Source organism: Dermacentor silvarum, chromosome 11 (genome assembly GCF_013339745.2).
Source record: "Dermacentor silvarum isolate Dsil-2018 chromosome 11, BIME_Dsil_1.4, whole genome shotgun sequence".
Lineage (NCBI taxonomy): Eukaryota > Metazoa > Arthropoda > Arachnida > Ixodida > Ixodidae > Dermacentor > Dermacentor silvarum.
Genome location: NC_051164.1, coordinates 54,248,398 through 54,320,486, shown reverse-complemented (window position 1 = coordinate 54,320,486; position 72,089 = coordinate 54,248,398). Strand labels below are relative to the sequence as shown.

Genomic DNA, 72,089 nt, shown 5'->3' with positions numbered 1-72,089 from the left:
CACATTTGTAATCACGTGAAATCTGGACACAGTACGGCACCTATAATCTGGAGAAGGTGCAGTACGGCAGCTTTGTGTGTTAGTTACAGACGGCAATGTGCCCTCAGTTGTTACGACTTCGTGCCTTGTTGCTTATGTCTCACATTATCCAAATGGCAATATTATCAATATGGGAAAGAAGAGTTTCTTTGGCGTTGGTCAACACACTAGGTAAAATTTTTGAACAATCGAGTTTGCAGTGCCCATGCTGCATTACTTGTGAGACTAGTTTGTGATATAACCACATAAAGACAACAGACAACCAAGCCAAGGAAAGCATCGGGGAAATTAAGTGTAGTTGAAATTGGAATGTAGAAAATAATGAAAAGTTAAATGAAAGTGGACGAAAAGATAACTTGTCGCCGGCGGGAGCCGAACCCGCAACCTCCGCATTACGCGTGCGGTGCTACGGCGACGGCCATCAATTCGTCCACTAAGTTGGGTATTTATGTTGACTAGATCTAGCCATAGGAGTGTTAGCCAGCGCCACTCGGAACCATGGTGGGCGGGTGTGGAACATCCGTTTTAGCCCGATGGCGTCACGATACACGTGATCTTGACCCTGTATTCTGTGGACGTTTGAGTGTGGGTAATGACAGGCAGGAACATGGAAAGGTCTGTTATCTGGTGATCTTGCGTGGAATACGAAACATCATCAGCTGAGGAGTTCGGGGCAGGTGAGGATACCGTGAAGGAGTTTGAAAAGAAACTGAAAGGGTAAGCGTGATTGTGTCAGCAGCGAAGTAAGGGCAATAACAATAATCCAACACTCCTAGAACAATGCTCAGTATCCGGGTGAGCAAAGCGGTGATGATATATGCTTAAAAGTTTTTCTGGACCCGATCTGTAATGTCGCTGTTGGATATAGAAATGCCATTTCAGACGACCGATGCATATTCGAGTTGAGGAAGATAGATGGTTGTGTACAACTTGCGGAATAGTGTAGGAGGATTGAATTCACTCGATATACTGAATACAGAGCCAAGAGAGAGTATACTCCGCATTCCAACGCGTTTAGCGTGAGCTGAAAAGTGTGACGGTGTTTCAAGAAGTACACCAAGATCATTGATCTCGGAGAGCTTACAAAACGGTACAGAATAATAATAATAATAATAATAATAATAATAATAATAATAATAATAATAATAACAAACAAATGCTTGCTGATTTGCGTGTGAAAGTCATTACGTTGGAATTAGCAGTATTCAAGGTGAGGTTATTATCTTTGCACCATTCAGAAAAAGAAAACAGTTCAGACTGCAGGATCCGACAGTCAACAGTATGAATTTCCTTCAAAATCTTGATGTTATCAGCATATAGAAGGAATGAATATTTACGATCAGCGGATATGACATGATTAACAAAATTAAAAAGGAGTGGTCCTAATACCGATCCTTAAGGGTCGCCGCTAGTTACCATTTAAAACGGCGACGTTTGGCCATTGACGTTCATCATCAGCCTATATTTTATGTCCACCCCAGGACGAAGGCCTCTCCCTGCGATCCCCAATTACCCCTGTCTTGCGCTAGCGTATTCCAACTTGCGCCTGCAATTGACGTTAATGCAACATAATCTGCTTTGTCAGGTTAAACAGAGCAATCTGTATATTTTTCATGCTTTTCAGTTTCTCGGTCTTTTTTGTTAGATATAAATAGGTAAGGAATAATTGTATTCTTTTTCTACAATTATGGTAACGCTTGTACGACACCTTGTTAGTACGAGATAATGGTCGGTACTCGGAGGAACCCACGCGTGCGTTGTTCCGAGTGCGAGCTTTCTACGCGTTGGAAGAAACGCGGTTTGAGTCGGTACGCGGTGCAAATAGGGCAGTTCTTAATTGTAGGATGTGTGTTTGCTAAAGTCGCGACTAGACCGTCCAGAGCCGAAGGATAAGCTTGCTAAGCGAGTTGAGAATCTAGAAAAGTAATGGGGAGACCCAGAAGAAGGAAAAGGAGGTAGAAGTTAAGGTGGACAACGTAGAAATGAAGCTGGGGGCCAAAATTCCGCAAAGCAGTGGTTTACACTTTGATGCGAGCTCCGCGAACGGCGCTGGCTGCGAAGCGAGAACCGGTAAGGAAGCCGAAATCACCACGCTGGAAAGCAGCACCGGACACGTCAGTGATGGTCAAGAGGTGGCTACTACTGACGGGCCGGCCGCAAAAGGAGGCAACAACGCGAAGAGCACGGATAAGACGGGGGGGGGGGGGGGGGAATCCCAGCCTCATATGCAGCTATCGGCGCCGAGGAAGAGGAAAAGCGTCCAGTTGTCTTTGTTGGGGATAGAAGCATGGGGTAAAGTAGAGCCAGTGGTAATAGAGATGGTAGGGGCAGTAGCTTTTGTAGGCGGGCTTCGGACAATAAGGAAGGAAAAATAAGTATTGAATGTAGTGTCACACCAGCAAGAAATAGAAATAGACCAGACAGGGTAAAGGCAAGTCGCACAAAGGATAAGTACAGAGACAGCGAAATTTGTTACATAAACATGCAGGATAGTCGCAGGCAGGAAGAGTGGCTGGAAATTCAATCACAGCTGAATGACGCCTTTGACTGAAACGCATCTGCGAGTTTTATAGCAGCCGCTTGTTATTGAGAGTTTTGTATGTCAGGGGAGCAGTATGGGATGGGTGACTGGGTCAAGGAAAGGCGTAGACATGTTAATTAGGCGAAGTCTGAAGTGGCAAAGGGTAAAAGAGACATGTAAGAAGCATTTATAAATTAGCGGCACATGGGAAGGCAAAAAGATGTGGCTTGGAGTACCTTACCTATGGGCACGTAGTGATAACATAAAAATAAAGGATTGATTGCATTACAAGCGATAATAATGAGTTCTAGAAATTGGGACAGGTGGTAATAGAATGAGGCATGAATGCGTACATGGAGAATTTAGACAGATATACTGATTACAACGGTTCTGCAGTGCTGGGTATGTGTGATGAACATGACCTTATTGTAGTTCACAGGGGGAAAGTCATGGACAGGTAACCGCTGGCGAAACAGACCGTAATGTATAGATTACGCCTTAGTCTCAGAAACGATCTACGAAAAACTAGACCAAATGATAATAGGCAAACATAGAAGTAGTAGCCTGGTTAGCTATCACAGACGTTTAACATTAAAGTTTTGGAGAGGCACTAACGCAAAACACGAACCAATAGCAACAGAATTTCTAAAAATGAATGAAGAGCAAACACCAGAGATCGCCAAAAAACACAGAGGAAAATGAAGGCGTTTCCTACAACAGTCTGGGAATATAAGGAACTGGTAGAGGTTATGCAGCATGAGATGAGACAGACTTGGCAATAAAAACTTTGGATGAAAAGCTGGAAACCACGTATGTGGTAGAACAAGGAAATAAAACAAGCTAGAGAAGAACGTAAGCAGGCGTCTAGAGATCATCCGAGAAGCCGAAAAGTATGGATTACACAAAGAAGAGGTGCTCCGTAGATGGAAGAAATACCGAGAAAGGAGAAGTGTTACGAGCAAGCTCGTGCAAGAGAAAAGTAAATGCGCAAATTAACGTTGGGTGCATAATGGTCGCAAAAGAGACAAAGGCACCCGAAAAAGATTCTGGAACTATGTAAGAGCACTCAGAGCTCCAACTAAAATTCGCAAACGGCTATAAGTGATGAAGATGGTAACATCTTCGAAGGAGACGTGTGGTGCATCACAGACGTAACTAGGGATAACTTCGGCACGAAAGAAAGCCTCACACTCAAACAGATACAGCAACAACGGAGAAGCCTGATAAATCAAAATAAAGCATAGAAAACGTTTAATTTACAAAAAGCAGAAGACAATATCCCTAATAACGTGGCAGCAGGACCCGATGAAATCCCAATACAGGTTATCAAAAACCTACTGCTGGCTAATGCGACACAGCAAGTGATTAGAACGAAGAAAATTTGGGTTAGATGGCATGATAGCAAGATGAACCTCAAAATCAAAGGTAAAGTTGATAAGAATAAGACGAGTTCGTACATGCCGGTTACAGTAATGTCAGTGATCTATAGTATGGCAATGCAAGTCTTAAAACTAGAATGTCGAAGGGAGTGCGTGGAGAAAAATGTACTGGGGGAACTACACAATGGGTTCAGACGAAGCAGACGCTTAAAGGATATGTTTGTATTACTAACTCAGTGCATAGAGATTTCAGTAGCTCAGAATAGACCTTTATGAATAACATGTCTAGATATTAAAGGATCCTACGGCAACGTAGACAGAGAATTGTTATGGCATACATGACGATTTGGTGGAACTGCTGATCGAGATATATATAGTCAACCGAGTATAAGTTATATGGGAAGGTCGAAATGTTATGAAGTGGTGGAAATTCACAAATGACTGAAGCAAGGACGTCCTCTGTCTCCATTGTTATTTGCGCTTTATATTAAGGGCATATAAAGGTGACTGGAAAGCAGTGAATTAGGGTTTGATTTATGCTACATGTGTAATTGACAAATGGTGCAACAGAAGGTCCCTGGACTGATGCATGCGGACAACATAGTGCTACTAGCGGACAATGTAGGAGATTTACACACACAGAGAAATCGAGAATTATCTTTGATGAAGAGACAAGTAATTAGGTGGTGGCAATTGAACAGCAAGTCATACCCATAGACAAGCAATATGCGCACATCGGCGTATACATAAACAAAAGAAAGACTTACTCCAGCACCCACCAAGATAATATGAAAATAAATCGGAAGTGGAAAGCAGCAGTAATGAAACATTGAACACTTTGGGGTCACAATAAGTATGAGGGGGTGCGTGAGACGTGACACGGAGTAATGGTGCCAGCGCTAAGGTTCACAAATGCCATTCTGTGTCTAAAATCGGATATCTTATCGGTGTTTGTAGTTAAACAAAGATGAGCAGGCAGGTTTGCTTTGGGATCCCACGGTGCGAATCCCGCACAAAAAAAGAAGAGCGCCGGATGTCATAATGTGTTGTGTGTTATACACGTGGCTCTACAAAAAGTGAAACCAGACACTGGTTTCACGAGTGTTTTGAATGCTGGTCAACCCCTTTCGAAGCAGCTGCAAACCTAATCTTTACCGGAACGTCTCGGAGGGTGTTGCCATTGTTCAGACGCGCCTTATCATCGATCATGTTGTTTTGATGCTCGTTTTGTGGTTGTTCTTTTGAAAACGAGTGCTGAGCTGTATGCTGTATGCCTGATTTCAGAGAGGCGAGGGAAGCTCGGAAGAGCGCGCACCAAGCCCCCTTTCCTTCCATGTCCCTCCTCGCGACACATGGCGTTTTTTGCTCACGACGACAGGAAAATTTCCTTGGCTGGTAGAGGTATACAGCTTCGCTGTAATAATCAATCAATCAAGTTTATTTAACGTGCCCAGGAACAACATTAAGGTCTGAGTGCTGGTGCACGCATACAAAACATTATAGGGTTTTACGTGCCAAAACCACGATCTGATTATGAAGAGAAGAGAGTATCAACAAAAAAGCGTAAAGTACATGGGTGTTTTCGCATTTCGCCCCCATCGAAATGCGGCCGCCGTGACCGGGATTCGATTCCGCCACCTCGTTCTCAGCAGCCCAAAACTATAGCCACTGAGCAACCACGGCGGGTGGCGCACGCATACATTAAAAAAATGTCGCAGTTGCGCCCGAAAGGCGAAGCATCAATTGCGATAGAAAATTAGTAGAGAGCTATTCGTAGTAGGGATAGTAGCTTTATCGGCTGCATAAACTTAGACACATTCGCTTACTTAACTGAATTAGCAAGCGTGGTGTCGGCGCGCAGAAGCAAACATGAATAGATCACAATCAATGACCGCAGACAACCACTGTCAAAACGCTGGCAGCAAGCGCAGCCGCGGCAGCGAGCGAAGGTTCGTGTGGTCTATTGCTTCAACGGAAACTGAGCGGCGAATGCACAGGGCATACAAAGGTCAGAGCCGTGTGGAGATCGCTTTTAAGAGACGGTGTGGGCGACCGCCGCAGCCAGTCAAAGTACAAGCACTGTTGGCAGAGTAGAAGCTGCCCCCCCCCCTCCCTCCCGCGCTGCCGTCCCGCTTTCTTCCGTTCGCGTGGGAGATTGAGTGACCAGTTCACCTTGCACCCGGTTGCAAGATACGCATTTGGTGCCGCAGCACAGCGTCGCCCCGCCTCCCTCCCTCCCTCCCATACCGCCACGGCCTTTCGCGCGACGGAAGTCGCGTTTTCTTTCCGCCGTGCGTTCGCTCTCCGTGATAGCGCGCTTCCCCGGCACGCTTTCACTCACGCATACGGCGGGCGGTGACAATTTTATCGCCCTTGGACTTTATGAGGAACCTCACGCCGACGACGACGGCAGAAATCCGCTTGAAGTGTCCATTTAATTGCTATCGCAATAAAACCAAAACCAAAAACATTGCAGGGGAATATCATTAAAAATTATTAAAAAGGAAGATTGTGAAAAGAAAAGAGTGTCAACAAAGAAGCGCAAAGTAAATAGAAAAGAAAAAGGAGGAGATGGGCGCTTGAATATTGCATGAAATTATAACACAAGGCAAAGCTCGGAAAAGAACAATGACAAAGAGTGATGAAAGATATCAAGATAACGAAAGTGAGCGTTATAAAGACTGTATTCTGTGGACGGTTGAATGTTCGTGATGACAGGCAGGAACATGGGAAGGTCCATGTTCTCTGGTTATCTTGCGCGGAATACGAAGCATAATACAGCTGAGAAGTTCGGGACAAGTGAGTTTACCGTGAAGGAGTTTCAAGAGAAACAGATGGTCAGCACGATTACGTCGCTAGCGAAGTAGGGGCAATGACAATCCAACAGTGCTAGTACATGGTCCATTGTCCAGGTATGCTTAGAAAATTTTTCTGGACACGATCTGTAATTTCACCGTTGGATCTGGAAGAGCCATTCCAGAGGAGCGACGCATATTCGAGTTGAGGAAGACAGATGGTTGTGTACAGACTTGCGGAACGGTGTAGGAGACTTGGATTCTCTCGATAGTCTGCAGACAGAACCAAACAAGCGCATACCCCTCATTGCAACACATTTAGTGGGAGCAGAAAAGTGCAGGTTGCATCAAAAAAGTACACCGAGATCATTGATCTCGCAAACCTTACAAAACGGCACAGAATCTACAGAATAAGAAAGAGAAATACTTGTGGTTTTGCGTGCGAAAGTCATGACTTTGGTCTTAGCAACATTCAAAGTTATTATCCTTGCACCAATTAGGAAAAAAAAACAGGTCAAACTGCAGGTTGCGACAGTCATCAACAGTGTGAATTTTCTTAAAGGTCTTGATGATGATAATAATAATAATAATAATAATAATAATAATAATAATAATAATAATAATAATAATAATAATAATAATAATAATAATAAACGACATCGGCATCCTAAAGGTCAACAAGATTACGAGACATCGATGTTGACATAGTGACTTGATGATGACTATGTCGTCGGTAGCGTGACTACTTCACTGCTGCGGCATGAAAAAGGAGCAACTATAAAGATGTTCCACGGTGCGTCGTCATTGACGATGATGCTTAAGCGGCGGTGGCGGTGAAAGCAGCAGCGCGCACTTTGATATATATGGTTGCAAACTTCTAGAGAATGGTTTCTTTTCCTCTTTCGCCCGTTTTCGCGATTGGTAGGTGGTCCTACTCGACAGGTGGCCCGACTCGTCAAGGAAACCTTTGTTCGTTAGTTGGTTAGTAATTTCTTACTGTCGTTCGTTCACTCATTGGGTCGTTCGTTAGTTGGCTCACTGAATCGTTCGTTAACCCAATGGCTGGTGCGTTCCTTCGTTTCATGTGTGGTTTTCCAGTTCCCTCGTTCGGTCATTCGGTCGTTTGTGCTATTGGATTGCATTCACAATCAATCATCGATGGTTTCTTCACAATTTTGTCTCCTGCCGTAGTACTTACGTAGTCATGCCTCCGACGCTATAGTCTTCGTCACTTAGCCGGCAAATCACCGGCGTCTTGTGATTATGTGGTAGAAGCCAAGAAAATGTAAGAGTGGGTTTGAAGATTAATATGCAGAAGACAAAGCTAAGGTTCAGTAGCTAAGCAAGAGAGCGAGAATTCATGATCGCCAGTCAGCCTCTAGAGTCTGTGCAGGAGTACGCTCATCTAAGTCAATTACTCACAAGAGACCTGATCATGAGAAAGAAATTTACATAAGCATAAACGTGGATTGGAGTGCATACGGCAGGCATTACCAAATCCTGACTGGGAGATTACCACAGTAGTTGAAAAGAAAATTGTACAATCATTGCGTTCTACCGGTGCTTACATATGGGGCAGAAACTTGGAGGTTAACAAAGAATGTTTGCCTAATGTTAAGAGACAGGAAGAGAGTGGTGTGGATAAAAGAGCAAACGGGGATAGCCGATATTATAATTCACCTTAACCGATAAAAATGGAGCTGGGCAGGCCATGCAATGGGTAGGGTTGATAAGCGGCGGCCTTTAATAGTTACAGAATGGGTCCCAAGGGAAGAGAAGCGCAGTCGAGGATGGCAGAAAATTAGGTGGGGCGATGAAATTAGTAAACTGCAACTCCCTATATAGCTTCCTGCAGCTCAATGCGTGCTACATTAGAGCGATTTGCTGAGCGTGAAAGAAAGAAGCCCTCGAATACACGCAAAATTACCGCGCGACTGGCCGCTCGAGGTACCTTGCGTGTATTCGCAGGCTTCTTTCACGCTCAGCATAACACTTTTATGTAGCACGTATTGAGCAACAGAAAGCTATATAGGGAGTTTTCATGTTGCTCTACAATTTCCTGATTGACACTTTTCATCTAATAATAATTGCTGAGAAGTTGAATAAATATTTAGACTCATTATGTAATAGGATGAAATGCAAGAAATAATAAACATAAATCAATTCCGAGATGTTGGAGATATAACATTTGTGGTGGATAGACAGAAATTGTATTGGATTACACGATGCACAGGATGTAAGTAAGCAGAATTGCATGATGTAAGTAAGCAGTTGCATAAGATTTGATTGGCCTCATAATAAGAACTGGTTTTGGCACGTAAAACACCAGAAAGAAGTAGGCTTTGATTACACGTCTCGCTAAAGCTTCGCAGGACATAAACTTCAGCGTATGCTGACGATCTTCCTCATTTTGCTTCATGTGACATGCAACAGACATTTCGAACGGATAAATTGGACAAAGTGGTACATTAATTCTTGTGCAACACTGTGGCAGTGAAGGAAAAGAAATTCTACTCCGGGTCATCTATTGAGAGTGTGTACTTCATTACATTTCTAATTAAGAAAAAAAAATGGAGCTGGGCAGGCCATGTAATGCGTAGGATGGATAACCGTTGAACCATTACTGTTATAGAATGGATACCAAGAGAATTCAACACCTGAATTCATGTACCTTCATTTGAATCTAATCAGTGATATCTTATGTGCCGTGATCTTAGTACAGCTACGGGACCGGACTTTTTGTTTACTTTAATGCACCTATGTGACCGAACTTTGTGTGCTGTTTTTCTGAGTTGACTTTCAGTTTTAGCGAGGAATTTGTGTACTTATGTGACTGGACTTTATGTAATTCTGATTTAGAGTCGACATTATAGTCTAATATTATACCCCGTAATTTTAGGCTGCAGCAAAAGAAAGTGCACTACGGTTTTCCATGCGTCTTCCTGATCGATGGTGGCCCAAGCCTATTCAGTGTAAAGCTGCTGCCCATATTTGCCATTGTTTGTCCTATCATGCACCAAGATTTAAAAATATGCAAATGCCACGTAGCTGGACAGAACCAAGGTACTGTTGTCTGCCGTCGCTTGGAGATACTCAGATAATTTTTTGGCATTCTGGCTAATTACATAGTCTTAAGTAATAAACTTCTCTATAAAATTAGATGAAAAGTGTCAATGAGGAAATTGTAGAGCAACATGAAAAATTCCTGATACAGCTTTCTGTTGCTCACACTTCAGTTAAACTTCAACGATATCTTCCAGGGACTGCTGACATGAAGTAATATAAATTCATTAAACATCAATGAGATCGTCACCCATCCCCGTAAACCAGCAGTATTAGTTAACGTAGACAAGACCGCTGGCTGCGATGAGTAGCACTGCTCTGCGCGTCGCCTTGATGCTTACCACACGTGCGCTCGCCCATATACAGCGTATTTGCCTTTCGTTTTCGTTTCATCGTTCCCTTTCTTTCTTTTTTGCGATGCGTTGGCAAAAACGCTGGCTCACTTCACCTCAATACAAAACTCGACAATGAGTTGGATTCATTATTACACAGACTGTAGGAAGAAATTTTTACCCCGTTACAGGCACTTCTGAAGTCCATCAATGCATACGCCCCGTAGAGATTTCATCATACTGTTTGTTTGACATTCCGTAACGATCTGCGCTTAAAGGAACGCTAAAAGCAAACACTAAATAAGTTAAGACGAATAAAGCATTCGGTAAAAACTATCTTTTCTTTATTTCGCGTGATAGGTTGATTATTAGTAGAGACAATGAAGCTTTTTCTCAACTGTGGCGCAGAAACCCCAGCGCAGTATGCCAGTGTGACGTGACAATATTCGAAGTACCTCTTCGCTCTTGGGACCGGTTTGGTTCATGAAAAGTTAAAACTTTCTGAGTTATCTCTTTGGCTCATTTTGAATGCAACATAGTCCATGATTACCGACAAAAAATGAATTTGGCGCTACCGAGCCCATGCAACGCCTCCTAGATAGCAGGCCCGTGCACTCTGCTTTATGACGTCAGGATACTCGGACCAATATTTGCATTGCCAAGCCAGGCGTGACGAAATTGGTAACGTCGAAATCACCGAGGCTTACGCGAGAGCATCCCCATTAGATTCTACGGCCGTCGGGCAAAGAAGCGTGACGTCATGGATCGAAGTGCACAGGCCTTGATGCCTTGGCACATGCCACCAGCAAATGACGACGTCACAGCATGTTGGCGCGTAAACTACGCCCGTTTTCGGGTTCGCGTCTACTCCGGCTTAGCAGGCTAAATATCGCGAAAATTATGAGAGGATAACTCTCACATTGGCCCGATTTATAAGATTGGGTAACCACGCCAATGAGAAGAAATTGTGGCTGGCACGCAAGCGAGGCCCATGAGCGTGACTTTTTTTTTTAATTCTCTTGTCTACTAGAAGCGCTAAAATGCTATAGGTTGGAGTGCGCTCTTCTGATAAGGCTGACGGAAAGAATCGCGTGGCCAGGCGTAACCTCGTTGTCTTCGTGAAAGTCCGAGAACCGTATCGTAACCGCTTCGGAAGCGTGACGAGGGCGCAGAAAATTGTGAGCGACTCGGTATTGCGGCTGCAGAAAAGGTGCTCCTTGCGGACGCCTAACGTCCCAGTGTGAACTATAGGTCATCAAAGACGTGGTCGCAGAAACGTTGTAGTGAACGACCTTCCTCAAGAGCAACCAGCCAGCAAGTGCCTCTAAGGTGCGTCTTCATTGTTCGAGCATGCCTCTTAAAACGCGGAAGGGAAATGACGTTTCCATCAATTTACTCAAATAGGGGCTGAACTTCATTGCAGTTATCCGGCCAACCTAACGCTTACCAAGATTGGTGTAGTTAGTGGGGGAGTCCTGAATATGTATACAGACCCATTCATTGCTGTGTAGATTGCACAAGCAGCTTGCTAGGGCAAAACGAGCGCACTGATCAAACTCTGCCGCTCACGAAGAGCAACGTGCGCAATCTTACACGTATGGGTGGTCGCACTTGAATCTTTCTTCAGAATAACAAAACCAGCAAACGCCACCAAGCGTCGTCCACGAACACGATGCAGAACTACCTGCACACGTGCTGTGCGCAGCAATGAGTTGCTCTGTCTTACACTTCAGGCGCAAAAGTGAAAACAGGCGCCTGCAAGAGGGAAAAGATTGACAGCGTTGTTAAAGTGTTATTTTACTAGCATACATGAGTGCATGTCTTCTTCGTTCACGTAATTATGCTGGCACGCTGTAGATGCGAGCAAGCCACATATATTCGGAGTGCAGTGTATCACAGAAAGCGTAGTCGGCAGGAAGTGCTGTCCGTGTTGTCTTGCTTCCAGCTGTGTTACAACTTCCCGCGATATAGCAACGTTCATGGCCACCTATAAAAGGCGTTAAATAATGCACATAACTTAATAAACTCTTGCGGCAAAAGTAGTGCATTATTAGTGCCACATTCAAAGATCTTCAGTCGCCGTTCCGCTTCCCAACGGACAAGGTTAGCACAATATACTTGCTGTTGCTTTCAATGTGAAGTTATTGTGCTCAGTGAACTTTCTGTGTAGCAGCTATGCGACATGTGCCTTCCGCTGCTGCTAGTTGTAAAACGAATTATTTTTGCTGCTCGCGAAATGGCGTATCGACCGTTACACAAAAGCACTACAGTTGCTTCTTCAGTACAGAAGGAAGAGGAGTAGGAATAAACTTTTATTAGAGAACTAGGACTTTATGATGGCCGGGCTAAACCTCCAATTATAGGAGGTCGAGGGCTTGCTGGGCCGCCCAGGTTTGGTCAACTCGCTGAATTTGATGTCGGTGCATGGAAAACATAACCTGTTCGTTGATTATTCCTAAACGCAATTCAAAACTTTCTGAAAATCCATTCAAGGACTATTACCGGTAGCTTCAAATTTGTGGACGTTTGCCATGTTTTTACTGGTTTCTGTCGTGGCCTATAATTTTCGGCTTCATTGCTGTGTTTTTTTTTTCCTTTTCGCTGTGATGATACTACTTGCCGTGAACTTTTCTAGAATGATTCATTTGCTGGGAGCGGTGGCTATATTCTTGTGCTTCGCTTGCTTTTGCGTATTTTTCGATCACTGTCTATCATTTACGGTCCATCGGCCCATTAATGTCTTTCCAAAAAACACCGAGGCCCATAACTTTGCGTTTTAGCCAGCCTTGCTGTATATGGGACTATATAGGTGTGAATAACTATCATCAAGGCGCGGATAGTTAGTGGTTTGGGAGCAACAGCTGGAGTGATCACTTCTGGAGCGATCATAACGAGCGTTTCTGGCTCTGTGCAAAGCTCGCTATCTGACAGTGTACACAGTAGAAGGTCAATGTTTCGTGTCTCCATCTCTTTCACCGTGCTGCTCACATACATGTGCGATGTCCTTTCTATTTTATTTTTCGTCGGTGCTGAGAACGAACGCCAGGAGATCGACATGTTCCTGTCATGCTCGCATCTGTGGGGCAAAGGCGATGCTGGACTTTAGTGCGTCATCACCAGGTCCACCATGGGAGGCAGCTTGGTGGCCTACTATACGAGCCAGGCCAGTAAGGTGAGCGCATCGGAGACGTGATATGTCGGGTAGTAATCTTTCCATTGAGTTTCGCTCTGCTAAGGTAATTGCCTGTAATACGATTTCACGCGCACTTAACTACCAATTAAGGTTAATGGTTCTATTGGTCGCATAAGCTGCTGTACACATTCGCTTACTAAATTAACACGCACGTTGTCACGCGCGCACACGTAAACACGAACACATCTCACTCGGTGGCCGCGGACGCTCGCTGTTGTACCTTCTAATTATTGTAGTTAGCATTCCTTCTGAACTTCACTCAGTTTGCGGTATGTTTGCCTGTCTATTCGTTTGTTTGTTTATCCGAATCTATCCTGTTCCACGCCATCTTGGGTGATGGGTAGTCCGTGGTCTAATGGTTAAAACATCGGGCTGCTGAACTGAGTGAAGAGTGTTCAAAACCAACCTTCGGACCCTCTTGGGTCACGGGTTATGTGATGGTATGCGCTGCTCCTCAATGAACTTATTTCATGCAATTCTCGTTCAATGTTCTGCTTATGAGGGAACCTGTTTTACACCAACTTTGATCACTGGCTATGTACCATTACCCGCCGTGCTGGCGTAGTCGCTTTGGCGTTTCGCTATTAAGCCGGAAGGCAGGCGTGGGATCGAATCCTGGCCGCGGTGGCCGCATTTAAATGGGGCCGAATTGCGAAAACGCCCGTGTACCGTGCCTTGGGTGCCCATTTAAGAACTTTCGGTGGTCGAAATTATTCCGGAGACCGCCACTTCCGCGTGCATCCTAATCCTATCGTGGTTGTGGCACGTAGAAGCCCAAGATTTAATTTTCCTTATATACCATTGCGCACGTACTGCCCATCAGTCAATATCATTGACGCAAACTTGGTTAACTCGGTATGTGCCACTGGGCATCCGCCTCATTTCAGTCAACCTATTTCACGCCAACTTTAGTGACTGGGCTGTTCTAGCGGCTCGGTCTCTTGCTGCCTGGCCTGCGGAATTGGTGGCCAGGCTTTCTAGCACGATGGTGCCTGCCAGCTTTCTCGGCGGATCTGGTGGCCAGCATTTAAGGTGAAAACATTAGATGGCGCATGGGTCGAAAAATCCGTTGTGTGGTGTCATGGCACCAAAATTCCTGGTGCCAGTATGCCACATGGTGCTATCATGCGTTGGTGCCACCATATGCCACCAACAAAGTTCTTGGGTTCGAATGCCTTAACTAACTCTAATCAAGAGTTAACCTCGAGAGTTACCTTAATCAAGAGGCACTCGAGCGTACGACCTTTGGTGGGAGTCAAACCCACGACCTTTGGCGTTTTGAAGGCAAAGTTAATTAAGGCACAGTTAATTCGGATAGAGGTAACTAAGGCACTCGAACCCACGACCTTTGGTGGGAGTCGAACCACCTTTTGTGGGAAAAAACAAGAGGAAGTAACAACACATTCCAACTAGAATTTCAAGTAATTTAATGAATGTCTCGTGAGCGGATGGAGGCGAAAGCCTCCATCCTCTTTAGAGTACGCGACAGTGACTGTCAACTTTTCTTGCAGCCTGGTGTCTCGATGACCCACCACCTCACTACGTACTGCGGATTTGGCACTGAGCTTATCGTGCGACCTGGTATCTTGATGTCGGCCCTGATGACCTGTGTCCAGCTGTTCTAGCTGCGTGTCATCTTTCTGCGCGTCCCGTAGACCTGATGGCCAGCTGTTCTTGTGGCCTCCTTGGCTCCTGATCAGAAGATCCCGCATGCGTTAAGGAATCACAGGTGGCAAAATGTTTATTTCTCATACAATTTCTCTATCAAAAAGACAAGTTGGCAGAGCTGTTGGTTAACATGCAAAATCAGCGTCTGTGTTAACTTCCTTCCTTTCGCGCTGTGATTTCAGTCATTTTTTTTTTGTATTTAAAGATTATTTTCGCGGAAATGACAGGCAATGTATCATGGATATTGTGGGTTGCGTTCGCGTTGGCTGTCATTTTGCCATTGACGGTGGATTTGGTTGCGGGAGAGAGTGATCATCTGCTTTCGTGAATCTCTTTAGCCTATAACGTCTAAACTCAACTAACGCCGCTTTTTTGAAGACACCATGAATTGACTTGATCAGTGATTGCTGCTAGTATATGGAGGCTATCCCCGTGGCCTTTGGTTCAAACAACGCGGAGATGGACAGCCGGGCCATGTTCCGGTTCCTAGCAGAGGAGGTGATTACAATCCTTGCGAATGTTTTTAATTACGCTCAATCAATTTTTGGTGTAGCAGCCGCGTGAAGTGCGGTCCGCCTCATTTTAATGTAACCGCCTCCTCTTTCGTGTTCTTGATGTGGACGTATCTGCGGTTAGAAAAATGTATTAAAGCTGCCTGTTCCGGGCAGCACGTTCTTGAAATGGATGTCGTTTAGTTTTCAAAACTTGATATTTAGTACTTAAGAAATACAGCAGGCAGATCTCTGACGTTTAAGCTTGGTTTGAATCATTGCTGTCGTGGCAGCATCAATGGAGAATAGTGCTGATCCAACGCACTTGTTGAAGCTTTTTAGTAAATGCTACACAAGTAACGGCGATGTGCTTAATTGTTTGATTTATTCCTTATATTCATGCAATTTTTGTGCGCAACCTTCACCTCGCATAATTTAAGACTTGTGCTCTACACCGATCAGAACCTGTACCGAAATGCAAACACAAAATCATGCGGATGCCCATTGTGAGAGGTCTTCGTCGCGATGTCAGGACGACGAAGGCGATGTATGATGCTTGTTGAGAGAAGAGTGCTGATGACTAGCGTTCGTCCAACATAAGTAGGACACATTTGTAATCACACGTATTCGGGGGATATTCGAGGTAGTTGCAATCTTGAGAAAGCGCGGTTCGGCAGCTTTGCGTAGACGGTTACCAAGGGCCATATACCTTTTTGTTGTGGTGGTTACGTGCAAATATGTCCCTGAGTATCTCAGGAGCGATTGTATCATTATGGGATTAAACGTCTTCGGCGTAGGTCAATGCACATGGTTAAAATAAAAACGAATCGTGTCTGTCTTGGTTATGCTGAATTACTAGGCAGACCAGTGTATCGTATAACGGTCTCTTTCTACATGTGCCTCTTTTTCCTATACTTATTTTGTGGGCGAACCATGAAAGTTTAGTTTGTGTGCTACACGTACCTTCTCTTTTCTTTTGTTCACATCGGGTAGCAGCTTCAGGGAACTTTGTTTTGACATTTATTGTCCCGTTGAAATGTAGGAGGTAATAGTGGGCCCCTCTTATTTTGTTACATGTTAACAACAACAACAACAACAACAACAACAACACCAACAACAATAAACGACAGTGACATCTTTAAGGTCAAGAAGATTACGAGATATCAACGCTGACATAGTGACGTGATGATGACTGTGTCGTCGGTGGCGTGACTATTTAACTGCTGCGGTAGGAAAAATTAACTATAAACATGTGCAGCCGTGAGTCGTCATTAACGATGATGCTTAAGCAGCGGTGGAGGTGAAAGCAGCAGCGCACACTTTGATGTTTATGGTTGCAATCTTCTAGAGAATATTTTCTTTTCCTCTTTCGCCCGTTTTCGTGCTTGGTACGTGGTCCGACTCGATAGGTGGCCCGACTCGTCAAGGAAACTTTCGTTCGTTCGTTAGTTGGTCAGTTATTTCGTTAGGTATTTCTTACGGTCGTTCGTTCGCTCATTCGGTCGTTCGTTCACTCAGTGGTTGGTGCGTTCCTTTGTTCGTTCTTTAGTTTGCCCGTTCGTTCGGTCGTTTGTGCTATCGGCTTACATTGGCAATTATCGTCGATGGTTTCTGCACAGTTGTTTTCCTGCGGCAGCACTAAAGTAGTCATGCCACTGACGTCATAGTCATCATAACTTAGGCGTCATATCGCCGTCGTCTGGTGATTTTGTGGTTGAAACCAAAAGAGTGTGAGAGTGGGTTTGACGATTATTATGCAGAACACAAAGTTAATGTTCAATATCCTGTCAATGGAGCAAGAATTCGTGATCGTCAGTCAGCTTCTAGAGTCTGTGCAGGAGTTTGCTCATCTAGGTCAATTACTGACAGGGGACCTGATCATGAGAAGAAAATTTACAGAAGAGTGAAATTTGGTTGGAATGCATACGACAAGCATTACGAAATCCTGGCAGGGCGCTTATCACTGTGGTTAATAAGTGTGCAATCATTGCATTCTACCAATGCTCACATATGGGCACAAGTTTGGAGGTTAACAAAAACGCTCGATAACAAGTTAGGGACCACGGAATGCGCGATGGGACGAAATATGTTAGCCGTCACGTTAAGAGGCAGGAAGAGATCGGTGTGGATAAAAGAGGAAACGCGGATAGCCGATATTATAATTCACATTAACAGCGAGATATGGAGCTGGGCAGGCCATGTAATCGGTAGGGTATATAAGCGGTGGACCTTTATAGTTTCAGAATGATTGCCAAGGGAAGGGAAGCGCACTAGAGCATGGCAGAAAATTTGGTGGGGGGATGAAATTGTAACTCCCTATATACCTTCCTGCTGCTCAATACGTGGTACATTAAACTGTTTTGCTGAGCGTGAAGGAAGCCCGCGAATACACGCAAAATTGCCGTGCGACTGGCTCCCTGAGGTACCTTGCGTGTATTCACGGGCTTCTTTCACGCGCGCCAAAACACTTTTATGTGGCCCATATTGAGCAACAGGAAGCTATATAGGGAGTTTTCATGCTGCTCTACAATTTTCTCTTTGACGGTTAAGTTGATTAAATATCAAGATTAATTTTCTCTTTGACGGTTTGTAAGTTGATAAATATTAAGAATATTTATGTAATAAGGCGGAATCCAAGAAATAATTTGAGTATCACGGCAAGTAACATTGACTTTATGTCCAGCTGCGTGGCATTTGTATGTTTTCGAATCTTGGTTCATGATAGCTGGGACACCCTCTGTGTGTCTGTTTGTGTGCACGGGGTGTGTAAGCGTACGTTTGTGTTTCGAGTGCAAGTACCAGCGAGCGGGCTTGTATAAACCATCTATTTTGACTGTCAATGTAGTATCAATGCGTACATCTCTTGAGTGAAAACAAGAAGTTAAATACTGCATAAAACCTTAACGTGTAACTACACGTATGTCTCAAGCCCTCAGACATGAATTATAAATTATCAGAATATTATCAATTGATTTGATTTGAATTAACCATTCGGTATGTACCTCTGCGTGTCAGCCAATTCTTGGCCAATCCTTCAGTATGGGCATATGCCACTGTGACAAGAGGTGCGTAATCCTTAATGTATCTCATTGTCATTCTTCCATCGACAAGCACTTTAAATCGTCATTGTACTTGTGACATCGCTATGTAGATGTCCGACACTGTGCGTCTGCCCGATTTAGCTGTTGAATTTGTTTAGCTTGTGAACGGTAGAATCTACAAACATAAAGCACTTCCAAGGTGTAACATCTGTGGTGGATAGACAGATATTGTGTGGGATTACACGATGCACAGGATGTAAGCAAGCAGAATTGCTTGCATCGCCGTTAGTCGCATAGGCTTTGATTACACGTTTCGCTTAAGCTTCGCGGGACATAAATTTCAACTTATGCTGAGTGTCCACGTAATCATGCTTTCGTGTGACATGCAACAGACATTTCGAACTAATAAATGGGACCAGCTGGTACATTACTTGTTGCACAACGGTGTGACACTGTAGGAAACAAAATTCTGCCCCGGGCCATCTATTGAGAATTTGTAATTGACTTCTTTTCTTACGCTCTGTTGGTTATTTATAAGGCAATTTTGAGTATGCTGCATTGTTTTAGATAAAACATCAACTTATATGCGGCGCCAGCATTTATTCTCTGCTATTCAACTTGCTACTGGAGAAACCACGTTAATGTATTTCATTCTTGACTCCTCCTTCTTACAATGGGTTTAGCCGAGTGACAACAGTCACGAGAATGACACAGCCTAATGCATAGAAGTGTATCAGGTGAATAAAGCAGGAGTGTAAATGAATCTTTCCCGTTTTGGAATAATGTGTTGTTTTGCATTTGAGCAGTTTACAGGGTCTAGAACAAAAATCTTGATGTCATGCTATGCTGGGCTCTGATACCACTCAAAATTTTATTGCGGTACCATTACTTTAAAGCTCTTCGTGAAAACATTAGGACTTGTACTCGTTGGTAATACAGTAATGATGTAGAAATGTGCAGCAATGGACGAATACAAGCGAAGCATGCCAAAAAAGCGCCTTCTTTTGAAAAATAAAATATAAGACTAGGGAGAAATATAATCCTATGTCATCCGTTCCGAGATACCATAAATCCTTATGCAGTAGCGCAACTAATTCCATGCTTGAGCACGACAAAACCAACCGGTATATATAACCTGTCATATTGAGTATTTGTCTCTTTTTTTAGCTATTGTCCAAACTGACCATGTCAGTGCATCTGGTAGACCATTGCATCTTATAGCCAGCCCGAAGGGAGAAATATATAGCAGTCATCACCATCAGTCTACTGATGTCATCTCCCGGTGATTTTCACAACTCATGACTTGCGACAGCTGATTAAATCATAAGCCTGCGAACTTGTCTTTTTATTAGAACACTAATTATAGGCCGTCCTCAAGTGCGCTTCGATTCCCTTGGCACTCATTTACTATGCATCATTTACGGTTCATCAGGCCATTATTGTCTTGCCTGAAAACACCAAGGCCCATACATTTGTATTTACCTAGCGTTGCTGTATATGTTGCACTGTAGGCGAATAACTATCACAGAGGTGCGGACGGCCAGTGGTTCAGGAGCAACATCTGGGGCAATCACTTTCAGAGGCTATCACACCGGATCTCTGTGAATATACGGCCGAAAGCGTCTCTGGCTCTTTGCAGAGCTCGCTATCTGACGGTGTACACAGTAGAAGGTAAAAATTTCGTGTCCTCATCTCGTTCACCGTGCTTCTCCCATACGGTTGCGATGTCTTTTCTATTTTGTTTTTCGTCGGTGCTCAGAACGAACGGCACGAGATCGGCATGTTCCTGTCGTGCACGCATCTGTCGGGCAAAGGCGATGCTGACCTTTCGTGCGTCATCAACGAATCAAGCGTGGGAGGCAGCACGGTGGCCTGCTATACGAGCCAGGCCAGCAAGGTGAGCGAATCGGAGACGTGACATGTTGCGGCGTAATCTTTCCATTACATTTCGCTCTGCCAATGCAATGTCCAATAAAACGGTTTCACGCACACTGAACTGTACCAAGTGAGGTTAGTCGTTTTATTAGCCGCATAAACTGTTGCACACATTCGCTTACTAACTAAATTAGCAAACACATTGTCACGCGCGCACATTCTTCTTTTTTCTGGGGTTTTACGTGCCAAAACCAGTTGTGATTATGACGCACCCCGTAGTGGAGGGCGCCGGATTAACTTTGACCACCTGGGGTTCTTTAACGTGCACTACAGAACCACAGGTGCTCAAAATTAATCCGGAGCCCTCCACTACGACACACGCAAGTACGAACACATCTCACTCGATGGCTGCGGACACTCGTTGTTGTACCTTCTAATTATTATAGTTAGCATTCCTTCTGAACTTCAATCAGTTTGCGGTATGTTTGGCTGTCTATTGGTTTGTTTGTTTATCTGAATATAAGCTGTTCCACGCCAGCTTTGGGGACGGGTAGTCCGTGGTCTATTGGTTAAAACATCGGGCTGCTGAGTTCAGTGAAAACAGTTCAAACCCAACTTTCCGACCCACTTGGGTCACTGGTTATGTGATGGTATGCGCTGTTCCTCAATGAACTTTTTTCATGCGATTCTCGGTCAATGTTCTGCTTCTGAGGGAACCTCTTTTACACCAACTTTGGTCACTGGCTATGTACCATTACCCGCCGTGTTGGCGTAGTGGCTTTGGCCTCATAAACTGGCGAGGAGTATAACCAGTATGATACACCGGCTTCGTCTTGGTGTTGAACTCACGTGGCGTTATACGCATATCATCGTCTGCAGTGACATTGGTCCCAACGGCGATCACTGCCAAGCGCCAGAAACACTTGAGCACAAATTTTGCTCATGTCCAGCGTAGGCGCGAGAATGGCAAAGCCTTATTTCTACTATTGAAAGAGTTACTAAAATACCAATATCTGACGAGATTGTATTGGGTCCTTGGCCTGACGCCAATAGCACAGCTCTGGTCATTGGAGAGACTATAGCCTTCCGCCAAGCCACTGGACTCGACGCACGACGCTAGTATGACCTCAACGAGATGGACATCTATATGCGCACCTCCTTATCATCATTCATCGTTCTTTTTCGCGAGTTCGAGTGCCCTAATGTTCGTGAGTTCAAGTGCCTTAATTAACTCTACCTCAATCAAGAGTTAATTAAACCACTCGAGTGCATGAACTTTGGTGGGAGTCGAACCCACTACCTTAGGTGCTCTGAAGGCAAAGTTATTAAGCCACAGTTAATTGGGATAGAGTTATTTAGGGCACTCTAACCCACGACCTTAGGTGGGAGTCGAACCACATTTGGTGGGAGAAACAAGTAATCATTGCAATAGGAATGTAAAGTAATTTAATGAATGTCTAGTGAGCGCGCAGGCTTTCGCCTCCATCCTCTTTTGCGTATGCTACAGCGACTGTCAACTTTTCTTGCAGCCTGGTGTCTCGATGACCCTCTCCCTCACTACGTGCTGCAGATCTGGTGGCCAGCTGATCTTGCGACCTGGTATCTCGATGCCGGCCAAGATGACCTGGTGCCCAACTGTTCTCGCTACGTGCCATCTTTCTACGCGCCCCGTAGGCCCGATGGCCAGCTGCTCTTGTGGCCTCCTTGGCTCCTGATTAGAAGATCGTACGCGCATTAAGGAATCACAGGTGGCAAAATGTTTATTTCTCTACCAATTTCTATATCAAAAAGACAAGTTGGCAGAGCCGTTGGTTAACATGCAAAATCGGCGCTTGTGTTAAATTCGTTCCTTTCGTGCTGAGATTGCGGCCACTTCTTTGTATTTAAAGATTGTTTTCGCGGCAATAATGTTCAGTGTATCCTGAATAGATATCGCGGGTTGCTTTCGCTTTGCCTGTCACTGTGCATTGACGGTTCATGTGGTTGCGGAGAGAGTGATCATCTGCTTTTATCAATCTCTTTAGCCTATAACGTCTGAACTCAACTCACGCCGCTTATTTGAACACACCATGAAGTGACTGAATAAATGATTGCTGCTTGTTTAAGGAGGCCATCTCCGTGGATTTCGTTTCAAACAACGCGGAGATGGACAGCCGGGCCAAGTTCCGATTCCTAGCAGAGGAGGTGAGTACAATCCTTGCGACTGTTTTGAATTAGGCTCAATCAACTTTTGGTGTAGCAGCCACGTGAAGTGTCGTCCGCTTCCTTTTGCTGTAACCGCGTCCTCTTTCGGGCTCGTGATTTAGGCGTATCTGCTGTATCGAGCACACTAATGCCGTACCTAGAGTGGTCCGTTCTCAAGAACCCTTTTGGGAGCGACCACTTCCCTATTATATTAAACCTAACAAAACAAGAGATAAGCTCACCACACATTCCCCGATGGAAGGTTGACACAGCTAACTGGGAATGTTTCCGAGAACTTACGTATTTAAGCACGGATGATATTGCCTCCTTTAATATAGAAGACGCTGTGGCGTATATTACAGGCTTTATAATTGACGCTGCCACTAAATGCATCCGTCAAACTATTGGACTAGCGAATAAACGTCGCATCCCGTGGTGGAATGAAGAATGTAAACAAGCACGGAAAAATCAAAACAAAGCTTGGGGACGACTTCGCGACTCCCCAACTGCTGAAAATTTGATTAGTTTCAAACAAATAAAGTCCCAGGGTAGAAGAACACGCCGACGTGCTAAAAGGGAGAGTTGGGAGAAGTACATCTCCAGTATAAATTCTTACAGGGATGAGACAAAAGTGTGGAATCGAGTAAATAAATTAGAAGACCGGGAGGTACACCCATTACCGTTCATCAGTACCCATGGTGAGAGCCTGGAAGACCAGGCAGATTGTCTGGGCGAACACTTCGAACATGTATCCAGTGCGTCCCACTACACACAAGCATTTCTGAGGTTCAAAGAACGCGAAGAGCGACAGCCCCTTAAAGGCAAAGGTTCATCGAGTGAGGCCTACAACTATCCATTTACTTTAACTGAACTCAAGGCATCCCTCGCTTGCTGCAATGACTCGGCGCCAGGCGGTGATCGTGTCATATATGAAATGATTAAGTACGTACATCCTGAAGCTCTGAAAACACTCCTGTACCTTTTCAATGCCATGTGGGCGGATGGGTATATCCCGCCCGTCCTCGTGGAAGGAAGCTATAGTCATTCCCATGCTTAAACAAGGCAAAGACCCATCCCTAGCCAGCAGCTACAGGCCAATAGCTCTAACAAGCTGCCTGTGCAAACTATTTGAAAAAATGATCAACAGGCGCTTAATCTGTTTCCTTGAAAGTAACAAATTACTAGACCCCTTCCAATGTGGTTTCAGGAAAGGTATCTCCACAACAGACCACCTTGTTCGCGTTGAGTCTTATATTAGAGACGCTTTTATACATAAGCAGTTCTGTCTTTCAGTGTTCCTCGACCTAGAAAAAGCTTACGACACGACATAGCGCTACGGCATTCTCCGAGATCTCTCGGCGATGGGTGTCCATGGCAACATGTTAAATACAATCGAAAGTTACCTATCTAATCGGACATTCCGCGTAAGAGTGGGTAACGCTCTAAGTCATTCACCCAGGAGACCGGTGTACCACAGGGAGGCGTGCTCAGTTGCACACTATTTATAGTAAACATGAATTCCCTGCGCACAGTCACTCCACGCACAATGTTTTATTCCATTTATGTCGACGATGTACAAATAGCCTTCAAGTCATGCAATATTGCCATCTGCGAACGACAAGTGCAGCTTGGAATAAACAAATTGTCCAAATGGGCGGATGAGAATGGTTTTAAAGTTAACGCTCAGAAGAGCACTTGCATACTCTTTACGAACAAGAGAGGCGTAACGCCAGTCCCAACTATTGAAATCAAAGGAGATGCGCTCTCTGTAAGCAGCGAGCACAAGTTTCTTGGAGTAACTTTAGATTCAAAACTCACGTTTATTCCTCATATTAAGCGTCTGAGGGCAAAGTGCCTGAAGACAATGAACCTCCTAAAGCTTCTATCGCGCACAACATGGGGCAGTGATCGAAGGTGTCTCTTAAACCTCTATAACAGTCTTGTCCTCTCACGCCTTGATTACGCGTCTATAATTTTTAATTCTGCAACGCCAAATGCATTAAAAATACTAGACCCTGTTCACCACTTAGGTATCCGTCTCGCGTCTGGTGCTTTCAGGACAAGTCCAATCCAGAGCCTCTATGTAGAGTCGAATCAGTGGTCACTTCATCTGCAGCGGTCATACAGCAGTTTTACATATTTTCTGAAAGTGCAAGCAAATATTGAACATCCGTCTTACTCAACAATAAACGATGTGACCGCTGCCACACTATTCCACAATCGACCTGCAGCGAGAAAGCCATTCTCTTTGCGTGTAAGGAATCTTAGTGAGGAAATGGGTGTTCCGCTGCTTGATCATCGTCCTATGGCCCCCGTGAAACTGTTACCTCCGTGGCAGTGGCAGCTCATAGATTGTGACACATCGTTTATAGAAGTCACGAAACACCCACCAGAGGCACACATTAAAATGCATTTCCTAGAACTTCAGTCCAAGTACTCGTGCACAGACGCTTCTAAGTAACATGCCGGGGTTTCTTATGCAGCCGTCGGCCCATCCTTCTCGGAATCCGGTGTACTCCACCCGGAAACAAGTATCGTTACGGCTGAGTCCTATGCACTTTTATCAGCTGTAAAGCATATAAAGAAATCAAAACTTCAAAAGACTATCATATATACAGACTCTCAAAGTGTCGTGAAAGCCTTGATGTCATTCTGCAAACTAAGAAATCTTGTACTCATTGAGCTCTATTCTGTTCTTTGTAGAGCTTACGCAACTAACCAGCATGTCATTATATGCTGGGTGCCTGGGCATAGAGGCATCGAGGGCAATGTTCTTGCCGACCAAATGGCCACATCAGTGACATCACCCGCTATTAACTCTACAGCTGCTGTTTCTGCAACAAATTTGAAACCTTTCTTGCGAAAGAAACTGCAAAGCCACTGGCAACGCTTCTGGGACACAGAAACAAGTAATAAGCTTCATTTGATTAAGCCACAATTAGGTTTCTGGCCCCCCGAAACGAAAACACGACGAACTGATGTCCTGTTCTGTCGTCTAAGAATAGGACATGCATACGGCACCCACAATTTTCTGCTTACTGGTGATGAACCAATAACCTGTGGTAGATGTGGTGAGAGGCTGACCGTCCTCCATGTCCTCGTGGAGTGCCGGGAAGCTGAAAGAAAGAGAAAGTACCCGCCGGGGTGGCTCAGTCAGCTAAGGCGTTGCGCTGCTGAGCACGAGGTCGCGGGATCGAATCCCGGCCCCGGCGGCCGCATTTCGATGGAGGCGAAATGTAAAAACGCCCGTGTGCTTGCGTTGTAGTGCACGTTAAAGAACCCCAGGTGGTCGAAATTAATCCGGAGCCCTCCACTACGGCATGCCTCATAATCAGAACTGGTTTTGGCACGTAAAACCCCAGAAAGAAGAAGAAGAAAGAGAGAGAAAGAAATATTTTCCTCAAGCGTACCGATATCATGTCCCGCTTCACCCCATTATGTTTCTTGGCAAAGAACCGATTTTTAATGCCAAAGCAATCGTCGATTTTTTGAACGATGTGGTCCTGCATGTTACTAGCCCAACAAGTTCGTAGCGCATGCTCTCTCCAGAGGATGCCGCTGTGATAGTTGTTTATAGCACATGCCTCCAGGCCCTTGTGGTTCAAGGGCTCTGTTAAGGCAGTAGTGCTTCTTGCCAATTACTGCATCTTAAATATTTTAAATATCGTGTCATTACCTCTCAATGCATTCTTCATTTCATAGTACACCTCATGTCATTGCCATGATTTTAGTACATGTATATTTTACGCACTTTACAGCGATTATTTTTAGGCCCTTTTACAGCCACGCTTCATCTACTTCTCAGAATTCATCGCTCCACTGCACACTCACAAACACTGGCATGGCGCTCTTTGGCCATAACTGGCCCTTGCGCCATGAAACACCACACATCATCATCAGGCGTATCTGCTGTTAGGAAAATGTACTACAACTGCCTGTTCAGGGCAGCATGTTCTTGAAATTGTCATGTATAGTTAAATAGTTTATGATAGACTACTCAAGAAATACTGCAGGCAGGTCCGACGTTTGAACTTGGTTTTTATCTTTTCTATCGAGGAAGCATCAGAGAATACTGCTGATGCAACGCGCATGCTATAATTTACTTGAATCGAAGCTTTTCAATAAATGCTACACAACTAACGGCGATGCGCACAGTTGTTTGATTTCTTCCTTTGCAACGAATATATTCATACAATGTTTGTGCAGAGCTTTCACCTCACAAAATGTTTATACATGTGCTCTACACCGTCCAGGATTGTTTATTTGATTTGTACAACATACACATAAGGACATGAAGGAATTAGGGAGGGAGCAAGCTGAGAACTGCCACCGAGAGGGGCACAACGCCTGCCTACTCTTTTAGGAGGGAGCAAGGTATAGAGGAAGTGAAAATATGAGGAAAGAAAAGAGGAAATAAAGAAATGACGGAGACACAGACAGAACGAAACAAATTACAAATGTCTCTAAATAAACGGGATGCCAAGTCAGTATCTATACCGAAATGCAAACACCAAATCTGGTGGATCGATGCACATTGTGAGAGGTCTTCTTCCCGTTGTCAGGAGGACGAAGGCGATGTGTGATGGTTGTCGAGAGATGGATGCTGATGACAAGTGTGTGTCGTAGATAAGTACGACACATTTCCAATCATACGTATTCGGGACATATTCGAGGGAGTTGTAATCTTGAGAAAGCGCGGTTCGGCAGCTTTGCGTAGACGGTAACTGAACTATGCACCCTCTACTGTGGCGATTACGTGCTTGTGTCTCTGAGTATCTCAGGAGCGATTGTAGCATTATGAGAAACAACGTCTTCGGTGTAGGTCAACGCACAGGTTTAAAATGAGAAAATCGCGTCTGCCTTCGTTGTGCTGCATTATTAGTGAGACCAGTGTATGGTATAACGGTCTGGTTTTACCTGTGTCATTTTTTTTTTATTTTGTGGAGTAGCATGAAAGCTTTGTTTGTGTGCAACACGTACCTTCCCTTTTTTGTTCACTTCGGGTTGCAGCTTCGGGAACTCTGTTTTCACATTTATTGTCCCGTTGAACTTTAGGAGGTAATTGTGGACCCCACTTATTTGTTGGAGGTTGTTAACAACAACCACAACATAATAATAATAATAATAGTAATGACAATTATGACAATAATAATAATAATAATAATAATAATAATATAATAATAATAATAATAATAATAATAATAATAATAATAATAACGTACAAGTTTGTACTCCGTCGTGCAAAGCTTAGGCATAGCGAAACTGTCTATCGGCTGGCTGCTATTGTTAGATATTAACTTCGCTGCCTGCTAGGTCTTAACTTGGTTTAACTTAATTACGCAAGTAGGAAGGTATTCGGAGGTACCTTCCCTTTCGCGGCATTTCGCATGACTAGCGCTGGACGCGTCTGCGCCTACGAGTTATCGCGTTCATGGCATGCCACAAACGCAGGCAGGCTAACCAAGGTCTGTATACAGTGCCAAGAACGCTGTTGCTTGCCGACGCTCAGTGCTGCCGCGGAGCGAAGAGAGGCGGGGGTCGAGAAGGCAGAGAGCTGGCGAGGAGGAGACCACGTGCGCATGCTCGCGGTCTCCTCCTCGCCAGCTCTCTGCCTCGTTATCGTAGGCCTCTGCCTCATCCTCGTAGCCCTGTCTCCGTACGATTACGAAACGTCGACGTGGACACAGTGACGTGATGATGACTGTCATTGGTTGCGTGACTACTTGACTGCTGTAGCAGGAAAAAGTAACAAATATAAACATGTGCATTTACGATTATGCTTAATCAGTGGTGGCGGCGAAATCAGCAGCGCGCACTTTAATGTTTATTGTTGCTAACTTCTAGAGAATAGTTTCTTTTCTTCTTTCGCCCGTTTTCGTGCTTGGTAGGTGGTCCGACTCGATAGGTGGCCTCACTCGTCAAGGAGACTTCCGTTCGTTAGTTGGTTAGCTATTTCGTTAGTTATTTCTTACTGTCGTTCATTCGTTCCTTCGGTCGTTCGTCTAGTTAATGGTTTGTGCGTTCCTTCATTCATTGTTTCGTTTTCCCGTTCTTCGTTTGTGTAATTGGCTTACTTTGGCAATCATCGTCAATGTTTTCTCCATAATTTTTTCCTGCCGGAGCACTTAAGTAGTCATGTCACTGACGTCATAGTCATCATCACATAGCCGTCCAATAGCTGGTGTCTTGTCATTATGTGATTGAAGCCATGAAAATGTCAGAGTGGGTTTGAAGATTAACATGCAGAATGTAAAGGCAATACTGATGTAGAAATGTGCAGCAATGGACGAATACAAGCGAAGCACGCCAAAAAAGCGCCTTCTTTTGACAAATATAAGAATAGGAGAAATATACTCCTATGTCATCCGTTCCGAGATACCATAAATGCTTATGCAGTAGCGCAACTAATTCCATGCTTGTGCACGACAAAACCAACCGGTATATATCACCTTTTTTGAGTATTTGTCGCTTTTTTAAGTTATTGCCCAAACTGACCATGTCAGTGCATCTGGTGGCCCATTGCATCTCATAGCCAGCCCCAAGTGAAAAATATATAGCAGTCATCACCATCAGCATACTGATGTCATCTCCCGGCGATTTGCACAACTCGTGACTTCCGCCAGCTGATAAAATCTTATTCCTGCGAACTTCGTAATTTTATTCTAAGGCTAATTCTTTGCCGTCCTCGACTGCGCTTCCCCTCCCTTGGCACTCATTCCGTAAGTGTAATGCACCTCCCGTTATCTGCCCTACGAATAACATGGCCCGCTCAGCTCCAAATTTTCCTTGTAATGCCCCGTTTGCTCAACTCCTGTTTTCTCTCCAATCCACGTCACTGTCCTCCTGTCTCTGAACGTTACTCTTAAAATTTTTCTTCTCAAGGGTATTTGTTAATGCCCAAGTGTCTGCTCCATATGATCGTACCCGTAGAATACAATTACTGTACACTTTTCAAGGATAGTGGTAAGCTGTGGGCCACGATTTCGTAATGCGTATCTATATGGAATCGAACCGATTTCATTTTCCTCTTATTTTGCTTGCCATGATCAGGAAGCTTGCCTCGACTATGAAACATTACCTAAATATTCTGCATATTTTTCTTCAACCTTACTCGTACACTATGTCGGCTCAGTCATACAATATCAGTTACACTTTACGGTAATCAGGAATTCACATAATCCAGAAAGAACACAATGATGTACACGTTATAATTGCGGCACCAATAATCTGGTGAGGTTATAACCAAGAGTTGAATTTTCTAGTCACTCATCACAAGCACCGTAGTCCTTACGTGACTAGGGCGGAAGGTGAAATCTGACATTCGACAATCCGTCATCATGCATCACGTAGGCTAATCTGCACGCTGCGTTAAGCAAAGGTCGAATGAGCATAAGCCAAATGCCAGAAGAATATCCTGCTTGTGTCCAGCTTCCAGGCATACAGCCATCGCCAAAAGTTGAAATAAACTCGCATGTTGCATATTCATAATAATCAAATAAGGTGAGATAGATATAGGTAAAATAGTATGGTGCTTGGGTTTGTCATGTGTTAGCATCGCATGGCTTAGCTTGTAGTCTCCCGTCATAAACTGCGGAGTCATGGCCTAGGCCCTTCTGTACTACCTACTATTTGGCGCTTCGTTCCTGCGTTTTGCTTTTTCGCTCAGATAAGACGGTATTTATCTTCGCCTTTTCCAGAATGATGCATTTGTCGGAAGTTGGCGCTATGTTTGACTGCATCGCATGCGTTCGTCTGTTTTATTGCGATAGCAATTATATGGACACTCCAAGCGCATTTCTGCCGCCGCCGTGGTCGTGGACGTCGCTGTGAGGTTCCGTATAAGGTCCAACCGCAGTAACATTGTCGCCGCGCGCCGTACGCTGTATGTGCGAGGGAACGCTTGCGAGGGTTGGCCGACCATCGCGGCGCAACCTCACCCGCGCCAGTGAGAAAGACTGGGTGGAAGCGCGCTTCTGTCGGCCTCGAGGCACTGGGGGAAGGGGGGGGGGGGTGGCAGGCGAGAAAGGGGCACTGAAATCTGTCTTCTCGACCTACTTCGCTTTCTTGCCATATAATCGCTGGTAAAAATTTGGCCGCAGCTACCCACTACGGCGTCCCTCATATTCCCGGAGTGGCTTTCGAATATTACACAGTATAATTTAAAGCTGCAGCAAAAAGGAAGCACATTACGGTTTTCTATGCTTCCTGATCGGTGGTGACCCAAGGCTATCCGGCGTGAAGCTACGGCTCGTGCTTGCCATTGACCATTATACAGGATGTCCCAACTATCATGCACCAAGCTTTAAAAATATGAAAATATCACATAGCTGAACAGAACTAAGGTAATATTTGCCGTCGTACGGAGATACTCTGATTATTTTTTGCGTTCCGCTTCATTACATAATTATTCTTAATAAATAATCAACATCTCAATTATTATAATTATATTGAAAGTGTCATTGAAAAAAGTGTAGAGCAACATGAGAAACTCCCAATACAGCTTTCTGTTGCTCAATACTTCCCGCATAAAAGTGTTTTTCCGTGCGTGAAAGAAGCCCGCGAATAATCGCAAAGTACCTCGAGCGGCCAGTCGCGCACCAATTTTTCGTGTATTCGCGGGCTTCTTTTACGCTCGGAAAAACTTTAATGTAGCACGTATTGAGCAACAGAAAGCTGTATCGGGACGTTTTCATGTCGCTCTGCGATTTTCTCCTGACACTTTTCATATAATTATCATATATGAGAAGTTGAATAACAAAGAATAATTACATAATTAGTGTGAATGCAGAAAATAATCTGAGGGTCTCTATGCAACGGCAAAGAACATTACATTGGTTCTGTCCAGCTACGGTGCATTTTCATATTTTTAAAGCTTTGTGCACAACCATTGGGCCACCCTATATAATTGAAGCCATGCATATTGTAATGCGAACACTTAGAGATATGACTAAGCTGGGCCCAGATTCGTATTTAACGAATCGGAAATTATTGAGCCCACAGGCTCGATAGTGTTAGCATTCTGAAAGATTACGGCACAACGCAAAGCCTACAACGATATTTTGTATAGTTATGTGCACTTTAGCTAGTGTGTTAAGATTATGACTTCCAATTACTGCGGCTAGCAATCTTTGGAAATTTCATCCATCGTGTGGTATAATTGTCTGTTGGTTTGTTAATCCGTATTTCAACTAACATATTGGCCAGAAACTTGGAGGTTACCAAAGAAGGTCGAGAACAACTTAAGGACCGCACAAAGAGTGATGGAACGAAAACTGTTAGGCCTACCGTTAAGAGACGGGAAGAGAGCGGTGTGGATCAGAGAGGAAACGGGGATAGCCGATATTCTAATAGACATTTGGAGGGAAAAATAGGCTGGGCAGGTAATGTACTGCGATGGATAGACAACCGGTGCACCGTAAGAGTTACATGATGGATACCAAGTGAAGGGAAGCGCAGTCGAAGACGGCCGGAAATTAGGTAGGGTGATGAAGTTAGGAAATTTGCAGGCCCAAGTTGGAATCAGCTTGCGCAAGACAAGGGTAATTGGAGATCGCAGGGAGAGGCCTTCGTCCTGCTTTGGACATGAATATAGTCTGCTGCTGATGATGATGATTTGAGCCTTTTCACGCCAATTTCGATCAGGGGGTAATCCAAGGTCAAAGCATAACGTCAAGGAGCGCAGCATCACTTGAGAGCGCATAAGGAAAACCGTTGTCCCACGCAATATGGGAAACATTATTGTCTCCGAAAAGCATTAAATCACAGGAGTGATTTCTATAACACAATAAGAAGGTATTAAGTCCTTAGTAGAAGGTTTTGTCGGGATTCAGGGGCCTATTCATTCGTTCATTCATTCACAAAACTTGATTAGAGTCCTGAAGCCCGGTCTTTTCAGGGTTATAGAAACCTCCAATTATCAAAACACATTCATTCAAGATGATTTTGACGACTACACATTCTATTCCTACAATGTCAAGGAGGCTGAATACCTGTAACGCGTCTTTGAACTCCACCACCGCGCGAATCTAATTTCTGTGGATGATGTAACCCGGGGTACAATTGCAAAGTCATTAATGTCACTGTTTAACCATGTTTCGGTGAGCGCTATAATTTTCGGATGACGCGCGATGACTATACTGTCTAAGTCAGTGGTTTTATTAAGAATGCTGTAAACATTCAGGAAAGTGAAACTTCATGTGCTTCTGTTTGGTCAATAATCTCTCTGCCTCGACCTACCGTGGGTTCTCAAAACTGGAACTCTTGCCATTTGTGGGTCATCCCATTGAAACAATTCGTTATCAACCCTAATTTTATCGTACACGAGCCTGAATTTATTTCCAGATTCGAGTAGCTTAGCTGTACGATCCTTGAGCTACTTTCTTAGTTGCCTAGTGGCATCGGAAAAGTCTTCAGACACAGACGTGCGCTTTCCTTTTAATTTGAAGCAGTTTTTAAGTACGCTTATTTTTCATGTTGGTTGAACGATTTCAGTGTCACAGGGCGCAGTTGGTTCGGCTGGCGACGCCTCATTCTGTGTAATATTTTTACTGAGCGCCCATTAACGCCCAATGTGTTTTGAAAAAGATCAGTGACGACCTTGTCATTAAGAGCATAGTTTGTTTCATTCTCGCTTTCTGGAATACCGAAAACAATGAGGTTATTGCGTTTGCTTCGATCTTATGAATCCACAAGCCTTCTTTCGAGGCACTGTATGGTTTTTTCGATGCTGTCTACTTTCTTCAACTTAGATTCAATAGCGTCTAGCCTTTCTTGTAAGCATTTTTGGCCGTCAAGTAACTGTTTCAGAAGTTCTTGGATACTCGTCCGAGATTGAGCTTAATGTCCGCCCACAACATCAACAAAGACAAAAAAAAAAGCCGCGCATCAATTGAGAGTGCAGGCAGGCAGTTCATCTGATTTCACAAGTGCACGCCTTCATACCCTGGACCCCAATTTACAGCTCCGTATTCCGTCCGAAATTACACGAAGTGACTGCAACCTTCTAGTCCGTGTATGGCTAGGAGTAGCAATTTCAATTACGTACTCCTTTCTTATCGGACTGGCTTATAGCCCAATTTGTGACTTCTGCGGGTGCAGCGAAATGATCACGTACCTTATTTGCGAGAGCCCTTATTTCAACCTTCAAACAGCAGCCCTCTCAGCCACGCTAGACCAACTGGACAAGCGCCCACTCACAGAATATAACATTCTTGGTAGCTGGCCTACACGAACATTAGCGCGAGCCGTTACGAAGGCACTGCTGCGTTATTTATGACACACCGGACTGTGTGACAAATTGTGACAAGTTCTTACCGTGAACTGTGTGACGTAGAATGTATCAGTGAGACGTTGACACTGTGTAACAGCTTCGCAGACTATGTGATAGCGCCCGAAAGAGCAGTTATGTATTGTGTGCTAAATGTTTTTTTTTCTTTTCTTATTTTTTCTTTCATCTATCGCATTGCTTTTTCCCTTTCCCCCTCCCCAAGTGTAGGGTAGCCAACCGGGCACGTCCTTGGTAATAGGTGATAGGTGATATCTATGGCGTTCGATAATCGGTCGGCAGACATAACTTAGGAAAAACTGCACGCTGTGCTACGGAAAGCTTGAATGAGCATGAGTCAAATGTAAGCAAAATATGCAGGTGCCGTCCCACTTCCAGACATATGGTTATCGCCGAAAATTTGAGGAAACTAAAATCTTACATATTCTTAAGAATGAACTGCGGCGAGATAGTCGAGGTAAGAGGCATATGGTGGTTTTGTTTGTGTTAGCATCGCATCACATCGGTTTTTGTCTCACGTGAGGAATTGTGGTATCACGGAGTGAATGGCTTAGGTCATACTGCACAATCTAATTTTGTGCGTCATCGCTCCGTTTTCATTTTTGATTTGTTTGCTGGGAGTTGGTAATATGTTCGTGTGTTTCGCTTGAGTTTGCCTACTTTTCTTTATTCTAGTGTTCATTTAGTGCCGATCAGCCTATTAATATCTTGCCATAAAACACCGCTCCCCGTACCTCTGCGTTTCAGCTTGCGTTGCCGTATATGGCTCTATGTAGGTGATAACTATCATCGAGGCGCGGACGGCCAGTGGTTCGGGAGCAACATCTGGGGCGATCACTTCTCGGACGATCACTTTCGGAGGTGATCACACCGGATCTGCGCGAGTATACGGCCGAAAGCGCTTCTGCCTCTCTTGCTAAGCTCGCTACATGAGGGTGTACTGAATAGAAAGTCAAGGTTTAGTGTCCTCACCTCTTTTACCGTGCTTCTCACATACGTGTGCGATGTCTTTTCTATTCTGTCTCTCGTCGGTGCTGAGAACGAACGGCACGACATCAACATGTTTCTGTCGTGCACGCATCTGTCTGGCAAGGGCGATGCTGACATTTCGTGCGTAATTTCCGGGTCGAGCATGGGAGACAGCACCGTAGCTGTACGAGTCAGGCCAGCAAGGTGAGTGCACCGAAGACGACCTGTTGTGTCGTAATCTTTCCATTGTTTTCTGTCTGCCTAGGTAATTGTCTTTAAAACGATTTAACGCACACTAAACTGTACGAAGTAAGGTTAGTCGTTTTATTAGCCGCATAGACTGTTGTAGACATTCGCTTGCTAACTAAATGAACAACACATTGTCATGCGCGCACGCGCAACCACGAACACATCTCACTCGATGGCCGCGGACACTCATTGTTGTACCTTCTAATTATTGTACTTAGCATTCCTTCTGAGCTTCACTCAGTTTGCCTGTCTATTGGTTTGTTTGTCTGTTTCCGTATCTAACCTGTTCCACGCCAACTTATGTAATGGTGTAGACTGTGGTCTGATTGGTATAACATCAGGTTGCTGTGCTGAGGGAAGAGTGTTCGCAACGAACCTTCGGACCAACTTGGGTCACTGTTGATGGGATGGTATGTACCGCTCACCCGTTAACTTCTTTCACGCCATTCTGGTTCACTGTGTATGCGCCGCTCAGGAGGGATCCTCTTTCACACCAATGTTGGTCTCTGGTGGAGTGTCATTACCCGCCGCGGTGGCGTGGTCTGTTTGGTGTTTCACCACTGAGCCCGAAGACGTGGCATCAAATCCCGGCTGCTATGACCGTATTTCGATGGGGGCGAAATGCAAGAATGCCAGTGTAGCGTGCATCGGGTGCACGTCAAAGAACTTCTGGTGGTCAAAATTATTCCGGGGTCCTCCACCACGGGGTGTCTCGTAATCCTATCGTTTTTTTTTTTGGCTAGTAAAGGCCAAACGTTTCCTCTTTTATGTGCCATTGGGTACGCACTGCCCTCGAGTCAATATCATTGACGCAAACTTGCGCAACTGTTCCAGTGGCCCGGTGTCTACCTGCCTGCACTGCGGAACTGGTGGGCAGGCCTTCTAGCAGGATGGAACCTGGCAGCCCGCCCTGCAGATCAGGTGGCCAGCTTTTCTTGCAGCCTGGTGTCTGATGCCGGCTTTGCTGACGTGGTGGCCAGCTGTTCTTTTGGCCTGCTCGACTGCGGATCAGAAGATCGAGCATGCGTTAAGAATCTCAGGTGGCAAAAGGTCTACCCATTTCTTCATCAAAAAGATAATTTGGCAGTGTTGTTGGCTAAAATATACAAGATCAGTGTCTGTGTTAACTTCGTTTTTGTGGCGCTGTGAATTCGGCCATTTCTTTGTATTGAAAAATTGTCCTCGCTGCAAAAGCTGGTCATGTAGCCTGAATCGACATCGAAGATTACTTCCAAGTTGGCTGCCATTTTGCCATTGACGGTACATGTGGCTGCGGGAAAGAGTGTTCACCTGCTTTCGCGAATTGTTTTAGCCTACAACGTCCGAACGCAACTCAGGCCGCTTTCCTGAAGACACCACGAAGTGGCTTGGATCAATGATGGCAGCTCGTCTATGTAGGCCATTCTCATTCCTTTAAGTTCAAGCCACGCCGAGACGGACAGCTGGGCCAAGTTCCAATTCCTAGCAGACGATATGAGCCCAATCATTGCGAATGTTTTGAATGACGCTCAATCAACTTTTGGTGTAGCAGCCACACGGAGTGCCGTCCGCTGCTTTCTGCTGTAACCACTATCTCTTTCGTGCTCGTGAAGTAGGCGTATCTGCAGTTAGACAAATGTACAGCAGCCTGTGCAGTGCAGCAGGTTCTTGGAAATTAATGTCGTGTAGTTACAGACTTCCTGATAGAGTATTCAAGAAATACTGCAGGCAGGTTTACATGTGCTGAGGTTTCAGCTTCGTTTTGATAGCTTCTGTCGTGGCAGCATCAATGGAGAATGATGCTGATCCAACGCACTTGTAATAATTTATTTGAAGCGAAACTTTTAAGTAAATGTTATGCAACCAACGGCAGCGCGCACAATTGCTTGATTTCATCCTATGCAACGAGTAAATTCATGCGCTGTTTATGCTCAGCCTTCACCACGCATGATATTTAGATTTGAGCTAACACCGTTCAGAAGCTATTGCCAAATGCAAACACCAAGTCAGGCGGATGCCCATTGTGAGACGTATTCGTAGCAATGTTCACGAAGACGAAGGCGACGTGTGATGCTTGTCGAGTGAAGCTGATAAGTGTGTTTGTGTACACATATGTTGGACACCTTTCTAGCCACATGTATTCGGGACATAATCTAGGTAGTTGTAATCTTGAGAAAGCGCGGTTCGGCAGCTCAGCATGTACGGTCAAAAGTGTACCCTATGCTGCGGCGGCTACCTGCTTATGTCCCTTGGTTTCCCGAGAGCGATTGTATCATTATGGAAATAAACTTCTTCGGTGTACGTCAGCGCACCTGGTTAAAATGAGAAAGAATGCCGTCTGCCTTGGTCATGCTGCATTATTAGTAACGGACAATTTCTACCAGTGCCTTTCTTTATCCTTTTTTTTATGGCCGAACCTAGAAAGCTTGGTTTGTGTGCAATACGCACCTTCTCTTTTTTTGCTTCGGTTTGAAGCATTCGGAGACCCTGTTTGACTTCTATTATCCCGTCAAACCTTAAGAGGTAATTGTGGACTCCAGTTATTTTTTTATATATAACGACGTCGACGCAGGTGATCACAATGATATTTAACGACAACAATTTCCCGAAGGACAACAAGATTACAAGACAATGACGTTGACATGGGGACGTGATGATGACTGTGTGCGTCATCAGCATGGCATGACTGCTCAACTGCTGTGGCAGGAAAAAGTGACTATAGTCGTGTGCAGCGCGTACGTAGTCATTGACGATGATGCCTAATAAACGGTGGCTGAGAAATCAGCGGCGTACTTTGATGTTTGTGGTTGAAAACTTCTAGAGAATAGCTTTTTTCCCCTCTTTCGCCCGTTTTCGTGCTTGGTAGGTGGTCCGATTCGGCAAGGAAACCTTCGGTCGTTAGTTTGTTAGTTATTTCGCTGGTTATTTCTTACTGTCGTTCGACCGTTCGTTAGTTGGCTCGTTCAATCGTTGGATCAGTCATTGGTTGGTGGATTCCTTCGTTCGTTCTTTAGTTTGCCCGTTCGTTCGGCCGTTTGTGCTATTGGCTTACACTGGATATCATCGTCGATGGTTTCTTCACAACTTTTTTTCTTGCCACAGCACTTAAGTAGTGATGCCTGCGACGTCACAGTCATCATGACACAGTCCTCGTATCGCCGGCGTCTTGCGATCTTGTGGTTGAAACCAAGAAATTGTAAGAGTGGGTTTGAAGATTAATGTGCATAAGACAAAGGTAATGTTCCATAGCCTGGCAAGAGAGCAAGGATTCATGATCGCCTGTCAGCATCTGGAGTATGTGCAGGAATTCAATTACTCACAGGGAACCTGATCATGAGAAGGAAATTTACAGAAGAATAAACATGGGTTGGAGTGCATAAGACAGGCGTTACCAAATCCCGACTGGGAGCTTACCACAGTCGTTGAAAAGTGCACTGTCATTGCATTCGACCGGTACCAACATATGGGGCACAAACATGTGGGTTAACAAGGAGCAGGCCATGTAATCGTTAGGGTAGATAAGCGGTGGACATTTATAGTTACAGAATGGGTGCCGAGGGAAGGGAAACTCACGGCAGAGATAATTGGATATGGCAGGTTGAAACGTTTGTCCTACAGTGGTCTTAAAAAATAAGTTGATATATATACCACGTCTCGCGAAACCGTATCTAAGCTTACGTTTGTGTTTCGAGTACAAGTACCAGCAAACGGGCTATTATAACCCCTCTATGCGGACCGGCAAAAGTGCCAGTGCGTACATGTCTGTCTAGCGTAAAAAAAAAAAATTCTACATAATACCTTAACATGTAACTCTGCACATAAGTATATCTTTGGTACACAGACGGATCCTAATGAATTAGCGAATTACAATTAATTGATTTCCATAGAAATTGCCATTTCATACGTACCACTGGGCGTGAGCCAATTCTTGGCCAATCCTTCAGAATGGGTATCTCCCACTGTGACGTAAGAAGTACAGAATCTTAAATGTGTCTAGACTTGTCACATACTTCTTTGTGCATGCACCTCTTATTTCCATTCTTTTGTCGACAAGTATCATGAGTCGCGTTTGTCATTGTGACATCGCTGCGTGGATGTCTGGCAGTGCGTATGCCCGATTTGGTGTTTTAATTTTGCATAGCTTGTAAATGGTATATTCTACAAATATGAAAAAAAAAGTATGACAAGGAGACCAGAAATGTAACCTTTGTGGCAAGCATTTTATGGGATTACACGATGCGCAGGATGGAAGTAAACATAATTGTACGCATCACCGTTAGTTACACAGGATTTGATTACACGCCTTGCTTGATATAAATTCCAACGTATGCTTGGGATCTGTTTAATTTTGCTTTCAGGTGACATGCATCAACCATTCCGAAGTGATAATTTGGGCCAACTGGCATATTGCTGGAAGTACAACAGGGGAAACACAAACTCTACTCCGGACCACCTATTGAGATTTCGTGCGTTATTACTTTTCATATGCCCTGTTTGTTATTTGTAAGCCAATTATGCATACGCTGCATTGTTTTGGACAAAACCATATGCAGCGTATATGTATGCAAAATGTATGCAATATGCAACCATATGTATACGACCGAGATCATTTCTGGCGCTCTGTAAAGCTCGCTCTTCGCGTAGTGTGAAGAGCGCTGTGGGCCGTATATTTCATTGAGTCAGGTGCCGAGTCTCGCGAAATCTCGAGAAAGAGAAATTATTGTAAGTGATCGCCCCAGAATACGTGCTTATGCTAAACGACGAAAACAGAAAAATAAAGGCATACTACCAATGACGGTCATAAGCGAGGCTGGTTGTCCTGTCGTTGCATTTACTAGATTGCACCTGACGCAATAATATTAGAGGGAAGCGCCCATAGAAGTCGCCATAATATCGAGGAAGCGCCCATAGAAGTGTCGATGTTTCCTCTCGCGAACAAAACGGCGCCGGATGTCATAATGAGTTATACTTCTTGAAGGGCTCAACACTGTTGATAAACTATAATTTACGATAAATCATGGCAGCCTTTAAGGGTGTCCAGAATAGAACTCCAAGGTTTCGCGTCCCCATGTCTTTCAGCGTGCTTCTCACGTACACGTGCGATGTCTTTTCTTTTTCAACGGTACCATGAACGAACGGCGCGAGACCGACCTGATCGTGTCGGGCAGCAATCTGTCAAGCGATGACGATGTTGGCCTTTCGTGCATCGTCACCAGGACCAGCGGGGGAGGAATCGCAGTGGCCGACTGTGCTAGCCAGACCAGCAAGGTGAGCGCGTTCAAGACGTGACTTATGGCATGGTAATATTAACACGAGAGCGTTAAGGGCCCCGTGCCGTAGAAAATCCGGCGTCGGTGTCGGCTTCGGTGTCGGCGTTAAGCACCGGCGTCTGGCGGAAAAATCATGCCGAACCACATCATCCCGAAGCACCCCGACAACATTGGACTCCGCGTATCGCAAGGCGTTAGTGAACAAAAATTGAATTTCTCAAAGTAAAATCCGTCAGACAAATCGTAAAGTACGACTTAACCACAACCTACAGGCGTGATAGCGTCGGATTGTAATTTGAATATACGAGGAAAAAGCCTGATAAGCAGCCAATGATCTTTGAATGATATCGCGTTCCACTCTTAAAGGCGAAGCCTAAAGAGTCCCTGAAACGGTTCGGACAAATTTTGTAGACGCGTAGGGTACAGCTACAGTAAAACAGTTGCGTCACAATTTAAGTGAAGCATCTCATATTAAGAGAGCTACGGACAATTACAAGTTACCCTCCTCCCTAGCCATGCATTTCCTCCTCAACTCGTTCGCCGAGTGATCGGGGCTAAGCTCCCACTTCACTGGCTCTGTCATGTTGTGACGTGATGTCGTCTACTTCCGGTTGTCTTGAAGCCAGCGCGCGAAGGCTCTCAAACCTCTCCGCTAGGCGCCAGGCCGTCGATCCCCAGCGAGAGCGATCAAGCAGCGCGCGTTGCGAGCGTTCCGTCGCAGCGTGTCCGGTACTCCGGTAACCACAGGCGAGCTGGGTGTTATGACGGATTGACATAGGCGTAAACTAAAGCCCCTCCATACTGCGGTGATGGAGCTTCGTAGACGTACGTGAGCGGCGTGATCGGCATGCACGGTCCACCCATCTGGTGGCGCAGAGTTTAACCAGCCAAATACAGAGCTAATATTGCTGTAACCAAGTGTAAAACATTATGAACGTATAAAAAGACAACGTGTTCAAGATTACGCTCCTGGCGAAAATTTGAGCCAGCAGCAAAGTAGAAAAAACTTGGTTACTGCTCTGTATTTGGCTGGTTAAACTCTGCTCCACCAGATGGCTGGACCGTGCATGCCGACCAGGCCGCTGACGTACGTCTACGAAACTTCATCACAGCAGTATGGAGGGGCTTTAGTTTACGTTAATAATGAAGTTAGAAAATTTGCAGGCGCAAGGTGCAATCAGCTTGCGCAAGACAGGGGTAATTAGAGATCACAGGGAGAGGCCTTCGTCCTGCAGTGGACATAATTATAGGTTGATGATGATGATGATGCTATTTGCTCAGTGTTTGGTTGAGCTTTGTGCCGCCAGGTGGCTGCACCGTGCAATCAGTTGACGTTTGCGCCTCCGTTCATCACGTAAAACGCTCAGCACAATTGGGCTTACCCAAATACCGGACACGCTTAACTCTGTTGTGGTAGTAATACTTCGGCGTGAAGTACGGCCGCAAACGCGTAAATGCTGGCGCCGTTTGGATACCGACAGTCCGATACACTGCAGCGGACATGCACTGCAGCGACATCGTGCCCCGTCAGCGGGGCACGATGTCGCAGCTTGACATGTCGCCGATCGCTACGTTTGCAGTCCACAACGCAACAAGGGCGAACCATGGCGTTCTCGAAAAGAACGAAATCAACACTGACCGCGCAGCTCTCGCCAACACGGAGCACGTTGTAACACAAGCAGACACTTGCTGTGGGCCGCAAGGGGTTTTAGTATAGTGATACATGTCCTTGTGCATTCTCTTTCTTTACTTTCATTTTATAAAATCAAATGAAGTAACATATTAGAGCACTGCACGGGCCGGGCCGTTTGAAGCGTTTGTCGGCGGGCTCGGGCCGGGCACGGGCTTAAAGCCGCGGGCCCGGGCCGGGCTCGGGCGTGAGGCCGCAGGCCTGGGCCGGACTCGGGCTTGAAGCCACGAGCCCGGGCGAAACTCGGGCCCGCTCATTGAAGGGCCTAAGTAGGCCTTCGAACACACACGACCGTTATGCATTGCATGGTTCAATGCATTCTGTGCTAAGCTGAAGTGACACGTGCAAGATGACTGTCATCATCATCATCAGCCTATATTTATGTCCACTGCCGGACGAAGGCCTCTCCTGCGATCTCCAATTAACCCTGTCTTGCGCTAGTTGATTACAATTTGCGCCTGCGAATTTCCTAACCTCATCACCCCACCTAGTTTTCTGACGTCCTGGACTGCGCTTCCCTTCTCTTGGTATCCATTCTGTAGCTCTAACGGTCCATCGGTTATCCATCCTGCGCATTACATGGCCTGCCCAGCTCCATTTTTTTCCCTCTTAATGTCAACTAGAATATCGGTTCTCCCCGTTTATTCTCAGATCCACACCGCTCTCTTGACTGTATATCTTATCAGATGATTATATCTTATCAAAGAAAATAGTAAAACAGATGAAGTTCTCATTTTTAACAGCGGAGCTGTTTCAGCCGGGCCTAATGTGTCCGCTGAATCCAAAAATGTGGGCCGATCCTGGCAGCAGTGCAGAAAGGGTCCAAGCGCAATAGCACATACACCTGTGAACTAGCGAAGCTGAGCCTGGTTAAGTCTAGCTAAGAATGGTGGGGACTAATTGCCTATCGATAGGAAATTGATAGCCAATGAATAGCTAGTCCGATAATCGATCAATAATCACTAAATTCCAGAAAATGCTGGGGATGACTTTAGCCTAGCCCAAATACGTGGCCAATACCTTACGATAGATAAACGACCGCCAATCAATAGCTAATCGATAATGGATCAATAATTAATAAATTCGGATAACTTGGTAGTGCTTAACCTATCCCAAATACCTGGCCAATATCTTGCAATAGACAATCGATAGCCAATCAATAGCTAATCGATAATCAATAAATAATAAATTCCGGGAAATGCTGGGGATGACTTGGTAGTGCTTAGTCTAGCCCAAAAGCCAGGACTAGCTAGGTGCCTATCATCTGCGCTGTCTCTTTAGCATTGCGCCGCCAGTGCAAGCTACGCAATTTTTTTTTCTTTTCCGCAAAAACGAACATTGTTTCCGCGTAAGGAAAAATACATTATACAAAGAACCACTCCTGAAACCATTTCCATGCTTACCGCTTTTGCGATTGCACTATTACCAGTTTCGATACTATGGCATTATTTTAGCGTTAAGGCCAGTTACTTTTGTGCTTCCATGCATAAAACAGCGTTTTCCTCAAAAAGTTAACTGGAACGCCCATGCATTTCGTCGGAAACTTTGAAAATTAATATATCGAAACTGGTTCAGTCCTGAGAATTCGTTCCAAGTAGATACGCCTTGCGAACTCAGCGGCTATAATTCGTAGATTGAAAGATGTGCCGTAAAATAATTAATTGAAAAGTTAATTCGCGTAATTATGTTAAATATTCAATTAGGCGTTTTGACCATCCATTAGGCCATCCTTGTCAGAAATAGCTTGGAACTACATAAAACAATTAGCATCCTTAGAGCGTCGTCGCATTAATGCGAACCCAAGAAATCCCGAGATATGGTCAATTCCATATTTCAGAACACTCTATAAGCATCAGTCGTTAATACATTACCTACCATTCACTTTGAACAGATACAAAAATGGCTATCAGTAAGAAAGAACTCAGCTGACACTTTGGTCGCTTGTAGCGTATCTGATGTGCTTATTATTCTGTCTTTGTGTATGGTTCTGAGTATATAATGTAAATCCTGTTTCGTTTTCTTAGCAAATGTTGATCTTGTAAAATTCAGTCTCATGCTATGTTGTATAGGTGGTGTTGCGTTGTTTTGTATAGCCAGTATTGTTATTGTAGTGTTGTTTAAAATGCATTCTGTTAAAACTTTTTCCAATTTTGTTAACTGGCCGTGACGCAATTATTCTTTGTCTTTCCATTCATAGCTATTTCGCCTATGAGGAATTCCAGCGAGAGCTGGAAATATATGTGAATTATTGTGCATGTGTGCACACTGTTTACTGTACTATTGCCTTGCCTGGTCTTTTGGGTCACGTCAAGCTACATCATCATCATGATCATCATCTTCATCATCATCAGCCTATATTTATGCCCACTGCAGGACGAAGGCCTCTCCCTGTGATCTCCACTTACCCTTGTCTTGCGCTAGCTGATTGCAACTTGCACCTGCAAATTTCTACCTTCATCATCCCATCTGGTTTTCTGCCGTCCTCGACTGCGCTTTCCTTCTCTAGGTATCCATTCTGTAACCCTAATGGTCCACCGGTTATCCATCCTACGCATTACATGGCCTGCCCACCTACATATGTACATATGTCAAGCTACATATGTAGCTTTTAGTCCAAAATGACCGGCCAGCATGTAAACTGGACAATAAATTGATTTGATTTGATTGATTTCGTCGGACACTTTGAAAATTATTATCTCGAAACTGGTTTAGTCCTGTGGATTCGTTTCAAGTGGATACGCCTTGCGAACTCGGCGGCTATAATTCGTAGATTGAAAGATGTGCCATAAAATAATTAATTAAACCTTAATTAGCGTAATAATGTTAATTATTCAATTAGGCGTTTTGATTCCTCGTGGAAGTAATGGCCACCTCATCCAGTAGTTTAGCTCAAGGATTATAATTGTGCTATCTGCCACAGGCAATCTTTAAAAATTAGGTTCAGCTAAAATGAAACGCCCTGTATAGTTGCATGCTAAATGACATCATAGAACCATATCGTACAAATCAAGGTAAGTGCATGCGCACCACCAGAAAAATAGTAGCACAGGCAATTGGCCGGATTACTGATGTTCCCGTGGGAGAAACAAAGATTTCGGCCTTTTATTGCTTATATACTGCTGCTTATTAAACCTCTAGAAGGTGAGGCTGACAGATACGGTACAATCTAATTTTTTTTTCTTACAGGCCGGGCCTTGTCATGCACACACAGGCCCTAGCTAAGCTTATATAGTAATGAACGCCCGGGCCGGGCCCGGGCTGGTCTCGGTCATGTACGCCCGGGCCGGACTCGAGCTTTGTATTACGGGCCCGGGCTGGGCTCGGGCCTCGTAAAGCGGGCCCGGGCCGGGCTCGGGCCGAAAAATCAGGCCCGTGCAGTGCTCTATAACATATAAACTATTACGAACAACATTTATTCACCGTAATGTTAGAAGAATTATCGATGACGCGCCCTGGGCAGCCAGTCGGATAGCAAGCCCTACTGGACGTAATATGGTCAAATCGCGTCACTTGGTCAGCGGCGGCTGAAAACTCAGCCGATTGGCGTGCTGCGATCGGTAGCGATATACCTTTTTAAAACTGTATAATTACACGCTTAACGTCGAGCGCTTAGATGCGTCAATTAATGATCTGAAGGTCCTACTCAAGCAGCTCATTAGCTTTGTACAAAATCGTCAAAATCGTTTCAAGGTCTCTTTAAGCGTCCTCCAATTCTGATGGTGTTTCGCTGTACTTTGGTTCTAAACAACATTGAGGGGAATGTTGAAAACCGAGACTCTAAATTTTGATCGGGCCCCTAGTTGCAGAAAATACGGTGTCGGTCTCGGCGTTATTGGCGTCCAATAACGCTATTCCGTTCCACTCTTTAAGGCGAAGGTTAAGCGTACTCCATTTTTTTTAACTCCTGTGTGCCAGCAGAGAAATTTGTCTTCTCGACATACTTCGCTTTCTTGCGATAAATTTGCTGGTAAAGATTGGTCCGCAGCTACCTACTACGGCGCCCCTCATATTCCCGGAGTGGCTTCGGAGTGTTATACCCTATAATTTAAAGCTGGTCCCCCTCCACAGGCGAATTTGTGTCGCTGAGTTTGTGACGGTAGCCGCCGCTATTCAATTATCTTATTTCAAGCCATATTGGGTCTATGTGTATGTGCCAATTGGTATGAGCCGCACCTCAATGAACCTATTCACTTTTGAACGGTCGCTCGATACGGGCCTCTTACATCCTAAATGGCAGGTAGCGAAGGTGGTCCCACTCCACAGGAGAACATGTGTCGCTCAGTTTGTGACGGTAGCTGCCGCTCTTCATTTATCTTATTTCGCACCATCTTGGGGCAAATGTGTATTTGGCACTTGGTATGAGCCGCTCTTCAATGAACCAGTTCAATTTTGAACGGTCGCTCGATACAAGCCTCTTGACGCCAAATAGAAGGCAGCGAAGGTGGTCCCCCTCCACAAGCGAACTTGTGTCCCTTAGTTTGTGACGGTAGCTGCCGCTCTTCAATTATCTTATTTCACGCCATCTTAGGTCTATGTGTATGTGCCGCTCTTCAATGAACCTATTCAGAATGGTTACTCGATACAAGCCTCTTACCTCCTAAATGGAAGGTAGCGAAGGTTTCCCCCTCCACAGGCAAATTTGTGTCGATGAGTTTTTGACGGTAGCTGCCGCTCTTCAATTATCTTATTTCACACTATATATGGTCTATGCGTATGTGCCACTTGGTATTAGCCGCCCTTGAATGAACCTATTCAAAACGGTCAGTCGATACTGGCGTCTTACCTCCTAAAGGAAGGTGGCGAAAGTGGTCCCACTCCACAGGAGAACTTGTATCGACGAGTTTGTGGCAGTAGCTGCCGCTCTTCAATTATCTTATTTCACGCCATATTTCACCTCAATGAACCTATTCACTTTTGAACGGTAGCTCGATACAGCCTCTTACCTCCTAATTGGAAAGTAGTGGAGGTGGTCCCCCTCCTCAGGCGAATTTGTGTCGCTGAGTTTGTGACGGTAGCTCCCGCTCTTCAATTATCTTATTTCACACCATCTGCGTATTTGCCACTTGGCATGAGCCGCTCATCAATGAACTGGTTCACTATTGAACGGTCGCTCGATATAGGTGTCTTACCTCCTAAATGGAAGGTAGCGAAGGTTTCCCACTCCACGGGCGAATGTGTGTCGCTGAGCTTGTGACGGTAGCCGCCGCTCTTCAATCATCTTATTTCACGCCATATTTGGTCTATGTGTATGTGCCACTTGGTATTAGCCGCTCTTGAATGAACCTATTCAGAACGGTCACTTGATACAAGCCTCTTACCTCCTAAATCGAAGGTAGCGAAGGGTTCCCCCTCCACAGGCGAATTTGTGTCGCTGAGTTTTTGACGGCAGCTGCCGCTCTTAAATTCTCTTATTTCACGCCATCTTAGGTCTATGTGTATGTGCCATTTGGTATGTGCCGCTCTTCACTGAACCTATTCAGAACGGTCACTCGATACTGGCGTCTTACCTCCTAAATGGAAGGTAGCGAAGGTTTCCCCCTCCACAGGCGAATCTTTGTCGCTGAGTTTCTGACGGTAGCTGCCGCTCTTCAATTATCTTATTTCACGCCATATTTGGCCTATGTGTATGTGCCACTTGGTTCGAGCCCCACCTGAACGAACCTATTCGCTTTTGAACGGTCGCTCGATACAAGCCTCTTAACTCCTAAATGGAGGGCAGCGAAGGTTGCCCCCTCCACATGCGAATTTGTGTCGCTGAGTTTGTGACGGTAGCTCCCGCTCTTCAATTATCTTATTTCACGCCATCATGGGTACATGTGTATTTGCCACTTGGCATGAGCCGCTCTTCAATGAACTGGTTCACTATCGAACGGTCACTCGATACTGGCGTGTTACCTCCTAAATGGAAGGTAGCGAACGTGGTCCCACTCAACAGGAGAACTTGTGTCGCTGAGTTTGTCACAGTAAATGCCGCTCTTCAATTATCTTATTTCACGCCATCTGCGTATTTGCCACTTGGTATGAGCCACTCTTCAATGAACCTATTCACTATTCAACGGTTGCTCCATAGAGGCGTCTTACCTTCTAAATGGAAGGTAGCGAAGGTTTCCCCCTCCACAGGCGAATTTGTGTCGCTGAGTTTGTGACGGTAGCTGCCGCTCTTCAGTAACCTTTTTTCACGCCATCTTAGGTCTATGTGTATGTGCCACTTGGTATCTGCCGCTCTTCAATGAACCTATTCGCTTTTGAACGGTCGCTCGATACAAGCCTCTTAATTCCTAAATGGAAGGCAGCGAAGGTTTCCCCCTCCACATGCGAACTTGTGTCGCTGAGTTTGTGACGGTAGCTGCCGCTCTTCAATTATCTTATTTCACGCCATATTTGGCCTATGTGTATGTGCCACTTGGTACGAGCCCCACCTCAACGAACCTATTCGCTTTTGAACGGTCGCTCGATACAAGCCTCTTAATTCCTAAATGGAAGGCAGCGAAGGTTTCCCCCTCCACATGCGAACTTGTGTCGCTAAGTTTGTGACGGTAGCTGCCGCTCTTCAATGATCTTATTTCACGCCATATTTGGCCTATGTGTATGTGCCACTTGGTACGAGCCCCACCTCAACGAACCTATTCGCTTTTGAACGGTCGCTCGATACAAGCCTCTTAATTCCTAAATGGAAGGCAGCGAAGGTTTCCCCCTCCACATGCGAACTTGTGTCGCTGAGTTTGTGACGGTAGCTGCCGCTCTTCAATTATCTTATTTCACGCCATATTTGGCCTATGTGTATGTGCCACTTGGTACGAGCCCCACCTCAACGAACCTATTCGCTTTTGAACGGTCGCTCGATACAAGCCTCTTAATTCCTAAATGGAAGGCAGCGAAGGTTTCCCCCTCCACATGCGAACTTGTGTCGCTGAGTTTGTGACGGTAGCTGCCGCTCTTCAATTATCTTATTTCACGCCATATTTGGCCTATGTGTATGTGCCACTTGGTACGAGCCCCACCTCAACGAACCTATTCGCTTTTGAACGGTCGCTCGATACAAGCCTCTTAATTCCTAAATGGAAGGCAGCGAAGTTTTCCCCCTCCACATGCGAACTTGTGTCGCTGAGTTTGTGACGGTAGCTGCCGCTCTTTAATTATCTTATTTCACGCCATATTTGGCCTATGTGTATGTGCCACTTGGTACGAGCCCCACCTCAACGAACCTATTCGCTTTTGAACGGTCGCTCGATACAAGCCTCTTAATTCCTAAATGGAAGGCAGCGAAGTTTTCCCCCTCCACATGCGAATTTGTGTCGCTGAGTTTGTGACGGTAGCTGCCGCTCTTCAATTATCTTATTTCACGCCATATTTGGCCTATGTGTATGTGCCACTTGGTACGAGCCCCACCTCAACGAAGCTATTCGCTTTTGAACGGTCGCTCGATACAAGCCTCTTAATTCCTAAATGGAAGGCAGCGAAGTTTTCCCCCTCCACATGCGAATTTGTGTCGCTGAGTTTGTGACGGTAGCTGCCGCTCTTTAATTATCTTATTTCACGCCATATTTGGCCTATGTGTATGTGCCACTTGGTACGAGCCCCACCTCAACGAACCTATTCGCTTTTGAACGGTCGCTCGATACAAGCCTCTTAATTCCTAAATGGAAGGCAGCGAAGGTTTCCCCCTCCACATGCGAACTTGTGTCGCTGAGTTTGTGACGGTAGCTGCCGCTCTTCAATTATCTTATTTCACGCTATATTTGGCCTATGTGTATGTGCCACTTGGTACGAGCCCCACCTCAACGAACCTATTTGCTTTTGAACGGTCGCTCGATACAAGCCTCTTAATTCCTAAATGGAAGGCAGCGAAGTTTTCCCCCTCCACATGCGAATTTGTGTCGCTGAGTTTGTGACGGTAGCTGCCGCTCTTTAATTATCTTATTTCACGCCATATTTGGCCTATGTGTATGTGCCACTTGGTACGAGCCCCACCTCAACGAACCTATTCGCTTTTGAACGGTCGCTCGATACAAGCCTCTTAATTCCTAAATGGAAGGCAGCGAAGGTTTCCCCCTCCACATGCGAACTTGTGTCGCTGAGTTTGTGACGGTAGCTGCCGCTCTTCAATTATCTTATTTCACGCCATATTTGGCCTATGTGTATGTGCCACTTGGTACGAGCCCCACCTCAACGAACCTATTCGCTTTTGAACGGTCGCTCGATACAAGCCTCTTAATTCCTAAATGGAAGGCAGCGAAGTTTTCCCCCTCCACATGCGAACTTGTGTCGCTGAGTTTGTGACGGTAGCTGCCGCTCTTTAATTATCTTATTTCACGCCATATTTGGCCTATGTGTATGTGCCACTTGGTACGAGCCCCACCTCAACGAACCTATTCGCTTTTGAACGGTCGCTCGATACAAGCCTCTTAATTCCTAAATTGAAGGCAGCGAAGTTTTCCCCCTCCACATGCGAATTTGTGTCGCTGAGTTTGTGACGGTAGCTGCCGCTCTTCAATTATCTTATTTCACGCCATATTTGGCCTATGTGTATGTGCCACTTGGTACGAGCCCCACCTCAACGAACCTATTCGCTTTTGAACGGTCGCTCGATACAAGCCTCTTAATTCCTAAATGGAAGGCAGCGAAGGTTTCCCCCTCCACATGCGAACTTGTGTCGCTGAGTTTGTGACGGTAGCTGCCGCTCTTCAATTATCTTATTTCACGCCATATTTGGCCTATGTGTATGTGCCACTTGGTACGAGCCCCACCTCAACGAACCTATTCGCTTTTGAACGGTCGCTCGATACAAGCCTCTTAATTCCTAAATGGAAGGCAGCGAAGGTTTCCCCCTCCACATGCGAACTTGTGTCGCTGAGTTTGTGACGGTAGCTGCCGCTCTTCAATTATCTTATTTCACGCCATCTGCGTATTTGCCACATCGCATGAGCCGCTCTTCAATGAACTGGTTCACTGTTGAACGGTCGCTCGATACAGGTGTCTTACCTCCTAAATGGTAGGTAGCGAAGGTTTCCCCCTCCACAGGCGAATTTGTATCGACGAGTTTGTGACGGTAGCCGCCGCTCTTCAATTATCTTATTTCACGCCATATTTGGCCTATGTGTATGTGCCACTTGGTACGAGCCCCACCTCAACGAACCTATTCGCTTTTGAACGGTCGCTCGATACAAGCCTCTTAATTCCTAAATGGAAGGCAGCGAAGGTTTCCCCCTCCACATGCGAACTTGTGTCGCTGAGTTTGTGACGGTAGCTGCCGCTCTTCAATTATCTTATTTCACGCCATATTTGGCCTATGTGTATGTGCCACTTGGTACGAGCCCCACCTCAACGAACCTATTCGCTTTTGAACGGTCGCTCGATACAAGCCTCTTAATTCCTAAATGGAAGGCAGCGAAGGTTTCCCCCTCCACATGCGAATTTGTGTCGCTGAGTTTGTGAAGGTAGCTCCCGCTCTTCAATTATCTTATTTCACGCCATCTGCGTATTTGCCACATCGCATGAGCCGCTCTTCAATGAACTGGTTCACTGTTGAACGGTCGCTTGATACAGGTGTCTTACCTCCTAAATGGAAGGTAGCGAAGGTGGTCCCACTCAACAGGAGAACTTGTGTCGCTGAGTATGATGGTAAACGCCGCTCTTCAATTATCTTATTTCACGCCATCTTGGGTCAATGTGTATTTGCCACTTGGCATGAGCCGCTCTTCAATGAATTGGTTCACTATTGAACAGTCACTCGATACAGGCTTACCTCCTAAATGGACGGTAGCGAAGCTTTCCCCCTCCACAGGCGAATATCTGTCGCTTAGTTTGTGACGGTAGCCACCGCTCTTCATTTATCTTATTTCACGCCATATTTCACCTCAACGATCCTATTCACTTTTCAACGGTCGCTCGGTACAAGCCTCTTGCCTCCTAAATGGAAGGTAGCGAAGGTGGTCCCCTTCCTCAGGCGAACTTGTGTCGCTGAGTTTGTGACGGCAGCTACCGCTCTTCAATTATCTTATTTCACGCCATCTTGGGGCAATGTGTATTTGCCACTTGGTATGAGCCGCTCTTCAATGAACCGGTTCACTATTGAACGGTCAGTCGATACAGGCTTACCTCCTAAATGGAAGGTAGCGAAGCTTTCCGCCTCCACAGGCGAATTTCTGTCGCTTAATTTGTGACGGTAGCCGCCGCTCTTCATTTATCCTATTTCACGCCATATTTCACCTCAACGATCCTATTCACTTTTCAACGGTCGCTCGGTACAAGCGTCTGACCTCCTAAATGGAAGGTGGCCAATGTGGTCCCCCTACTCAGGCGAACTTGTGTCGCTGAGTTTGTGACGGTAGCTACCGCTCTTCAATTATCTTATTTCACGCCATCTTGGGGCAATGTGTATTTGCCACTTGGCATGAGCCGCTCTTCAATGAACCGGTTCACTATTGAACGGTCACTCGATACAGGCTTACCTCCTAAATGGAGGGTAGCGAAGCTTTCCCACTCCACAGGCGAATTTCTGTCGCTTAGTTTGTGACGGTAGCCCCCGCTCTTCAATTATCTTATTTCACGCCATATTTCACCTCAACGAACTAAACTGAACTGAAACTGAAACTGAAGGATCCTATTCACTTTTCAACGGTCGCTCGGTACAAGCGTCTGACCTCCTAAATGGAAGGTGGCCAATGTGGTCCCCCTACTCAGGCGAACTTGTGTCGCTGAGTTTGTGACCGTAGCTACCGCTCTTCAATTATCTTATTTCACGCCATCATGGGTCAATGTGTATTTGCCACTTGGCATGAGCCGCTCTTCAATGAATTGGTTCACTACTGAACGGTCACTCGATACAGGCTTACCTCCTAAATGGAGGGGAGCGAAGCTTTCCCACTCCACAGGCGAATTTCTGTCGCTTAGTTTGTGACGGTAGCTACCGCTCTTCAATTATCTTATTTCACGCCATCTTGGGGCAATGTGTATTTGCCACTTGGCATGAGCCGCTCTTCAATGAATTGGTTCACTATTGAACGGTCACTCGATACAGGCTTACCTCCTAAATGGAAGGTAGCGAAGCTTTCCCCCTCCACAGGCGAATTTCTGTCGCTTAGTTTGTGACGGTAGCCGCCGCTCTTCATTTATCTCATTTCACGCCATATTTCACCTCAACGATCCTATTCACTTTTCAACGGTCGCTCGGTACAAGCGTCTTACCTCCTAAATGGAAGGTGGCCAATATGGTCCCCCTACTCAGGCGAAATTGTGTCGCTGAGTTTGTGACGGTAGCTACCGCTCTTCAATTATCTTATTTCACGCCATCTTGGGTCAATGTGTATTTGCCACTTCGAATGAGCCGCTCTTGAATGAATTGGTTCACTATTGAACGGTCACTCGATACAGGCTTACCTCCTAAATGGAGGGTAGCGAAGCTTGCCCCCTCCACAGGCGAATTCCTGGCGCTTAGTTTGTGACGGTAGCCGCCGCTCTTCATTTATCTTATTTCACGCCATATTTCACCTCAACGATCCTATTCACTTTTCAACGGTCGCTCGGTACAAGCCTCTTACCTCCTAAATGGAAGGTAGCGAAGGTGGTCCCCCTCTTCAGGCGAAATTGTGTCGCTGAGTTTGTGACGGTAGCTACCGCTCTTCAATTATCTTATTTCACGCCATCTTGGGTCAATGTGTATTTGCCACTTCGCATGAGCCGCTCTTCAATGAATTGGTTCACTATTGAACGGTCACTCGATACAGGCTTACCTCCTAAATGGAGGGTAGCGAAGCTTGCCCCCTCCACAGGCGAATTTCTGTCGCTTAGTTTGTGACGGTAGCCGCCGCTCTTCATTTATCTTATTTCACGCCATATTTCACCTCAACGATCCTATTCACTTTTCAACGGTCGCTCGGTACAAGCCTCTTACCTCCTAAATGGAAGGTAGCGAAGGTGGTCCCCCTCTTCAGGCGAAATTGTGTCGCTGAGTTTGTGACCGTAGCTACCGCTCTTCAATTATCTTATTTCACGCCATCTTGGGTCAATGTGTATTTGCCACTTGGCATGAGCCGCTCTTCAATGAATTGGTTCACTATTGAACGGTCACTCGATACAGGCTTACCTCCTAAATGGAAGGTAGCGAAGGTGGTCCCCTTCCTCAGGCGAACTTGTGTCGCTGAGTTTGTGACGGTAGCTGCCGCTCTTCAATTATCTTATTTCACGCCATCTTAGGTCTATGTGTATGTGCCACTTGGTATGAGCCGGGACCCGCCGTTGTGGCTCAGTCAGCTAAGGCGTTGAGCTGCTGAGCACGAGATCGCGGGATCGATTCCCGGCCGCGGCAGCCGCGTTTTGATGGAGGCGAAATGCAAAAATGCCCGTGTGCTTGCGTTGTAATGCACGTTAAAGAACCTCAGGTGGCCAAAATTATTCCGGAGCTCTGCACTACGGCGTGCCTCGTAATCAGAAGTGGTTTTGGCACGTAAAACCCCAGAAAGAAGAACACTTGGTATGAGCCGCACGCAATGAACCTATTCACTTTTGAACGGTCGCTCGATACAAGCCTTTTACCTCCTTAATGCAAGGTAGTGAAGGTTTCCCCCTCCACAGGGGAATTTGTGTCGCTGAGTTTGTGACAGTAGCTGCCGCTCTTTAATTATCTTATTTCACGCCATCTTGGGTCAATGTGTATAAACACGCAATAAACACGGAAAACATCCCGAAGAATATGCACCCCGTGCACAATGTCAAGAGAAGAAAATGCCGCACGAGAACGATCCTCAAAAACAGCGGCGCGCGGGAGGGGGTGCTTTTCGTGGACGCCACACGGTACCCCCGAAACCAGGTCGACAATGGTAGTGTCGGCGAAGGTGTCTTCGCAATGGCGGTCGTAGACACGAGAGGAAAGAACGTGACGGCCGGCTCCATCAGGACCAGATCGTCGGAGGCAGCGGAAGAAACGGCAATCGTATTGGCCGTAATCAACAGTCGGAAACTGTTGATTACGGCCAATAGTTGGTCGTAAACAGTTGGTCGTAATCAACAAAGGGCTGGGTCTCCACGAAGGCAGCCAAATTCCTGAACAGCAGAGCAGTAGACTTCAAGAAGAGAAGTAACCAGAGAAGACCCGAGCACCCCTCCCAACCTCAACGAGAAGGCCCACCGAGCTGCGCGAGAACTAACCCACTGCAGCTTGGACAGTGACGGCCCGACACCTCGCACCCCCGCGGAGGGGGTGGGAACTGCGGCGGAGGCGATGGGGGAAGACGGAGGAGGCGACGACGACCAAGTAGCGTTACAGGACCCGTGCACCCAGTGCACGGTTCCTGTAACTAGTTACGTAACTAGTAAGACTAGTTACGTACCACGACATACTGACACATTATAAGAAACAATGAGAAGCATACCCACAACCGCACAAACAACTATACTGATCTCAAGAAACAGATTGGAGAAGCTTGCAAACCAGAACCTTCAGAAACCCTGTAAACTTGAACAGAGTAAACTCCAGACAATACCCATAAGCGAGCTGCAAACTCCGCAAGCTCGAACACGCAGACATGGCACACGTCGTATGGAAATGCATAGAGATCAGAGCAATATAGAGAGAGGACAACATAGAACCGGACCTTCTCGAGGAGCGACGGCTAAGCGCTCTAACTAGCTCGGATCTGCACGACCAAATAATAGAAATCCAGCGGTCCCGGGCAGCGGTGGAAAAGCTATGCCTCACCGCACATAATGCCCGGGTGACCTGAGCTCGGGCCGGCAACCTCGCAGGTGCTTTTATCAATACAAAATTTTTCCGTCTGTCCGTATACAGCGAAATATCATCAGAATTGCAGGACGCTTGAGCTTCGCTTCTAAGAATGGTACGCGATAGCATTCGAACGTCCCTGGCTGCTTATCGAGCGTTTTTCTCGTATATTCAAATTAAAATCCGACGCTATCACGTCTGTAGGTTGTGGTTAAGTCGTACTTAGCGATTTTTCTGACGAATTTTACTTTGAGAAATTCAATTTTTGTCACTAACGCCTTGCGCCACGCGAAAGGCCCGCCCGGTCGGGATGGTTCGGGATGATGTGGTTCGGCATGATTGTTTCCACCAGACGCCAATGCTTAACGCCGACGCCGGATTTTCTGAGACACGGGGCCATTAACGCTCTCGCGTTTAAATGGCAGACCGTTGCTCAGCTCTTGGAATCGGCTATGCTACTTAAATGTACGAGCACATCGAACGTAACGTATATCTAGTGATCCCTAATGACTGGGCATCATCAGTTAATGTTAACCATCATGTAATCACTTTTTTATTGATGCCAATGACGACGTGTCCGAATCAAGGCTGCCATTGTCATACTAAACAAAGTGATTTGTGATCGTAAGTGACTTGGTTCTACCATCTCGTAGTATTTATAATTGAATCAATGTTTATATGACTTTTCATTTTATATCCATGAGGCAATGCTTTATGAAATGTAGACTTGGCGTTATCATTTAATAATGTTAAGCAAGATGTTCATTATTTTAGAGCGCGAATGGCCCCAATGATGACGTGCACGAATCAAAACAACTTCTGTACCAGTAAAATAACTGATACATTATCACTACCGACTTCATCAAACATGTTTTCAGCAGGCCTCATTGTTGAACTACTTGTTTTGTGATATTTCATTTGATATCCATTACGTTTCAGGTGTGTAAAACCGAGAGAACCAAACATACTATGCCAGTAACTAGTGCTTAGAAGAAAAGAATTTGATTTATTCACTCACGAAAATGAAAGCACAGTAACAAGATATACAGAAGGAGGTCCCATAGCTCAAGGCTGTAAGGGGACCTCCTGTTCTAATTAAAAATAACAAAAAAAATTAGGTTAGAGCAAATGTAGCAAATGCAAATTGAAACATTATATAATATTATACAGAATTACGTTTTGACCAAATTAACAGTAACAAAACAATTCAGGTTAATGTAAATGCAGCAAAGGGGTAGAATTGTTAACAAGTATTAATGCAAGAAAACAAGTGAACAGAAAACATGGCATAACGCTGTACAGAATTACATCTTGTACTGAATTTAAAACAAAACAAATCAGGTTAAGTGAAATGTAGCTAGCCAAGAGGCAGATTTTTAACAAGTACCGACACAAGGAAACAAGTGGACTGAGATATGGTGAAATGTTAAACAGATATAATGGTTTACACCTAAATGAAGCGAACAGACCATGTTAAATTACATCACTGCATTCACAAGTTACGTAAATGTGAGAATAAATGCTTTTTAAAGCTGCCTATACTAGGAGACAGCTTTGTGTCCGTACATCACTGCATTCACAAGTTACGTAAATGTGAGAATAAATGCTTTTTAAAGCTGCCTATACTAGGAGACAGCTTTGTGTCCGTTGGAAATCTTGCGTGATAATGCCACACCTGTTACATAGCATCAGGATAGCTGACTTGAGTACTGTCTTATCGTTTCTGGTATCGCCAAGTAGATGTGGCCAGAGAGAGACCGAGGAGTGCTTAGTGAAAGCCGAGCCGATTCAAGACGTGCTGGCAGTCGAGCCCTGCCCTTAAATTCCAGAAGATGGCTACCAGAAGCACGGAGGTGAAGGCGGCAAGGAACAGATGACGAAGGAAGGGTGCCATGTTCTATGGGAAAGTGTAGATCAGTGGCCGCCTCTGTAGATCAGTGCGCTTTCGAGATAACTTATTGGACCTGGCTGAGACACTGTTTTCTTGAGCTATAGGCTTTCCGTTTTTTTTTTTCATTTTGTCGAGAAAAGTAATCTGCGCTCGTTCATTAATTCATCGCATAAATCGGCGTCAGTACTATCGTGAAGAATAATATATGCGAAAAGCCAGCGATTTCGAGAGAAGTTATTCGACCTGGCTGAAACACCATTTTCTGGTGCTGTTATAGGCTTGCCGATTTTTTTTTTTTTTATTTTAGTCTGTTCAAAAAGTGAGACCTCTCCACTATATATGGTTGGCTTAGAAATGGCTATACAAGTGTCCAGTTGACCACAGGCATTGGCCATATTTTATGGAAGTCTGGCTCCAATATTCTCAGTAGACTAGGGTATTCGACCACAATAACATATTCGAAGAAATTTGAATTTCTCGAATTCCATAATTTCTTTCCACACAATATTACATTCAACTTGGACAGAAAATTGAAATTTTTCATGCTCTCGCACAATATAAACAAGTGCTTGAAAACGTAAAGGAGTACAGTGTAATTATTTATTGTCCATGGCTTTAGAATCACTGTTCATTTGAAAGTGTGATGAGTCTATTGTATGCGAAGGTGGTTGACAGTGTGGTGTGCTGACACAATACTGCAGTGAAGTGTCCCTTGGGGACTAAAATAAGTAACAACCTTTGGCACCCTAGTGCTGATGCGCGTATGTAGTAAATAAACTCTTTTTTTACTTTTCAACAATTAATTATAGATTGTCTATACAAGATGATGCAAAGCGTTCAGGAAGGTAGATTCCACGTAAACGTTAACAAGGATTTTCATAAAGATCAGGGAGCGGGAGATCACAGAATGAATGTTATTGTGAAAGCGTGCACTCAGATCCACAGGGCAAGCACCTGTCCAAAGAATCCCGCCCTGTAGACGACCAAGGGCCTGGAGGGCCCGTGTCGGAGGGCGCCCCCCTGTCGGCGCTGAAACACCTCGACCATGTTCTCCACTCGTTCGCTGGACTCGAGCATCACCTCTTGGGGCAGGTTGTCCTACGCCACAAGGTCGACTACGGTGTGCAAGGTAATCATTTATGCGTCAATGTTTTACTTTAGCCTCTTTAATCTCCGAGTACGCGAATAACCTGCTTATGTGCTCCCGTTTGTGCCTTAGTGCTTTTAATAACCTGCACTTTAAAACATGCAATTAGATCACAGAAACTTAGTAATGCTGTCAATGTATTGGAATGTGAAGACCGCTTGATATTCATGGTGAGAACGGTAGTTCCCCATTTGATGACATTTCGAAAAGTATTCCATATCCAATTCCGTTTCGCTTCTGACTCTATTCGATTCGTATTTTATGTGCCTTTGAAAATTAATACTCGCGCACCCCTGGCGCTAGTCAAATACAAGCAAAATAGGGAATGAGAAAGGAAGGTGGGTGTGTTCTCATTGTCCCCAAATTTTTCGAGGCGCGCAGCGTGCTCATTCAAAGTTCGTGAAGTGACTGCCTGTGACCTGCTACGCCATTAGCTTTCAGTGGCGCTAGTTTTCATACGCATATATTTTAATGGCGGGCAGCAACGTAGGCTGACGGTAGTAGTCGGAGGGCTTTTTGAAAGCCGGAAAAAGAAAGTCAATGTAGTAGTATGGCAGAAGGTCACGTTGCTTGCCATGGTGCACCATGTGACCCGTCGATATGATGGCTACTGGAATAAGTAGAAAGACAGGGATGTAGAACTTTTTATTGCAATTGTAATTATATGGACACTCCATGTGCATTTTTTGCCGGGCCGCGCTACCTCACTCCAGCGTTTTGGCAGTGAATTTTTCGCGGTCATCGAGTAAGTTGTGTTTATGTTTGCTTGTGTGCACAAGTGAAATCATGCTTGTTAATTTAGTATGCCTATGTTTACAAGTTTATATGGCCTAAAAGACTACTATCCTTACTTCGTATAGATGTCCACTAATTTGCTATCGCAATCGATGCTTCGCCTTTCGGGCGAAACTGTGACCTTTTTATTTTGGCACTTGGCCAGGTGCGAACTATGAAAACACATAGTACCCATCTAAATATTCATGGCTGCTTGCATCCTTGAACTGCAGTTCGCATTATATATAGTTATATATACTACGCTATATATATATATACTGTTAGCCTTGCATGTGCTACGAAACAAGCCTAAAATTAGTCCTAGAAAAAAACTTTGCTCCTAGGCAAACCTGACCTGGTAACTAAAAGTTATAATGACATTGAGGAAACATTTCATATTTACACCAAGTTTGGTGCATCGAGAGACTGAACGCTCACTATGACTGATCGGGTCCAAAGTTCAAGTCGCAAGGCTACCTACAGAAAGACAGTACGTATGTAAACAAAAAGGGCATTGTTGCAAGTGGTACATAATAGTTTTGTGCGCTTTCTTGTTTGCACGTCAAGTACGAGAAATCTTGTAAAACCATATTAGCCACACTTTACACCATGTTTCGCGCAGAGAGGTTTGCAAATTAAGCTGACCTTTCTCTCTTCAAGCATATAAGTCAAGCAAATTTATCCGTTCTGGTCATTTGGCATTTGCCATGTAAAACATCACAATGGTACCCTGCACTTTTGAAATGTTCACAAACTGTGTGTTACGTCAGCATGGTGTTATTACATTCTGGTCTTGCAAATACTATTAAGGCCAAGGACCATGAATAACTTATTATGAATACTTCACCTTTCGAAATTAAAAACCGATGTACATTGGCAGTACCAGGAAGTGTCCTTTCTTCGGTATTATTTGCAGTAGGTACCAATTAAACAAGAGGTTCCGGCATTCTATAGTTTTGGGTTTCTAATAAATTTTTTTTTTTGCTAGAGCTGGTTGCCCCACGAGACAACGACCCTTTTTTTATGCAACTGAACATTAAGAAGTGAAACATGTAGGTGGGTCTTCGGCAACAAGAACAGATCGATTCACTGACAATTCATTCTTGGGTATTCTCGGTATGAGTGGTATGAATTCACAGATAGAAAAGTGATATAAAGAGATAGAAAAGTCTGATGACATGAAGTCTTTCAATAAAACTCCACCAATTGGATTTAATTGCTGTAATCATAGCCGCAGCCTTACCTGTGGATGTGATGGATTCAACTTTCTTTGCCTATTCGCCAGCACAGTTGGCAGTACGTTACCGCATTCTTCCGATATCGCTTATTACAGATAGGCTACACGGCTGTATACTTCAGACGGCGATCTACACCGTGTCATCATGGTGAAGATCTCACAGGTGGGTGGGTGTATGGCCATGATGATGATGCGACCCCTGGCGGCCCACTGCCGGACATTGTCGATGAAGAAGCTGTTGAGGATATCCATGCCACAGCTGGGATGGTCTAGCAATGCCACATCTGCAATAATAAATGAAAAGTTGCTACGTGAAGGATATAAACATCAGCGCGGTTGACATGTGTTATTAGCAGCAGGCATCATCAGTAGACAACATTGTGTCCAGACTTGAAATAGAATGCGTAAGGATGTGGCAAGTGCTATAAGAAGTTAGAGTAGAGGGGAACATACGGTGCCATTGAGTGTAAATGAATGTGCAGTTGCGCTGACAGTTTAGACCAGAGCTCGTGGGATTGTCTCGCATGAAGTCACGTTGTATGATGTCCATTGCACAGTGGATAGGTGGGTTGCATAGATTACCCACAGGTGTAGCACGTCTCGTATAGTATTATAGGGGCAAGGGGCTCACTTGTGCTATAGAACCTTAATGACGATATCAACCTTAATGACTCGCAGGCAAGCATACAGGAACTGCCACAGCCAGGTCGTTAACCGAGTGAAAGCCGCGGCCTCCACCAAGTTCACTGTCACCCACGAGAATCGGCCAGTGGGTACGACTAACCTCAGCCCCGATCTTGTAATTTGCAGAGGAGGCGATCATTGTGGCCGTGACCTGCCCGTTCGACAACCGGCCCGCAGGCCTGAACGCGGCCCGCCAGGTGAAAAAAGAGAAGTACCAGCCTGCCCGGGAGTACCTGCTGCGAAAATTCCAGAAAGTGTCCGTGGCGACGATTGTCGTTGGAGCGATTGGATCCTGGGAACCCAGCAACGACCGCGTGATGCACCGCTTCTGCAGCAGGAAGTATCTGCGGCTCTTGAAAAACCTCGCAGTCAGTGAGACCATCGCAGCCTGTCGGGTTCTCGCAATGTCTACGCAGTGCACATTACCGCCAAGTGAATAAACTTACCTAGGCAGTCACACACTACACTGACACACACTTTTATGCCAGCCCAAAAGCTTCAAACAATATTCAACACGCACCTTCATGCCTGCTCAAAAACGACTTCTTGAGCAGGTGCACCAAAACTCACGACTTGTGTCATTTATTAAGTCTTTTAAAGAGAAAGCTTTACCAAACTATTCAAGCCAGGCTTCGCCGTCGCCAGCAATTTGACCTTTATTTGACCGCAGCTGCCCCATAGCCTTGGCAACGCATCACGTCTCGTCGTCGGCAAGGGGCGTCTGACCACGCCGCGAGTATCGCCCGGCGGCATATACTGAAATTCTAGAAGGCACAGCGCCTTAGCAACCGCGGTTGAACGACATTGGCGGCAACGCTGCCGACGACGCTCGATGCCCTTTGCAACCGCTGTGAGAATACGCCGCGCCACCTAAAGCCTTTTACGCTAACCTACACTAACCTATCCTAACCTAAGCTAACCTAACCTTAACCTAACCTATCGTTGGAGCCACGCAAAGGCAATAATCCTCACGGTGGGTCATCAGAGCGTCGCCGACGGCGTTTCAGCCTATGGCGTTCAACCGCGGTTGCTATTAAGGCACTGTGCCTTCTAGATTTTCAATATACGCCGGTCGGCGAGCTGCTTCACTGGAGAGAGTCCGGAATGCCAAGCGCGCGAAGGATAGCGTCCGAGACTGAGGAAGAGCGAGCCGTTCGGCTCTCAAAACGCTTGGACTTGTCGGCTTATAAATTATACCTGGCTTAACGATGCGTACATACCTAAGTATAATAATTACACCTAAACCAAAGGTTAACTATGTGAAACCATGACTTAACAAGGCTAAACCAAGCTTTCGCTTTGCATATACAGAGTTAGCTGAGCTGAGTCGCAGCCTTTTTTTTTTTTAATTCCAACAAGCATATTTCTATAAATGTAGGTTCTTACTCTTGTGCCTGGGACCTCTTTGGGTCCCATGTGTGACAAGGGTAGTTCAAGGCCGCGTTACAGGTACCGCAGCACACCACGCCATTGCCATTGCGCTTGGACCCTTTCTGGACTATCACCATGATCGGCCCACATTTTTGTTAACGCACAACAAAAATGCACGGAACCCTAGCCACACTCTGCTTAGCTGTAAGAACATGACTTCGGGCTCCGTTTGAGAGTTCCCTGCGCCGCTCACGAATGCATAATTTGGCTAAGATATTCATAAAGGCGTATGACTATTCACGTACTGTTTCTTTACTTTTTTCACCAAGCCACTAAGGTGGTTCAGGACCCTTTTAACCATGTAATGCACCTAACGCACCTTTTTTACATTGCGCCGTTGTAGTCTTCGAAATATTAGTTTGTTTACTTAAAACCGAAATAGCAATATTACACTGCAGCCTAGAGTCAGTGACTGGATTCCTAAGCTATTCACAACTTACTATAAACGTGGACAAATACTGTGAGTTTTATTTGATGTAGAACTGTCTTTGGACATTACAGGGTTAAATAGTCTCCAATACTGTTGTCAGTGTTGTTGGATGCTTTGAACTGGAAACAGCAGCAAGCAGCGGTTTCATAAAAGCGCAACGAAGCCGGAAGCTGGACGTGACTTCTGCATTTTTCAAAATGCATCTTGTAGACGCACGAAAGGTAGAGTGCAATAAATATATCTGGATGGCTTATGACGCGTCTCACAACTTGGTTGTGCAGCCGCGAAATGTACACGTGCCATTAACATTTTACATAGGCTAAGGAGGAGGAGAGAAAGAGAAGGCACGGATGTTAACCAGAAATGCGTCTGGTTGAGGAATGAAGAGCCACTCGACGATAGCACGTTCGTGCTGTTGCGTAGTTTGGTCGCACACTTTAGGACTTCCTGGAAACTGTTGCGCATATTTTACTTCTAGAATTGAGATCTCCTTTTGTCGTGGAGCTAAAGCCGTGTGCCTGTACAGACGTTCTTTTGCGAGTCGCCGCTAAGACGTTATGATACTGTTCACTTCCCTGACAGCGTTATTTCAGACGTGCGTGTTAGACGATATACTTCCTACTCCCGGCAGCTGTCATCTATGAATTGTATAAACGATCAAATCGATATTTTTCCTGGCGATTTCCCTTGCGTGTGTTCTTTGACACGCCCAGCGGACGGCATTGTCTCGTGTAAGAGCGTTTATCAGCTTCGAAATAAATTTGCTGTTAACGTGTCCCACGTCGTTTTCCTCATGACTAGTGTCATAACACGGGCGATTCCTCATCCCTTACCAGAGAGGGGTCCAGGCAATTCTTCAAATGGATATGGGGTCCCATAGCGGTGAGGTCCGGGTGATATAGACGTACATTGGGGAGTTAACCTAGCGAGGTATGTCATTGTGCCCGATGGTTCGGCAGTCTGCAGACTTGCTGAGCGCTTGCGCCATGCGTCAATGTACACGTTGCCAAAAGCAACAGGTATCCACACTCTTAGGATACCCGGGGGATAGCGAGGCGAAATCCAGGGGATAGCGAGGGGGCCAGGGCCCATCTCTATTTAATAGAGGTGACGAATCGCCCGGCACCATCTCTATTCGAAAGACGCAAATGCCCTCACCCATCTCTGTTTATTAGAGGTGAGGAATCGCCGGCCCCATCTCTATTAAAGATGCGCAAACCCCCAGGCCTATCTATATTTATTAGAGGTAAGGACTCACCCGGACCCATCACTATTAGAGAAACGCAAACGCCCGGGCCTGTCTCTATATTACAGATGCGCAGACACCCAGGCCCATCTCTATTTAATACAGGTAAGGAATCGCCCGGCACCTTCTCTATTCGAAATGCGCAAATGCCCTGGCCCATCTCTGTTTACTAGAGGTGACGAATCGCCCTGGTCCATCTCTATTTAATAGAGGTAAGAAATCACCCGGGCCCATCTCTATTAAACAGAGGTGAGGAATCGCCCGGGACCATCACTATTAGAGATGCGCAAACGCCCAGGCGCATGTCTATTAGAGGTGAAGAATCGCCCGGAGTCATCTCCATTAGAGATACGGAAACGCCAGGCCCCATCTCTAATAGAGGTGACGAATCGCCCGGCACCATCTCTATTCGAAAGACGCAAATGCCCTCGCCCATCTGTAATAGAGGTAGGGAATCACCCGGCCTCATCTGTAATAGAGACGCAGAAACGCCCGGGCCTATCAGTATTTAAAAGAGCTGACGAATCGCCCGGAACCATCTCTATTAGAGATGCGCAAACGCCCAGGCCCAACTCTATATAATAGAGGTGAGGAATTGCCCGCGCTCATCTGTATTACAGATGCAGAAACCGCGGGGACCATTTCTGTTTATTAGAGGTGACGGATCGCCCTGGCCCATCTCTATTAAACAGAGGTGACGAATCGCCGGCTATTAGACATGCCCGAACGCCCGTGACCATCTCTATTTAATAGAGGTAAGGAATCGCCCTGGCCCATTACAGTCTATACTTAATAGAACTGACGAAACACCAGGGCCCATCTCTATTCAAGATGCGGAAACGCCCGTGACCATCTCTATTTAATAGACGTAAGTAATCACCCGGGCTCACCTCTATTACAAATGCAGAGACTCCAGGGACCATCTCTATTTAACACGGGTAAGGAATCGCCCGTACTTATCTCTATAGAGATGCGCGAACGCCCAGGTCCCTTTCTATTCCATAGAGGTGAGGAATCGCCCGGGCTTATATCTATCAGAGATGCAGAAACGCCAGGGCGAATTCCTCATGCCTTGTAGAGAAGCGTCCTAGCAATTCTAATGGATATGGGGTCTAATAGTGGTGAGGTCCAGGCGATATAGGCGTACATTGGCGAGTTAACCTAGCGAGGGATGTGATTAGGCCCGTTGCGTCAGTAGTCTTGTTCAGCGCTTGCGCCATGCGTCAATATACACGTTGCAAAAGCAACAGGTATCCACCCTCTTAGGATACCCGGGGGATAGCGAGAGGAAATAATGTGCACAAAGGCACAAAACTTCCTCTTATCCACCACATTCCGGCGGCCGAGCGTACAGCCGGGTCCCTGAAAAACCCGGAGCGACCTGGTCCCACTATTGATTTATCCACGAATTAACGATGCCATTAGTTCATTAATCCCACTAATTATCTGCCAATTAACGATACCGATGCTAGGATACAGGTCTTCGCGTCGCATCCATCTCGACCCTTCATCAACGACAGTTCGAGCCTCAGCACCCGCATCGCTGTAATTTTTTTTTTCCAGCGATACAGGTACCGGGATTCGAACCACCGTCCTTCCGGGTACGAGCTGAACGCTCTACCCACTCGGCTACCGGAACGGCACAGCAACCGCCGTGTATTTGTCGACCAGTAGCTTGGCCTGCTCGGCTGTTATCGCCGACGCACATGCTCTATTGCCGCGCCTAACGCCGCCAGTTAGCATGACGTCATAGATCGGATCCTATACATAACTTGACCTGCCCAGCTCTATTTTATCCTCCTAATGTCAATCTCCATTTAACAGAGGTGAGGAATCACCCGGACTCATCTCTATTAAACACGTAGATAAGCCAGGGTCCATGTCTATTTAATAGAGGTGACGAATCGCCCGCCACCGTCTCTATTCGAAAGACGCAAATGCCCTCGCCCATCTCTAATAGAGGTAGGGAATCACCCGGCCTCATCTCTAATAGAGACGCAGAAACGCCCGGGCCTATCAGTATTTAAAAGAGCTGACGGATCGCCCGGAACCATCTCTATTAGAGATGCGCAAACGCCCATGGAGGCCCAACTCAATATAATAGAGGTGAGGAATTGCCCGCGCTCATCTGTATTACAGATGCAGAAACCGCGGGGACCATTTGTGTTTATTAGAGGTGACGGATCGCCCTGGCCCATCTCTATTAAACAGAGGTGATGAATCGCCGGCTATTAGACATGCCCGAACGCCCGTGACCATCTCTATTTAATATAGGTAAGGAATCGCCCTGGCCCATTACAGTCTATACTTAATAGAGCTGACGAAACACCAGGGCCCATCTCTATTCAAGATGCGGAAACGCCCGTGACCATCTCTATTTATTATAGATGACGAATCGCCCGGCACCATCTCTATTCAAAATGTGCAAATGCCCTCTCCCATCTCTGTTTATTAGACGTAAGGAATCGCCCGGTACCATCTCTATTAGAGATGCGCCAACGTCGACGCCCATTTTTATTTAATAGGAATCACCCGGCCCACCTTCATTACAAATGCGACCCGCCGTGGTTGCTCAGTGGCTATGGTGTTGAGGCTGCTGAGCACGAGGTCGCGGGATCGAATCCCGGCCACGGCGGCCGCATTTCGATGGGGGCGAAATGCGAAAACACCCGTGGACTTAGATTTAGGTGCACGTTAAAGAACCCCAGGTGGTCCAAATTTCCGGAGTCCCCCACTACGGCGTGCCTCATAATCAGAACTGGTTTTGGCACGTAAAATCCCATAATTTTTTTTTTCATTACAAATGCGGAAACGCCCGTACCCATCTCTAGACGTAAGGAATCACCCAGGCTCATCTCCATTACAAATGCAGAAACTCCAGGGACCATCTCTATAAAGATAAGTACGGGCGATTCCTTACCCGTGTTAAATAGAGATGCGCGAACGCCCAGGTTCATTTCTATTCCATAGAGGTGAGGAATCGCCCAGGCTCATTTCTATCAGAGATGCAGAGACGCCAGGGCCGGGGCGAATTCCTCATGCCTTGTAGAGAAACGTCCAGGCAATTCTTCTAATAGATATGGGGTCTAATAGTGGTGAGGTCCGGGCGATATAGACGTACATTGGCGAGTTAACCTAGCGAAGGATTAGGCCCGTCGTGTCGGCAGACTTGTTCAGCGCTTGCGCCATGTGTAAATATACACATATGGTACCTGTTGCAAAAGCAACAGGTATCCACCCTCCTAGGATACCCGGGGGATAGCGAGAGGAAATATGTGCGCAAAGGCACAAAACTTCCTCTTATCCACCACATTCCGGCGGCCGAGCGTACAGCCGGGTCCCTTAAAAACCCGGAGGGACCTGGGTCCGACTATTAATTTATCCGCGAATTAACAATGCCATTAGTTCATTAACCCATTAAGTATCTGCCAATTAACGATACCGATGCTAGGATACAGGTCTTCGCGTCGCATCCATCTCGGACCTTCATCAACGACGGTTCGAGCCTCAGCACCCGCATCGCTGTAATTTTTTTTTCCAGCGATACAGGTTCCACGATTCGAACCACCGTCCTTTCGGGTACGAGCTGAACGCTCTACCCACTCGGCTACCGGAACGGCACAGCAACCGCCGTGTATTTGTCGACCAGTAGCTTGGCCTGCTAGGCTGTTAAAGCCGACGCACATGCTCTATTGCCGCGCCTAACGCCGCCAGTTAGCATAGATCAGATCCTATACATAACTTGACCTGCCAAGCTCGATTTTATCCGCCTAATGTCAATCTCCATTTAACAGAGGTGAGGAATCACCCGGACTCATCTCTATTAAAGATGTAGAAACGCCAGGCCCATCTCCATAATAGAGATACGGAAACGCCAGGGCCCGTCAATATTTATTAGAGGTGACGAATCGCCCGGCACAATCTCTACTCGAAATGCGCAAATGCCCTCGCCCATCTCTGTTTACTAGAGGCGACGAATCGCCCTGGCCCATCTCTATTAGAGATGCGCAAACGCCCAGGCCCCTGTCTACCTAATAGAGGTAAGGAGTAACTCTGGCCCATCTCTATGAGGGAAACCAAACGCCCAGGCCCATGTCTATTTAATAGAGGTAAGGAATCACCCGAGCCCATCTCTATTACAGATGCGCAAACACCCAGGCCCACCTATAGTCAATAGAAGTAATGAGTCGCCCAGGCTTAGCTCTATTAGAGGTGAGGAATCGCTCTGGCCCACCTCTACTTAATAGAGGTGAGGAATCGCGGCAACGCCCCTGCCCATCTCCATTTAATAGAGGTGACGAATCGCCCGGGCCCATGTCTAATACAGATGCAGAAACGCCCCTCATTTCCATTTAATAGAGGTGAAGAATCACCGGGGCCGATCTCTAATAGAGATGCGGCAACGCCCCTGCCCATCTCTATTTAATAGAGGTGACGAATCGCCCGGGCCCATGTCTAATACAGATGCAGAAACGCCCCGGCCCATTTCTATTTAATAGAGGTGAAGAATCACCCGGGCCGATCTCTAATAGAGATGCGGCAACGCCCCTGCCCATCTCTGTTTAATAGAGGTGACGAATCGCCCGGGCCGATGTCTAATACAGATGCAGAAACGCCCCTGCCCATCTCTATTTAATAGAGGTGAAGAATCACCCGGACCGATCTCTATTAGAGATGAGGAAACGCCCGTGCCCATCGCTATTTAATAGAGGTTACGAATCGCCCGGCCATCAATATTGGAGGTGCGCAAACCCCATCTGGTCCATCTCTATTTATCAGAGGTGAAGAATCGGCCCGGGCTCATCAATATTAGAGATGCGCAAACGCCCCGGCCCATCTCAATTTATTAGTTGAGGAATCGTCCTGGCCAATCTCTATTTCATAGAGCTGACGAATCCTTGCAGGGCGATCCCTTGCCTGTATTAAATAGAGATGCGGAAGCCAGGGAAATGCCAGAAACGCCCATTAATATTAATTAAAACTGACGAATCGCACGGAACCATCTCTATCAGAGATGCGCAAACGCCCGGGTACATCTCCATTTATTAGAGGTGAGGAATTGCCAGGACTCATCTCTATTACAGATGCAGACACTCCAGGGACCATATCTATTTATAACAGGCAAGGAATCGCACGGGCTTATCTCTATTATAGATGCGGAAATGCTGGAATAGAGCATGCGCTATCTCGTCGGCCAAGCTACTGCTCGACGAATAAACGGCGGTTGCTGTGCCGTTCCGGTAGCCGAGTGGGTAGAGCGTTCAGCTCGTACCCGTAAGGACGGTGGTTCGAATCCCGGTGCCTGTATCGCTGAAAAAAAATTAGTGATGCGGGTGCCGAGGCTCGAACTGTCGTTGATGAAGGGCCGAGATGGACGCGGCGCGGAGACCTGGATCCTAGTATCGACGTCTGCATCGCCAACGCGCGGATTAATGGCGGTGCGGTTGTAGGCACTGGGACCCAGGTCGCTCCGGGTTATTCAGGACCCGGCTGTACGCTCGGCCGCCGGAATGTGGTGGATAAGGGGAAGTTTTGTGCCTTTGTGCACATTATTTCCTCTCGCTATCCCCCGGGTATCCTAAGAGGGTGGATACCTGTTGCTTTTGCAACGTGTATATTGACGCATGGGGCAAGCGCTGAACAAGTCCGGAGACTGCCGCATCGCGCACGATGCCGATCGGCCGGACGGCATCGTGCACGATGTCACTGCTATTAAATCCCATATCGATTAGAATTGAATTGCCTGGACCCTTCTCTACAAGACAAGAGGAATCGCCCGGCCCACCTCTATTAAATAGAGATGGGCCCTGGAGTTTCTGCATCTGCTCTATTGGAGGTGACGAATCACCCGGGCCCATCTCTACTTAATAGAGGCAAGGAATCGCCCTCTCTATAGATGCGGAAACGCCAGGGCCAATATTTAATAGAGCTGACGAATAGGCCCTATCTCTATTAAAGATGCGCAAACGCCCGGGCCCGTCTCTATTTACTAGAGGTAAGGAATCGCCCTGGCCCATCTCTATTAGAGATGCACGAACGCCCGGGCCCATCTCTAATAGAGGTGAGGAATTGCCCAGGTTTATCTGTATTACAGATCTCCATTTAATGGAGGTAAGGAATTGCGGGGGCTCATCTATATTAGGGATAACAAATCGCCATCTCTATTTAATAGAGATGAGCCCGGGTGTTTCGTGAACGCTATTACATAAAGATGGGCCAGGGCGATTCGTCACCTCTTTTAGATACTGATTGACGCGGGCGCTTCCGCATCTCTAATAGAGATGGTCCAGGGCGATTCCTTACCTCTATTAAATACAGATGGTCCCTGGAGTTTCTGCATCTGTAATACAGATCAACCTGGGCAATTCTTCACCTCTATTGGAGCCCGTGCGTTTCTATCTGTATTATAGAGAGATGGGGAATCGCACGGCCCTGGCGTTTCCGCATCTCGATTAGAGATGGGCCTCCAATAGAGCAGATGCAGGATTCCGGGCGATTCCTGGAGAAGGGTCCAGGCAATTCAATTCTAATCGATATGGGATTTTATAGCAGTGACGCCCGGCCGATCGGCATCACGCGCCATGGGTCGGCAGTATGCGGACTTCAGCGCTTGCGCCATGCGTCAATATACACGTTGCAAAAGCAACAGGTATCCACCCTCTTAGGATACCCGGGGGATAGCGAGAGGAAATAATGTGCACAAAGGCACAAAACTTCCCCTTATCCACCACATTCCGGCGGCCGAGCGTACAGCCGGGTCCTGAATAACCCGGAGCGACCTGGGTCCCAGTGCCTACAACCGCACCGCCATTAATCCGCGCGTTGGCGATGCAGACGTCGATACTAGGATCCAGGTCTCCGCGCCGCGTCCATCTCGGCCCTTCATCAACGACAGTTCGAGCCTCGGCACCCGCATCACTGTAATTTTTTTTCAGCGATACAGGCACCGGGATTCGAACCACCGTCCTTACGGGTACGAGCTGAACGCTCTACCCACTCGGCTACCGGAACGGCACAGCAACCGCCGTTTATTCGTCGAGCAGTAGCTTGGCCGACGAGATAGCGCATGCTCTATTCCAGCATTTCCGCATCTATAATAGAGATAAGCCCGTGCGATTCCTTGCCTGTTATAAATAGATATGGTACCTGGAGTGTCTGCATCTGTAATAGAGATGAGTCCTGGCAATTCCTCACCTCTAATAAATGGAGATGTACCCGGGCGTTTGCGCATCTCTGATAGAGATGGTTCCGTGCGATTCGTCAGTTTTAATTAATATTAATGGGCGTTTCTGGCATTTCCCTGGCTTCCGCATCTCCTATTTAATACAGGCAAGGGATCGCCCTGCAAGGATTCGTCAGCTCTATGAAATAGAGATTGGCCAGGGCGATTCCTCAACTCTAATAAACTGAGATTGGCCGGGGCGTTTGCGCATCTCCAATATTGATGAGCCCGGGCCTATTCTTCACCTCTAATAAATAGAGGTGGACCAGATGGGGTTTGCGCACC

At 45.8% G+C, this 72,089-nt stretch overlaps 2 protein-coding genes across 3 annotated transcripts; both read left to right on the top strand.

The window, feature by feature from the left end:
• The first annotated feature begins 20,001 nt into the window (after positions 1-20,001).
• On the top strand, positions 20,002-36,232 carry LOC125941308 (uncharacterized). The gene is made up of 2 exons (XM_049658311.1): positions 20,002-20,419; positions 35,918-36,232. Exons 1-2 carry the CDS (start codon positions 20,303-20,305, stop codon positions 36,230-36,232), a joined length of 432 nt encoding a protein of 143 aa, XP_049514268.1. The 5' UTR covers positions 20,002-20,302.
• Positions 36,233-39,991: 3,759 nt separating this feature from the next.
• Positions 39,992-64,112, top strand: LOC119433238 (uncharacterized). Of its 2 annotated transcripts, none has more exons than XR_007464214.1 (3): positions 39,992-40,330; positions 58,571-58,762; positions 61,602-64,112. XR_007464214.1 is itself a non-coding variant. In XM_049658507.1 (3 exons), exons 1-3 carry the CDS (start codon positions 40,245-40,247, stop codon positions 61,913-61,915), a joined length of 603 nt encoding a protein of 200 aa, XP_049514464.1. In that variant the 5' UTR covers positions 39,992-40,244; the 3' UTR covers positions 61,916-64,112. The 2 variants fall into 2 exon arrangements, 1 of the variants encoding a protein (XP_049514464.1); XM_049658507.1 differs by having other exon boundaries at positions 58,560-58,762.
• The last annotated feature ends 7,977 nt before the right edge of the window (positions 64,113-72,089 follow it).

Excerpts from the sequence above, each read along its gene's own strand:
- LOC125941308 (XM_049658311.1), top strand. The coding sequence starts at position 20,303 with ATGTTCCTGTCGTGCACGCATCTGTCGGGCAAAGGCGATGCTGACCTT. Across the intron at positions 20,420-35,917 it reads ATACGAGCCAGGCCAGCAAG|TGGCCCGGTGTCTACCTGCC; the intron begins GTGAGCGAATCG and ends CAACTGTTCCAG.
- LOC119433238 (XM_049658507.1), top strand. The coding sequence starts at position 40,245 with ATGACGATGTTGGCCTTTCGTGCATCGTCACCAGGACCAGCGGGGGAG. Across the intron at positions 40,331-58,559 it reads GTGCTAGCCAGACCAGCAAG|CGTGCACTCAGATCCACAGG; the intron begins GTGAGCGCGTTC and ends TTATTGTGAAAG. Across the intron at positions 58,763-61,601 it reads GGTCGACTACGGTGTGCAAG|AGGAGGCGATCATTGTGGCC; the intron begins GTAATCATTTAT and ends TGTAATTTGCAG.